Source organism: Cebidichthys violaceus, unplaced genomic scaffold, assembly GCF_023349555.1.
Source record: "Cebidichthys violaceus isolate CVI_PGR_0920_01 unplaced genomic scaffold, fCebVio1.0.p SCAF_27, whole genome shotgun sequence".
NCBI lineage: Eukaryota > Metazoa > Chordata > Actinopteri > Perciformes > Stichaeidae > Cebidichthys > Cebidichthys violaceus.
The window spans coordinates 2,930,567-2,984,949 of record NW_027176450.1 but is presented as its reverse complement, the minus strand read 5'-3'; the positions used below and the strand labels follow the sequence as shown (position 1 = coordinate 2,984,949).

Here is a 54,383-nt window from a genome sequence, read left to right as displayed (position 1 = left end):
CAGATAATTTTGTGTCCATCAGACTGCAGTGTTATTTCAGAAGTGTTTCCATATATAAATGGTCTCTTCCTCTATGAAAGTGACATTGAATGTATTTATTGATATATTTTTGTGTTGCGTGGGCGTATTAACAAACACAAATCGTGTGAGCCGTCTGCAGCCAGAGAGGTCTGTGATGACATCGCTGCAAGTTGAGGTTTGATATGACAATTCATTATTCAAGGTGTCTGAGCCGGGATAATAGCGATGAAAATCTCTGTTGAGCAGTAAACAGATTGACTAAAATGTTTTTTTGAATTGTATCCTCTGTTTTCTTATCACCACTAATCAACTGCAGATTTGAACTTGTGATGTGATGCACTGTTGCACAGGTTGCTTATCTTTTTGCCATCTCTGGTGAGAAGTTTTTGTTTGTGGTTTTGATGATTGTATGAAGAGTTTTGAGAACACGTAGAGCTTGGTTTAGCAAATGGAAATATTGCAGGTTTGGTTCAACTATTTATAGTGCATCAAAACAACACTGTAATGGATGATAAAATCTACATCTCTGAGAAAATCAAAAATGCTCTGGGTTAAACCCTGAGCCTTTAACATTTCTGTAGCCTAGCTCTGCTGTTCACTGTTTATCCATGAATTAGAGTTAGACACGTGCTGATCTGATTACATCCGAGGGAAAATCTGGTTTTCATACTGTAGCCCCTTCACAGGCCTAACTTAGAATAGATTGTGTGCTGTATCATCGGTATACACAACCAACGTCATAAATGTCAATACTGGTAAAGTGAGAGAAATACCACCAGTCCCCCGTGCAGCTTTGGCAATGTCTGTTCCTTTTGCAACCTTAGCTGTCTGAGTTTAGCTGTAAACCAGGGTTTGCCTTCACCCTTCGATTTGCCGGAGAGCTCCATGTCTCGATCCGCTCTGAACAGCTGGAAGCTGCCAGTAACGGTATCGTTCCACAGAGCCAGGTTTCAGTGAAGCACAAAACACAGGATGAAGAAATAATTCAGTTTTTCCGATCAGTTGCTGAAGTTCATACGGGTTGTTGCCCAATCAGTGAGCGAACGTTGGAGAGAAATATCCCCAGCAGCGTTGTGCGAAATCTACGTTTGCGGAGACGATCAAGTGCACCGGCCCCTCTTCCAAGCCCTTTTAACTGCTTGAGTAAAGGTGAGCGCACCTTTGATTAGAAAGTAGTAAGTACAGAAAAAGTGGAAAGTAAGTCTGCTGGAGTTGTTCCTCTGATGAAAGAGCTCCGGGTATCACAGCAGAAAAAATTATTTACAATGAAAACAACACAGAACAATGCGCACCAACTCACCAAAGCAGCCCACCGCTGCATCATCAAATACTAAATGTTGTTGACACTTTGAATGCCACTTATCACTTATTTTTCTGACTGAAGGTTAAAAGTTGCAGTTGCTTGGATCCTCAAACTGAAAAGAAGTCTGCTGAAACTGAGTTAGAAAAGAAAACAGCTTGACCATGATATTGCTAAGGGGTCGCCACCAATGGATGCATAAAGAAATGCAAGCTTCTAGAGCTACCCTGGGAAGTCAGACTTTGTCACTGAATGATCTCGTAGAAGCTGAGATATCAATAATCTCCTTTAAGAGTTAGAGGACGACTGAATGAAGCAGCATTGCAAGATGACATGAAACATCCCCTCATCTTGGACCAGCATTTCTCAGAACCTAGCGGAAAGAATCATGTACTTTCCAATGCAAGGAAAAAATACTGGATCACTGGACAATTCTGCAGTAAGAAAAATCATTGCAAGTTGCAGATGTTGCTGCCGTTGCAGAAGAAAGACGGGTGAACAAAAAATGTCAAACTTGCCCACAGAGAGAATTGTCCCTGATCTCCCTCTATTCACAAATATTGGTGTGGATTATTTTGATCCAGTAGAAGTGAAAAGAGGAAGTAACATTGTGAAACGTTACGGAGTAATCTTCACTTGCATGGCGAGTAAGGCCGTGCACCTAGAGGTTGCTTACCTTCTTGATACCAACTTTGATACCGGGTTTTTTTCCATTTATAAGGCTTCTTTGATTAAATATTGTTTGAAAATTGCTCTGTCTTCTACCAGAAGCCATTAGTGTTTATGTGTAATATGCCTTTCAAGCTCTAGGTGGTGTTTTGGTACAAGCCTGGGCTAGCCTCAGCCTATTTGATGCCAGTGAATCACTGTGTTGCTGATAAGGAGAAAGAGGCCAACCGTTTTTGGAAAACATTGTGTGGCAATATTTGTTTCAATTTTGTAATCAAACGTATTGGAAGTGATGGACACTGACTGAACATAAGTGCCAAAATAAACGCCATGATATAAAGTAATGGGAACAATGTGTATAGTTTCTCTGAGTACATGTCTAAACAATCAAGCTCAATCAGCAGCCAATAGCAGTAAAGTATGGTCACTACAGCGCCGGAGGAGCAACTTGGGGCAGCAAGGCTGAGATCCTCCTTGTGGCACTGGCACTGCAGTGGCACTTCAGCGGCAAGCGTCAGTCAGGTGCCACAACTGTGCCTAGCGAGCGGCAATCGTTCGGCACCCGTCAATAAGCTGCCGAGCTGAGCGGGTGGAGCCACATTTCCTGACAACACCCATTGTTGTCACAATAGGATTTTGATTAAACTATATTACGAACTGTATTGCATCAAACAATCCACAGATTAATTGAAAAGCAATTGATTATTGCTGTGTAGATGGATCAATTAATATTAAATCGCATGTAGTCAACTATTGTTGCTAGCATACTCCCATCGGCCCATGTTTATTTATTTATATTTATTTATTTTTCTTCTAATGTTACCCTGGTATGTGCTTGCACCATAGACTAACAGTTGTCTTGCATACGGTCATTCTATTGCCTTGACTTTTATTTTGACATTTTTTTTACTTCCGGACTACCTGTCTTACTTTGCGTCGCTCTTCAAAAGAAAAAAAACAAATAATCCATAAAACAGACTATCAAAATGTACACGAACCAGGGGGGAACACTCCTCTGACAACTGTTGGCACTGGCAGCTTGTGGCACATAATGACACCAACATATAAGCAGAGGAAGAGTGAAAATATTACATATTTAAAAATTAAATTATTCGAACATTTAGGCATAACCATTTGTCAGGGGCACTCTGTAGATGCTTGGATGTCACAAAAAAGTGAAAAACAAACAAAAAAGAGTGAAAAACGTATTAGTTATTAATTATTGCAGCTGATAATCTTTGACTATTAAGGCCTAATAATCAGTAAATATTGTATTTTTATTTCAAAACGGTCTAAATCATGACGTTGATGGCGGAAGTATTTCAATAAAGTAAACCTGGTTGCTCACAGGCATACCGTTATAAGCCAGCTACATAGATTGACTTATTCGGACCGTTACTGAGTTACATTTCCCATCTGATTTCAATGGAGGCTGTTTATATTCAGGGGTTTATCATCTACGTGTTAGAAAACAAGTTTTTGCTCCAGTTAATTACAATCTACTATGATGATAAAACTGATTTATGGCAGCTGACATACACATAAGTTAAGTTAAAAATTGTCTCATCTTATCATACCATATTATTGTATTTAAATGGAATTAGTTCCCTTGTTTGAACTTTGTAACACATGGTTAACAATGAAAGTATCCAATAGCAGAATGATATCTGTTTTATTTTACTTAAATTGACTGTATATACAATTAAGCATAAAAATACACAAAGCTGTCCTTCCAAAGAATTTTCCCAAGTGGAACTCTTTTGTGCCTTTAGTTGTCTAATTTTTACTTTTTTTAACATTTGATTTTTGAATGCTTAGTTTAGTTTTCTTAAAAAATGGTATCATACCAAGGTAAATGAATGAATACTTTAAAAGCAGAGCAAGAAGAACAAACCAGCAGCAGAATCAACAAAAAGAATGGCGTCAACTTGGTCACTCCTTTATTATTAAAGATTCTGTAAAGTGAAAATTGATTCTTAAGTTTAATACTTTGCCTTACAATTCATATATGAAGAACTGAGATTTTGCTAATTGCAAAACTGAAAATTAAGCACACACTCTTGAAATGGTTTAAGTACACTATTAAATCTTATCATGCTAACCAACAATTGATAATGTAGCCAGTAATAACATATTTTTCAAGACACACAAGGCTCACACATGTTATACTAATCTGCTGAAATACCTTGACATTTTGAGTTATCATATTTCCTTTTGTTAGTGCTCATGGTGGTTTAAACAATTGTTTGATTTCACTTAAAGGCATACTATGCAGGAGTTGTTGCTTACTGTCTGTAAACGCAGCATTGAAAGTTGGCCCCTCCTTCCCCCCGGCTCAATCAGACCAGAAACACACGGTGTGACCGCAGTTGCCAGAACACAGTTAAAGTGTACCACCTGCATTCACTCTTCTTTTGAATTCAATTTTGCTCACTTGACGTTTCACCTCACTCTATTTGCATTTTTGCGCTCTGTCAATCATTTCTGTTGCTTCCTCTTGAATGTGTGATTTGGTTGGATACACACTCAGTGCCCAAAGGCTGACACCCAGAAACTTAAGAACAGTAAAATAAGAAGAAAGTAAGAAAATATATATCAGGAAACCTGACATCAAGCTGATAATTAAAAAATTCTGTTTTTTGGACTATCTGTTCATTCTGGATGTGACACATATTTGACTATAAATTTAAAAAAAATTCTAAATTTGCAGGTGTTATCTTTGTTTAACAAGTGGTCAAGCCAACTATTTGTTTAAGAAAATTTTAAATACTGTGTTTTAAATGTATGGCAAGAACATTCAAATTGATCATAACAGTGACATAGACCTGTCTCTCATTTCTCCTCTTGGAAGACTGGCATGCAGCATGCACAGCAGTGGCAGCAGCATCGATAGCAGTAATGCTGGAGCTGACAAAGGAGTCCACAGGACGTCTCTGGAGCTTCCTCAGTTTGTTCTACCCTTATCTGTTCTTGATACGTTTTGGCAAAAGCATGTCCTGTTACCGACACTGTTGCATTCCCTGCGGTTATATCAACCTGGAAAGTTTGACTAGCTTCGTCACTAGTTGTCAATGTCTTTGACACTTTTTCTTTGACACAAAGTTTCTCAATCGCACTGAGGACCTGAACCTTAAATTCTTTGAGCTCTGTGTATTTTTCATTGAGTTTTGTGCGGCCTCTCACACAGTCACTCTGGGATTTCATGTCCTTACTTAGTCCCTGTTTCAGTTTCTTCTCCAATGGTTCCTTTTCTTTGTGATTCATCCCTTTCAATCTTTTCTCTAGGTGGTTTCTCATCTGATGACTCATGCGCTTCATCTGATCAATCTCCTTCCGTTCCATTTTTGTGTCCTTCCAGATATTTCGCAAACAATCCCTTTTTGACATTTTCATATATGTAAAATCAACTTGCTCTGAAAGCGACTCAAATGTTGTTGTAAGTTTTGTTTTTTGTTCATGTTTCACCTCTTCATTCTCAGTCACCATCAGCAGACCTTCCCTCTCAGTTTTCAAGTATTTACCTTCTCTTTCAAAATTATGTGTATCTCCCTCTAACTTCTGCTGATGTTCAACCTTTTCAGTCTGGATTGCGACATCAAACTGAAGAACACCCTTCTCACATTCATGTTCTTTAGGTTTAATCAAATAGTGTTTCTCGTGATCTTGCTCCTGAAGAAATTCTTTTACAACCTCAGTTTGTACTTCTTTGTCAAACTTCTTTGGCACCATTTGTTTCTTCGGTTTTTGTATCGGGTCATAATAAAGCATGTCCCCATATTTCTGCCCTGATCTATCCATACTCTTTGCGTAGTCCTCATGTCTCCTTTGATTCAGCTGATTGACTTTTGGTCTCAGACGACGCATGAAGGGCATTAATCTGGAAAGTTCAGGTTTCAGTTGAGATCTTTTTCCTTCCATTCTGTCCTTTTCCTTGTCAAAACAGTGTCTGTCCATGTCAGTACTACTTATCATCTGACTGAATTGTTCTCTCTCTCCACTGATAATGTTCATGGAAACTTCAACCTCTTTCTTCATTTTGTTCAGATCCTTCCTCCAAAGTTCCAGTTCCTCTCTTTCTGCCAGTACACTCTTCTTACTGGTTTCCAGTTCTTGTCTTTGTTTCTGGATGTCAGCATCTTTGAGATCTTGTTCTTTTTGTTTCAAAGCAATAATGTTCTCCACACTGTGAACTTTGTCTCTTTGTGTCTCGACCTGAAGGGCCAGCTCTTTAATGTTGCTTTTCTCTCTGTTGATCTCATCGAGGAAGCTGCTGATGTGTTCTTTCTGGTCTTTTAGCTGAGTCATTGTGATTTGGAGCTCGTCTTTCCTCTCTTTCATTTCTTGACTGTCTTGTTCTAACAGGTTCATTTGTTTCTTCATGTCAGACTTCATCAACTCCAAGTCCAGTTTCTCTTTGGTCATACTGTCATAGATATGTTTCTGATCCTCTCTCTTTTGGGTCATGTCAGTCTTTAGCTTTTCATCATCTTGTGTTTCCAAAACAGCCTTTGTCTTCCCCTGGTCGTCCATTTCATTTCTGTTTTGGAAAAGGTTTGAAATCATAGTAATGATACCTTGCTTTTCTCTGTTAAACACTTGAATGTAACCAGACAACTTGTTTGTATCTTCATCAAGTTCTGTTTGCTTTTGCTCCATCACAATGCACAGTTTTTGTATGTCTTCAATGTGTTGTGCTAATGTCTCCATTTTGGTTTTTAGAACTTCTTGTGTTGTTTCACTGAAATGTTTGAGTTTTGCTCTCAGAGCTTCAAAGGATTTCATTTTACTATTCAACTGATCCGCTTTCTTTTTCAGCTCAGACAATTCTTTCATTCTCTCATCATCTGAAAGCATTTCCCTCTCCCTCTTGACTTCAGTCTTCATCTGACTGAGTTGTTCTCTCTCTCCACTGATGGTGTTTGTGGCAGCTTCAACCTCTTCTTTCTTCTTGTTGAGATCCTTCCTCCAAAGTTCCAGTTCCTGTCTTTCAGCAACAACCCTGTTCTTACTGGTTTCCAGTTCTTGTGTTTGTTTTTTGAACTCGTCTTCCTTGTGTTCTTGTTCTTCTTGTTTTAAGATAATCATGTTCATGTCATTCTCAAGTTTGTCTCTTTCTGTCTGAAGCTGAAGGGTCACACCATTAATGTTGCCTTTCTCTCTGTTTATCTCATCAAGCTGACTGTCTGCAAGTTCTTTCTTCTTTTGGAGCTCAGTCTTTGTGATCTCCAATTTGCCTCTTTCCCCTTTAATATCTTGTTTCTCTTGTTCTAATATGTCTCTTTGTTTCAGGATGTCAGACCTCATCAGCTCCAAGTCCAGTTTGCCTTTGTTCATCATCTCACTGTCTCTATCCAGATCATCTCTGTCTTGCTTCAGTTCTGCCTTCAGTTTGTTAACATCTTGTTTGTCCAACTCCAACTTCTGCTTCCATTGGTTTTCCATGTCTTCTCTCTGGATGACCATGTCTGTCAGTATACTTACAAGACTTTTCTTTTCCCTCTCTATCAGCTCACTGTAACAAGCCATGTTTTCTTTCTGTACATCTAGAGCTGCGAGCTTTTGTTCCAATACAGAGTACAGCATTACTACATCTTCATTGTTTTGTTGTAATTTTTCCATCTTCTTTTTCTTGTCTTCACTCATCCTTTCATTCAGCTGTTGAAGTTTTTCTCTCAGAGTTTCTACTGATTTCATTTTATTCAAGAGTTGATCTTCTCTTATTTTCAGTTCAGACCTTACTCCTTCCATTCTGTCCTTTTCATTGTCCAAACTGTATCTGTCCTTGTCAGTACTACTCTTCATCTGACTGAGTTGTTCTCTCTCTCCACTAATGGTGTTCATGGAAGCTTCAACCTCTTCCTTCATTTTGTTCAGATCCTTCCTCCAAAGTTCCAGTTCCACTCTTTCTGCCAGTACACTCTTCTTACTGGTTTCCAGTTCTTGTCTTTCTTTCTGGATGTCAGCATCTTTGAGATCTTGTTCTATTTGTTTCAAAGCAATAATGTTCTCCACACTGTGAATGTTGTTTCTTTGTGTCTCAACCTGAAGGGCCAGCTCTTTAATGTTGCTTTTCTCTCTGTTGATCTCATCGAGGAAGCTGCTGATGTGTTCTTTCTGGTCTTTTAGCTGAATCATTGTGATTTGGAGCTCGTCTTTCCTCTCTTTCATTTCTTGACTGTCTTGTTCTAACAAGTTCATTTGTTTCTTCATGTCAGACTTCTTCAGCTCCAACTCCAGTTTCTCTTTGGTCATACTGTCATAGATATGTTTCTGATCCTCTCTCTTTTGGGTCATGTCAGTCTTTAGCTTTTCATCATCTTGTGCTTCCAAAACAGCCTTTGTCTTCCCCTGGTCGTCCATTTCATTTCTGTTTTGGAAAAGGTTTGAAATCGTAGTAATGATACCTTGCTTTTCTCTGTTAAACACTTGAATGTAACCAGACAACTTGTTTGTGTCTTCATCAAGTTCTGTTTGCTTTTGCTCCATCACAATGCACAGTTTTTGTACGTCTTCAGTGTGTTGTGCTAATGTCTCCATTTTGGTTTTTAGAACTTCTTGTGTTGTTTCACTGAAATGTTTGAGTTTTGCTCTCAGAGTTTCAAAGGATTTCATTTTACTATTCAACTGATCCGCTTTCTTTTTCAGCTCAGACAATTCTTTCATTCTCTCATCATCTGAAAGCATTTCCCTCTCCCTCTTGACTTCAGTCTTCATCTGACTGAGTTGTTCTCTCTCTCCACTAATGGTGTTCATGGCAGCTTCAACCTCTTCTTTCTTCTTGTTGAGATCCTTCCTCCAAAGTTCCAGTTCCTCTCTTTCTGCCAGTACACTCTTCTTACTGGTTTCCAGTTCTTGTGTTTGTTTTTTGAACTCGTCTTCCTTGTGTTCTTGTTCTTCTTGTTTTAAGATAATCATGTTCATGTCATTCTCAAGTTTGTCTCTTTCTGTCTGAAGCTGAAGGGTCACACCATTAATGTTGCCTTTCTCTCTGTTTATCTCATCAAGCTGACTGTCTGCAAGTTCTTTCTTCTTTTGGAGCTCAGTCTTTGTGATCTCCAATTTGCCTCTTTCCCCTTTTATATCTTGTTTCTCTTGTTCTAATATGTCTCTTTGTTTCAGGATGTCAGACCTCATCAGCTCCAAGTCCAGTTTGTCTTTGTTCATCATCTCACTGTCTCTATCTAGATCATCTCTGTCTTGCTTCAGTTTTGCCTTCAGTTTGTTAACATCTTGTTTGTCCAACTCCAATTTCTGCTTCCATTGGTTTTCCATGTCTTCTCTCTGGATGACCATGTCTGTTAGTATACTTATCAGACTTTTCTTTTCCCTCTCTATCAGCTCACTGTAACAAGCCATGTTTTCTTTCTGTACATGTAGAGCTGCAAGCTTTTGTTCCAATACAGAGTACAGCAATACTACATCTTCATTGTTTTGTTGTAATCTTTCCATCTTCTTTTTCTCGTCTTCACTCATCCTTTCAATCAGCTGTTGAAGTTTTTCTCTCAGAGTTTCTACTGATTTCATTTTATTCAAGAGTTGATCTTCTCTTATTTTCAGTTCAAACCTTTCTCCTTCCATTCTGTCCTTTTCATTGTCGAACCTGTATCTGTCCATGTCAGTACTACTCTTCATCTGACTGAGTTGTTCTCTCTCTCCACTAATGGTGTTCATGGAAGCTTCAACCTCTTCCTTCATTTTGTTCAGATCCTTCCTCCAAAGTTCCAGTTCCTCTCTTTCTGCCAGTACACTCTTCTTACTGGTTTCCAGTTCTTGTCTTTGTTTCTGGATGTCAGCATCTTTGAGATCTTGTTCTTTTTGTTTCAAAGCAATAATGTTCTCCACACTGTGAACTTTGTCTCTTTGTGTCTCGACCTGAAGGGCCAGCTCTTTAATGTTGCTTTTCTCTCTGTTGATCTCATTGAGGAAGCTGCTGATGTGTTCTTTCTGGTCTTTTAGCTGAATCATTGTGATTTGGAGCTCGTCTTTCCTCTCTTTCATTTCTTGACTGTCTTGTTCTAACAAGTTCATTTGTTTCTTAATGTCAGACTTCATCAGCTCCAAGTCCAGTTTGTCTTTGGTCATACTGTCATAGATATGTTTCTGATCCTCTCTCTTTTGGGTCATGTCAGTCTTTAGCTTTTCATCATCTTGTGCTTCCAAAACAGCCTTTGTCTTCCTCTGGTCATCCATTTCATTTCTGTTTTGGAAAAGGTTTGAAAGCGTAGTAATGATACCTTGCTTTTCTCTGTTAAACACTTGAATGTAACCAGACAACTTGTTTGTGTCTTCATCAAGTTCTGTTTGCTTTTGCTCCATCACAATGCACAGTTTTTGTACGTCTTCAGTGTGTTGTGCTAATGTCTCCATTTTGGTTTTTAGAACTTCTTGTGTTGTTTCACTGAAATGTTTGAGTTTTGCTCTCAGAGTTTCAAAGGATTTCATTTTACTATTCAACTGATCCGCTTTCTTTTTCAGCTCAGACAATTCTTTCATTCTCTCATCATCTGAAAGCATTTCCCTCTCCCTCTTGACTTCAGTCTTCATCTGACTGAGTTGTTTTCTCTCTCCACTGATGGTGTTCGTGGCAGCTTCAACCTCTTCTTTCTTCTTGTTGAGATCCTTCCTCCAAAGTTCCAGTTCCTGTCTTTCAGCCACAACCCTGTTCTTACTGGTTTCCAGTTCTTGTGTTTGTTTTTTGAACTCGTCTTCCTTGTGTTCTTGTTCTTCTTGTTTTAAGATAATCGTGTTCATGTCGTTCTCAAGTTTGTCTCTTTCTGTCTGAAGCTGAAGGATCACGCCTTTAATGTTGCCTTTCTCTCTGTTTATCTCATCAAGCTGACTGTCTGCAAGTTCTTTCTTCTTTTGGAGCTCAGTCTTTGTGATCTCCAATTTGCCTCTTTCCCCTTTTATATCTTGTTTCTCTTGTTCTAATATGTCTCTTTGTTTCAGGATGTCAGACCTCATCAGCTCCAAGTCCAGTTTGTCTTTGTTCATCATCTCACTGTCTCTATCCAGATCATATCTGTCTTGCTTCAATTCTGCCTTCAGTTTGTTAACATCTTGTTTGTCCAACTCCAACTTCTGCTTCCATTGGTTTTCCATGTCTTCTCTCTGGATGACCATGTCTGTCAGTATACTTATCAGACTTTTCTTTTCCCTCTCTATCAGCTCACTGTAACAAGCCATGTTTTCTTTCTGTACATCTAGAGCTGCAAGCTTTTGTTCCAATACAGAGTACAGCAATACTACATCTTCATTGTTTTGTTGTAATCTTTCCATCTTCTTTTTCTTGTCTTCACTCATCCTTTCATTCAGCTGTTGAAGTTTTTCTCTCAGAGTTTCTAATGATTTCATTTTATTCAAGAGTTGATCTTCTCTTATTTTCAGTTCAGACCTTTGTCCTTCCATTCTGTCCTTTTCATTGTCCAAACTGTATCTGTCCATGTCAGTACTACTCTTCATCTGACTGAGTTGTTTTCTCTCTCCACTAATGGTGTTCATGGAAGCTTCAACCTCTTCCTTCATTTTGTTCAGATCCTTCCTCCAAAGTTCCAGTTCCTCTCTTTCTGCCAGTACACTCTTCTTACTGGTTTCCAGTTCTTGTGTTTGTTTTTTGAACTCGTCTTCCTTGTGTTCTTGTTCTTCTTGTTTTAAGATAATCATGTTCATGTCATTCTCAAGTTTGTCTCTTTCTGTCTGAAGCTGAAGGGTCACACCATTAATGTTGCCTTTCTCTCTGTTTATCTCATCAAGCTGACTGTCTGCAAGTTCTTTCTTCTTTTGGAGCTCAGTCTTTGTGATCTCCAATTTGCCTCTTTCCCCTTTAATATCTTGTTTCTCTTGTTCTAATATGTCTCTTTGTTTCAGGATGTCAGACCTCATCAGCTCCAAGTCCAGTTTGCCTTTGTTCATCATCTCACTGTCTCTATCCAGATCATCTCTGTCTTGCTTCAGTTCTGCCTTCAGTTTGTTAACATCTTGTTTGTCCAACTCCAACTTCTGCTTCCATTGGTTTTCCATGTCTTCTCTCTGGATGACCATGTCTGTCAGTATACTTACAAGACTTTTCTTTTCCCTCTCTATCAGCTCACTGTAACAAGCCATGTTTTCTTTCTGTACATCTAGAGCTGCGAGCTTTTGTTCCAATACAGAGTACAGCATTACTACATCTTCATTGTTTTGTTGTAATTTTTCCATCTTCTTTTTCTTGTCTTCACTCATCCTTTCATTCAGCTGTTGAAGTTTTTCTCTCAGAGTTTCTACTGATTTCATTTTATTCAAGAGTTGATCTTCTCTTATTTTCAGTTCAGACCTTACTCCTTCCATTCTGTCCTTTTCATTGTCCAAACTGTATCTGTCCTTGTCAGTACTACTCTTCATCTGACTGAGTTGTTCTCTCTCTCCACTAATGGTGTTCATGGAAGCTTCAACCTCTTCCTTCATTTTGTTCAGATCCTTCCTCCAAAGTTCCAGTTCCACTCTTTCTGCCAGTACACTCTTCTTACTGGTTTCCAGTTCTTGTCTTTCTTTCTGGATGTCAGCATCTTTGAGATCTTGTTCTATTTGTTTCAAAGCAATAATGTTCTCCACACTGTGAATGTTGTTTCTTTGTGTCTCGACCTGAAGGGCCAGCTCTTTAATGTTGCTTTTCTCTCTGTTGATCTCATCGAGGAAGCTGCTGATGTGTTCTTTCTGGTCTTTTAGCTGAATCATTGTGATTTGGAGCTCGTCTTTCCTCTCTTTCATTTCTTGACTGTCTTGTTCTAACAAGTTCATTTGTTTCTTCATGTCAGACTTCTTCAGCTCCAACTCCAGTTTCTCTTTGGTCATACTGTCATAGATATGTTTCTGATCCTCTCTCTTTTGGGTCATGTCAGTCTTTAGCTTTTCATCATCTTGTGCTTCCAAAACAGCCTTTGTCTTCCCCTGGTCGTCCATTTCATTTCTGTTTTGGAAAAGGTTTGAAATCGTAGTAATGATACCTTGCTTTTCTCTGTTAAACACTTGAATGTAACCAGACAACTTGTTTGTGTCTTCATCAAGTTCTGTTTGCTTTTGCTCCATCACAATGCACAGTTTTTGTACGTCTTCAGTGTGTTGTGCTAATGTCTCCATTTTGGTTTTTAGAACTTCTTGTGTTGTTTCACTGAAATGTTTGAGTTTTGCTCTCAGAGTTTCAAAGGATTTCATTTTACTATTCAACTGATCCGCTTTCTTTTTCAGCTCAGACAATTCTTTCATTCTCTCATCATCTGAAAGCATTTCCCTCTCCCTCTTGACTTCAGTCTTCATCTGACTGAGTTGTTCTCTCTCTCCACTAATGGTGTTCATGGCAGCTTCAACCTCTTCTTTCTTCTTGTTGAGATCCTTCCTCCAAAGTTCCAGTTCCTCTCTTTCTGCCAGTACACTCTTCTTACTGGTTTCCAGTTCTTGTGTTTGTTTTTTGAACTCGTCTTCCTTGTGTTCTTGTTCTTCTTGTTTTAAGATAATCATGTTCATGTCATTCTCAAGTTTGTCTCTTTCTGTCTGAAGCTGAAGGGTCACACCATTAATGTTGCCTTTCTCTCTGTTTATCTCATCAAGCTGACTGTCTGCAAGTTCTTTCTTCTTTTGGAGCTCAGTCTTTGTGATCTCCAATTTGCCTCTTTCCCTTTTTATATCTTGTTTCTCTTGTTCTAATATGTCTCTTTGTTTCAGGATGTCAGACCTCATCAGCTCCAAGTCCAGTTTGTCTTTGTTCATCATCTCACTGTCTCTATCTAGATCATCTCTGTCTTGCTTCAGTTTTGCCTTCAGTTTGTTAACATCTTGTTTGTCCAACTCCAATTTCTGCTTCCATTGGTTTTCCATGTCTTCTCTCTGGATGACCATGTCTGTTAGTATACTTATCAGACTTTTCTTTTCCCTCTCTATCAGCTCACTGTAACAAGCCATGTTTTCTTTCTGTACATGTAGAGCTGCAAGCTTTTGTTCCAATACAGAGTACAGCAATACTACATCTTCATTGTTTTGTTGTAATCTTTCCATCTTCTTTTTCTCGTCTTCACTCATCCTTTCAATCAGCTGTTGAAGTTTTTCTCTCAGAGTTTCTACTGATTTCATTTTATTCAAGAGTTGATCTTCTCTTATTTTCAGTTCAAACCTTTCTCCTTCCATTCTGTCCTTTTCATTGTCGAACCTGTATCTGTCCATGTCAGTACTACTCTTCATCTGACTGAGTTGTTCTCTCTCTCCACTAATGGTGTTCATGGAAGCTTCAACCTCTTCCTTCATTTTGTTCAGATCCTTCCTCCAAAGTTCCAGTTCCTCTCTTTCTGCCAGTACACTCTTCTTACTGGTTTCCAGTTCTTGTCTTTGTTTCTGGATGTCAGCATCTTTGAGATCTTGTTCTTTTTGTTTCAAAGCAATAATGTTCTCCACACTGTGAACTTTGTCTCTTTGTGTCTCGACCTGAAGGGCCAGCTCTTTAATGTTGCTTTTCTCTCTGTTGATCTCATTGAGGAAGCTGCTGATGTGTTCTTTCTGGTCTTTTAGCTGAATCATTGTGATTTGGAGCTCGTCTTTCCTCTCTTTCATTTCTTGACTGTCTTGTTCTAACAAGTTCATTTGTTTCTTAATGTCAGACTTCATCAGCTCCAAGTCCAGTTTGTCTTTGGTCATACTGTCATAGATATGTTTCTGATCCTCTCTCTTTTGGGTCATGTCAGTCTTTAGCTTTTCATCATCTTGTGCTTCCAAAACAGCCTTTGTCTTCCTCTGGTCATCCATTTCATTTCTGTTTTGGAAAAGGTTTGAAAGCGTAGTAATGATACCTTGCTTTTCTCTGTTAAACACTTGAATGTAACCAGACAACTTGTTTGTGTCTTCATCAAGTTCTGTTTGCTTTTGCTCCATCACAATGCACAGTTTTTGTACGTCTTCAGTGTGTTGTGCTAATGTCTCCATTTTGGTTTTTAGAACTTCTTGTGTTGTTTCACTGAAATGTTTGAGTTTTGCTCTCAGAGTTTCAAAGGATTTCATTTTACTATTCAACTGATCCGCTTTCTTTTTCAGCTCAGACAATTCTTTCATTCTCTCATCATCTGAAAGCATTTCCCTCTCCCTCTTGACTTCAGTCTTCATCTGACTGAGTTGTTTTCTCTCTCCACTGATGGTGTTCGTGGCAGCTTCAACCTCTTCTTTCTTCTTGTTGAGATCCTTCCTCCAAAGTTCCAGTTCCTGTCTTTCAGCCACAACCCTGTTCTTACTGGTTTCCAGTTCTTGTGTTTGTTTTTTGAACTCGTCTTCCTTGTGTTCTTGTTCTTCTTGTTTTAAGATAATCGTGTTCATGTCGTTCTCAAGTTTGTCTCTTTCTGTCTGAAGCTGAAGGATCACGCCTTTAATGTTGCCTTTCTCTCTGTTTATCTCATCAAGCTGACTGTCTGCAAGTTCTTTCTTCTTTTGGAGCTCAGTCTTTGTGATCTCCAATTTGCCTCTTTCCCCTTTTATATCTTGTTTCTCTTGTTCTAATATGTCTCTTTGTTTCAGGATGTCAGACCTCATCAGCTCCAAGTCCAGTTTGTCTTTGTTCATCATCTCACTGTCTCTATCCAGATCATATCTGTCTTGCTTCAATTCTGCCTTCAGTTTGTTAACATCTTGTTTGTCCAACTCCAACTTCTGCTTCCATTGGTTTTCCATGTCTTCTCTCTGGATGACCATGTCTGTCAGTATACTTATCAGACTTTTCTTTTCCCTCTCTATCAGCTCACTGTAACAAGCCATGTTTTCTTTCTGTACATCTAGAGCTGCAAGCTTTTGTTCCAATACAGAGTACAGCAATACTACATCTTCATTGTTTTGTTGTAATCTTTCCATCTTCTTTTTCTTGTCTTCACTCATCCTTTCATTCAGCTGTTGAAGTTTTTCTCTCAGAGTTTCTAATGATTTCATTTTATTCAAGAGTTGATCTTCTCTTATTTTCAGTTCAGACCTTTGTCCTTCCATTCTGTCCTTTTCATTGTCCAAACTGTATCTGTCCATGTCAGTACTACTCTTCATCTGACTGAGTTGTTTTCTCTCTCCACTAATGGTGTTCATGGAAGCTTCAACCTCTTCCTTCATTTTGTTCAGATCCTTCCTCCAAAGTTCCAGTTCCTCTCTTTCTGCCAGTACACTCTTCTTACTGGTTTCCAGTTCTTGTGTTTGTTTTTTGAACTCGTCTTCCTTGTGTTCTTGTTCTTCTTGTTTTAAGATAATCATGTTCATGTCATTCTCAAGTTTGTCTCTTTCTGTCTGAAGCTGAAGGGTCACACCATTAATGTTGCCTTTCTCTCTGTTTATCTCATCAAGCTGACTGTCTGCAAGTTCTTTCTTCTTTTGGAGCTCAGACTTTGTGATCTCCAATTTGCCTCTTTCCCCGTTTATATCTTGTTTCTCTTGTTCTAATATGTCTCTTTGTTTCAGGATGTCAGACCTCATCAGCTCCAAGTCCAGTTTGTCTTTGTTCATCATCTCACTGTCTCTATCCAGATCATCTCTGTCTTGCTTCAGTTCTGCCTTCAGTTTGTTAACATCTTGTTTGTCCAACTCCAATTTCTGCTTCCATTGGTTTTCCATGTCTTCTCTCTGGATGACCATGTCTGTTAGTATACTTATCAGACTTTTCTTTTCCCTCTCTATCAGCTCACTGTAACAAGCCATGTTTTCTTTCTGTACATCTAGAGCTGCAAGCTTTTGTTCCAATACAGAGTACAGCAATACTACATCTTCATTGTTTTGTTGTAATCTTTCCATCTTCTTTTTCTCGTCTTCACTTATCCTTTCAATCAGCTGTTGAAGTTTTTCTCTCAGAGTTTCTACTGATTTCATTTTATTCAAGAGTTGATCTTCTCTTATTTTCAGTTCAAACCTTTCTCCTTCCATTCTGTCCTTTTCATTGTCCAACCTGTATCTGTCCATGTCAGTACTACTCTTCATCTGACTGAGTTGTTCTCTCTCTCCACTAATGGTGTTCATGGAAGCTTCAACCTCTTCCTTCATTTTGTTCAGATCCTTCCTCCAAAGTTCCAGTTCCTCTCTTTCTGCCAGTACACTCTTCTTACTGGTTTCCAGTTCTTGTCTTTGTTTCTGGATGTCAGCATCTTTGAGATCTTGTTCTTTTTGTTTCAAAGCAATAATGTTCTCCACACTGTGAACTTTGTCTCTTTGTGTCTCGACCTGAAGGGCCAGCTCTTTAATGTTGCTTTTCTCTCTGTTGATCTCATTGAGGAAGCTGCTGATGTGTTCTTTCTGGTCTTTTAGCTGAATCATTGTGATTTGGAGCTCGTCTTTCCTCTCTTTCATTTCTTGACTGTCTTGTTCTAACAAGTTCATTTGTTTCTTCATGTCAGACTTCTTCAGCTCCAAGTCCAGTTTCTCTTTGGTCATACTGTCATAGATATGTTTCTGATCCTCTCTCTTTTGGGTCATGTCAGTCTTTAGCTTTTCATCATCTTGTGCTTCCAAAACAGCCTTTGTCTTCCCCTGGTCGTCCATTTCATTTCTGTTTTGGAAAAGGTTTGAAATCGTAGTAATGATACCTTGCTTTTCTCTGTTAAACACTTGAATGTAACCAGACAACTTGTTTGTGTCTTCATCAAGTTCTGTTTGCTTTTGCTCCATCACAATGCACAGTTTTTGTACGTCTTCAGTGTGTTGTGCTAATGTCTCCATTTTGGTTTTTAGAACTTCTTGTGTTGTTTCACTGAAATGTTTGAGTTTTGCTCTCAGAGTTTCAAAGGATTTCATTTTACTATTCAACTGGTCCGCTTTCTTTTTCAGCTCAGACAATTCTTTCATTCTCTCATCATCTGAAAGCATTTCCCTCTCCCTCTTGACTTCAGTCTTCATCTGACTGAGTTGTTCTCTCTCTCCACTAATGGTGTTCATGGCAGCTTCAACCTCTTCTTTCTTCTTGTTGAGATCCTTCCTCCAAAGTTCCAGTTCCTCTCTTTCTGCCAGTACACTCTTCTTACTGGTTTCCAGTTCTTGTGTTTGTTTTTTGAACTCGTCTTCCTTGTGTTCTTGTTCTTCTTGTTTTAAGATAATCATGTTCATGTCATTCTCAAGTTTGTCTCTTTCTGTCTGAAGCTGAAGGGTCACACCATTAATGTTGCCTTTCTCTCTGTTTATCTCATCAAGCTGACTGTCTGCAAGTTCTTTCTTCTTTTGGAGCTCAGTCTTTGTGATCTCCAATTTGCCTCTTTCCCCTTTTATATCTTGTTTCTCTTGTTCTAATATGTCTCTTTGTTTCAGGATGTCAGACCTCATCAGCTCCAAGTCCAGTTTGTCTTTGTTCATCATCTCACTGTCTCTATCTAGATCATCTCTGTCTTGCTTCAGTTTTGCCTTCAGTTTGTTAACATCTTGTTTGTCCAACTCCAATTTCTGCTTCCATTGGTTTTCCATGTCTTCTCTCTGGATGACCATGTCTGTTAGTATACTTATCAGACTTTTCTTTTCCCTCTCTATCAGCTCACTGTAACAAGCCATGTTTTCTTTCTGTACATGTAGAGCTGCAAGCTTTTGTTCCAATACAGAGTACAGCAATACTACATCTTCATTGTTTTGTTGTAATCTTTCCATCTTCTTTTTCTCGTCTTCACTCATCCTTTCAATCAGCTGTTGAAGTTTTTCTCTCAGAGTTTCTACTGATTTCATTTTATTCAAGAGTTGATCTTCTCTTATTTTCAGTTCAAACCTTTCTCCTTCCATTCTGTCCTTTTCATTGTCGAACCTGTATCTGTCCATGTCAGTACTACTCTTCATCTGACTGAGTTGTTCTCTCTCTCCACTAATGGTGTTCATGGAAGCTTCAACCTCTTCCTTCATTTTGTTCAGATCCTTCCTCCAAAGTTCCAGTTCCTCTCTTTCTGCCAGTACACTCTTCTTACTGGTTTCCAGTTCTTGTCTTTGTTTCTGGATGTCAGCATCTTTGAGATCTTGTTCTTTTTGTTTCAAAGCAATAATGTTCTCCACACTGTGAACTTTGTCTCTTTGTGTCTCGACCTGAAGGGCCAGCTCTTTAATGTTGCTTTTCTCTCTGTTGATCTCATTGAGGAAGCTGCTGATGTGTTCTTTCTGGTCTTTTAGCTGAATCATTGTGATTTGGAGCTCGTCTTTCCTCTCTTTCATTTCTTGACTGTCTTGTTCTAACAAGTTCATTTGTTTCTTAATGTCAGACTTCATCAGCTCCAAGTCCAGTTTGTCTTTGGTCATACTGTCATAGATATGTTTCTGATCCTCTCTCTTTTGGGTCATGTCAGTCTTTAGCTTTTCATCATCTTGTGCTTCCAAAACAGCCTTTGTCTTCCTCTGGTCATCCATTTCATTTCTGTTTTGGAAAAGGTTTGAAAGCGTAGTAATGATACCTTGCTTTTCTCTGTTAAACACTTGAATGTAACCAGACAACTTGTTTGTGTCTTCATCAAGTTCTGTTTGCTTTTGCTCCATCACAATGCACAGTTTTTGTACGTCTTCAGTGTGTTGTGCTAATGTCTCCATTTTGGTTTTTAGAACTTCTTGTGTTGTTTCACTGAAATGTTTGAGTTTTGCTCTCAGAGTTTCAAAGGATTTCATTTTACTATTCAACTGATCCGCTTTCTTTTTCAGCTCAGACAATTCTTTCATTCTCTCATCATCTGAAAGCATTTCCCTCTCCCTCTTGACTTCAGTCTTCATCTGACTGAGTTGTTTTCTCTCTCCACTGATGGTGTTCGTGGCAGCTTCAACCTCTTCTTTCTTCTTGTTGAGATCCTTCCTCCAAAGTTCCAGTTCCTGTCTTTCAGCCACAACCCTGTTCTTACTGGTTTCCAGTTCTTGTGTTTGTTTTTTGAACTCGTCTTCCTTGTGTTCTTGTTCTTCTTGTTTTAAGATAATCGTGTTCATGTCGTTCTCAAGTTTGTCTCTTTCTGTCTGAAGCTGAAGGATCACGCCTTTAATGTTGCCTTTCTCTCTGTTTATCTCATCAAGCTGACTGTCTGCAAGTTCTTTCTTCTTTTGGAGCTCAGTCTTTGTGATCTCCAATTTGCCTCTTTCCCCTTTTATATCTTGTTTCTCTTGTTCTAATATGTCTCTTTGTTTCAGGATGTCAGACCTCATCAGCTCCAAGTCCAGTTTGTCTTTGTTCATCATCTCACTGTCTCTATCCAGATCATATCTGTCTTGCTTCAATTCTGCCTTCAGTTTGTTAACATCTTGTTTGTCCAACTCCAACTTCTGCTTCCATTGGTTTTCCATGTCTTCTCTCTGGATGACCATGTCTGTCAGTATACTTATCAGACTTTTCTTTTCCCTCTCTATCAGCTCACTGTAACAAGCCATGTTTTCTTTCTGTACATCTAGAGCTGCAAGCTTTTGTTCCAATACAGAGTACAGCAATACTACATCTTCATTGTTTTGTTGTAATCTTTCCATCTTCTTTTTCTTGTCTTCACTCATCCTTTCATTCAGCTGTTGAAGTTTTTCTCTCAGAGTTTCTAATGATTTCATTTTATTCAAGAGTTGATCTTCTCTTATTTTCAGTTCAGACCTTTGTCCTTCCATTCTGTCCTTTTCATTGTCCAAACTGTATCTGTCCATGTCAGTACTACTCTTCATCTGACTGAGTTGTTTTCTCTCTCCACTAATGGTGTTCATGGAAGCTTCAACCTCTTCCTTCATTTTGTTCAGATCCTTCCTCCAAAGTTCCAGTTCCTCTCTTTCTGCCAGTACACTCTTCTTACTGGTTTCCAGTTCTTGTGTTTGTTTTTTGAACTCGTCTTCCTTGTGTTCTTGTTCTTCTTGTTTTAAGATAATCATGTTCATGTCATTCTCAAGTTTGTCTCTTTCTGTCTGAAGCTGAAGGGTCACACCATTAATGTTGCCTTTCTCTCTGTTTATCTCATCAAGCTGACTGTCTGCAAGTTCTTTCTTCTTTTGGAGCTCAGACTTTGTGATCTCCAATTTGCCTCTTTCCCCGTTTATATCTTGTTTCTCTTGTTCTAATATGTCTCTTTGTTTCAGGATGTCAGACCTCATCAGCTCCAAGTCCAGTTTGTCTTTGTTCATCATCTCACTGTCTCTATCCAGATCATCTCTGTCTTGCTTCAGTTCTGCCTTCAGTTTGTTAACATCTTGTTTGTCCAACTCCAATTTCTGCTTCCATTGGTTTTCCATGTCTTCTCTCTGGATGACCATGTCTGTTAGTATACTTATCAGACTTTTCTTTTCCCTCTCTATCAGCTCACTGTAACAAGCCATGTTTTCTTTCTGTACATCTAGAGCTGCAAGCTTTTGTTCCAATACAGAGTACAGCAATACTACATCTTCATTGTTTTGTTGTAATCTTTCCATCTTCTTTTTCTCGTCTTCACTTATCCTTTCAATCAGCTGTTGAAGTTTTTCTCTCAGAGTTTCTACTGATTTCATTTTATTCAAGAGTTGATCTTCTCTTATTTTCAGTTCAAACCTTTCTCCTTCCATTCTGTCCTTTTCATTGTCCAACCTGTATCTGTCCATGTCAGTACTACTCTTCATCTGACTGAGTTGTTCTCTCTCTCCACTAATGGTGTTCATGGAAGCTTCAACCTCTTCCTTCATTTTGTTCAGATCCTTCCTCCAAAGTTCCAGTTCCTCTCTTTCTGCCAGTACACTCTTCTTACTGGTTTCCAGTTCTTGTCTTTGTTTCTGGATGTCAGCATCTTTGAGATCTTGTTCTTTTTGTTTCAAAGCAATAATGTTCTCCACACTGTGAACTTTGTCTCTTTGTGTCTCGACCTGAAGGGCCAGCTCTTTAATGTTGCTTTTCTCTCTGTTGATCTCATTGAGGAAGCTGCTGATGTGTTCTTTCTGGTCTTTTAGCTGAATCATTGTGATTTGGAGCTCGTCTTTCCTCTCTTTCATTTCTTGACTGTCTTGTTCTAACAAGTTCATTTGTTTCTTCATGTCAGACTTCTTCAGCTCCAAGTCCAGTTTCTCTTTGGTCATACTGTCATAGATATGTTTCTGATCCTCTCTCTTTTGGGTCATGTCAGTCTTTAGCTTTTCATCATCTTGTGCTTCCAAAACAGCCTTTGTCTTCCCCTGGTCGTCCATTTCATTTCTGTTTTGGAAAAGGTTTGAAATCGTAGTAATGATACCTTGCTTTTCTCTGTTAAACACTTGAATGTAACCAGACAACTTGTTTGTGTCTTCATCAAGTTCTGTTTGCTTTTGCTCCATCACAATGCACAGTTTTTGTACGTCTTCAGTGTGTTGTGCTAATGTCTCCATTTTGGTTTTTAGAACTTCTTGTGTTGTTTCACTGAAATGTTTGAGTTTTGCTCTCAGAGTTTCAAAGGATTTCATTTTACTATTCAACTGGTCCGCTTTCTTTTTCAGCTCAGACAATTCTTTCATTCTCTCATCATCTGAAAGCATTTCCCTCTCCCTCTTGACTTCAGTCTTCATCTGACTGAGTTGTTCTCTCTCTCCACTAATGGTGTTCATGGCAGCTTCAACCTCTTCTTTCTTCTTGTTGAGATCCTTCCTCCAAAGTTCCAGTTCCTCTCTTTCTGCCAGTACACTCTTCTTACTGGTTTCCAGTTCTTGTGTTTGTTTTTTGAACTCGTCTTCCTTGTGTTCTTGTTCTTCTTGTTTTAAGATAATCATGTTCATGTCATTCTCAAGTTTGTCTCTTTCTGTCTGAAGCTGAAGGGTCACACCATTAATGTTGCCTTTCTCTCTGTTTATCTCATCAAGCTGACTGTCTGCAAGTTCTTTCTTCTTTTGGAGCTCAGTCTTTGTGATCTCCAATTTGCCTCTTTCCCCTTTTATATCTTGTTTCTCTTGTTCTAATATGTCTCTTTGTTTCAGGATGTCAGACCTCATCAGCTCCAAGTCCAGTTTGTCTTTGTTCATCATCTCACTGTCTCTATCTAGATCATCTCTGTCTTGCTTCAGTTTTGCCTTCAGTTTGTTAACATCTTGTTTGTCCAACTCCAATTTCTGCTTCCATTGGTTTTCCATGTCTTCTCTCTGGATGACCATGTCTGTTAGTATACTTATCAGACTTTTCTTTTCCCTCTCTATCAGCTCACTGTAACAAGCCATGTTTTCTTTCTGTACATGTAGAGCTGCAAGCTTTTGTTCCAATACAGAGTACAGCAATACTACATCTTCATTGTTTTGTTGTAATCTTTCCATCTTCTTTTTCTCGTCTTCACTCATCCTTTCAATCAGCTGTTGAAGTTTTTCTCTCAGAGTTTCTACTGATTTCATTTTATTCAAGAGTTGATCTTCTCTTATTTTCAGTTCAAACCTTTCTCCTTCCATTCTGTCCTTTTCATTGTCGAACCTGTATCTGTCCATGTCAGTACTACTCTTCATCTGACTGAGTTGTTCTCTCTCTCCACTAATGGTGTTCATGGAAGCTTCAACCTCTTCCTTCATTTTGTTCAGATCCTTCCTCCAAAGTTCCAGTTCCTCTCTTTCTGCCAGTACACTCTTCTTACTGGTTTCCAGTTCTTGTCTTTGTTTCTGGATGTCAGCATCTTTGAGATCTTGTTCTTTTTGTTTCAAAGCAATAATGTTCTCCACACTGTGAACTTTGTCTCTTTGTGTCTCGACCTGAAGGGCCAGCTCTTTAATGTTGCTTTTCTCTCTGTTGATCTCATTGAGGAAGCTGCTGATGTGTTCTTTCTGGTCTTTTAGCTGAATCATTGTGATTTGGAGCTCGTCTTTCCTCTCTTTCATTTCTTGACTGTCTTGTTCTAACAAGTTCATTTGTTTCTTAATGTCAGACTTCATCAGCTCCAAGTCCAGTTTGTCTTTGGTCATACTGTCATAGATATGTTTCTGATCCTCTCTCTTTTGGGTCATGTCAGTCTTTAGCTTTTCATCATCTTGTGCTTCCAAAACAGCCTTTGTCTTCCTCTGGTCATCCATTTCATTTCTGTTTTGGAAAAGGTTTGAAAGCGTAGTAATGATACCTTGCTTTTCTCTGTTAAACACTTGAATGTAACCAGACAACTTGTTTGTGTCTTCATCAAGTTCTGTTTGCTTTTGCTCCATCACAATGCACAGTTTTTGTACGTCTTCAGTGTGTTGTGCTAATGTCTCCATTTTGGTTTTTAGAACTTCTTGTGTTGTTTCACTGAAATGTTTGAGTTTTGCTCTCAGAGTTTCAAAGGATTTCATTTTACTATTCAACTGATCCGCTTTCTTTTTCAGCTCAGACAATTCTTTCATTCTCTCATCATCTGAAAGCATTTCCCTCTCCCTCTTGACTTCAGTCTTCATCTGACTGAGTTGTTTTCTCTCTCCACTGATGGTGTTCGTGGCAGCTTCAACCTCTTCTTTCTTCTTGTTGAGATCCTTCCTCCAAAGTTCCAGTTCCTGTCTTTCAGCCACAACCCTGTTCTTACTGGTTTCCAGTTCTTGTGTTTGTTTTTTGAACTCGTCTTCCTTGTGTTCTTGTTCTTCTTGTTTTAAGATAATCATGTTCATGTCGTTCTCAAGTTTGTCTCTTTCTGTCTGAAGCTGAAGGATCACGCCTTTAATGTTGCCTTTCTCTCTGTTTATCTCATCAAGCTGACTGTCTGCAAGTTCTTTCTTCTTTTGGAGCTCAGTCTTTGTGATCTCCAATTTGCCTCTTTCCCCTTTAATATCTTGTTTCTCTTGTTCTAATATGTCTCTTTGTTTCAGGATGTCAGACCTCATCAGCTCCAAGTCCAGTTTGTCTTTGTTCATCATCTCACTGTCTCTATCTAGATCATCTCTGTCTTGCTTCAGTTTTGCCTTCAGTTTGTTAACATCTTGTTTGTCCAACTCAAACTTCTGCTTCCATTGGTTTTCCATGTCTTCTCTCTGGATGACCATGTCTGTCAGCATACTTATAAGACTTTTCTTTTCCCTCTCTATCAGCTCACTGTAACAAGCCATGTTTTCTTTCTGTACATCTAGAGCTGCAAGCTTTTGTTCCAATACAGAGTACAGCATTACTACATCTTCATTGTTTTGTTGTAATCTTTCCATCTTCTTTTTCTTGTCTTCACTCATCCTTTCATTCAGCTGTTGAAGTTTTTCTCTCAGAGTTTCTACTGATTTCATTTTATTCAAGAGTTGATCTTCTCTTATTTTCAGTTCAGACCTTTGTCCTTCCATTCTGTCCTTTTCATTGTCCAAACTGTATCTGTCCATGTCAGTACTACTCTTCATCTGACTGAGTTGTTCTCTCTCTCCACTAATGGTGTTCATGGAAGCTTCAACCTCTTCCTTCATTTTGTTCAGATCCTTCCTCCAAAGTTCCAGTTCCTCTCTTTCTGCCAGTACACTCTTCTTACTGGTTTCCAGTTCTTGTGTTTGTTTTTTGAACTCGTCTTCCTTGTGTTCTTGTTCTTCTTGTTTTAAGATAATCATGTTCATGTCATTCTCAAGTTTGTCTCTTTCTGTCTGAAGCTGAAGGGTCACACCATTAATGTTGCCTTTCTCTCTGTTTATCTCATCAAGCTGACTGTCTGCAAGTTCTTTCTTCTTTTGGAGCTCAGTCTTTGTGATCTCCAATTTGCCTCTTTCCCCTTTTATATCTTGTTTCTCTTGTTCTAATATGTCTCTTTGTTTCAGGATGTCAGACCTCATCAGCTCCAAGTCCAGTTTGTCTTTGTTCATCATCTCACTGTCTCTATCCAGATCATCTCTGTCTTGCTTCAGTTCTGCCTTCAGTTTGTTAACATCTTGTTTGTCCAACTCCAGTTTCTGCTTCCATTGGTTTTCCATGTCTTCTCTCTGGATGACCATGTCTGTTAGTATACTTATCAGACTTTTCTTTTCCCTCTCTATCAGCTCACTGTAACAAGCCATGTTTTCTTTCTGTACATCTAGAGCTGCAAGCTTTTGTTCCAATACAGAGTACAGCAATACTACATCTTCATTGTTTTGTTGTAATCTTTCCATCTTCTTTTTCTCGTCTTCACTCATCCTTTCAATCAGCTGTTGAAGTTTTTCTCTCAGAGTTTCTACTGATTTCATTTTATTCAAGAGTTGATCTTCTCTTATTTTCAGTTCAAACCTTTCTCCTTTCATTCTGTCCTTTTCATTGTCCAACCTGTATCTGTCCATGTCAGTACTACTCTTCATCTGACTGAGTTGTTCTCTCTCTCCACTAATGGTGTTCATGGAAGCTTCAACCTCTTCCTTCATTTTGTTCAGATCCTTCCTCCAAAGTTCCAGTTCCTCTCTTTCTGCCAGTACACTCTTCTTACTGGTTTCCAGTTCTTGTCTTTGTTTCTGGATGTCAGCATCTTTGAGATCTTGTTCTTTTTGTTTCAAAGCAATAATGTTCTCCACACTGTGAACTTTGTCTCTTTGTGTCTCGACCTGAAGGGCCAGCTCTTTAATGTTGCTTTTCTCTCTGTTGATCTCATTGAGGAAGCTGCTGATGTGTTCTTTCTGGTCTTTTAGCTGAATCATTGTGATTTGGAGCTCGTCTTTCCTCTCTTTCATTTCTTGACTGTCTTGTTCTAACAAGTTCATTTGTTTCTTAATGTCAGACTTCATCAGCTCCAAGTCCAGTTTCTCTTTGGTCATACTGTCATAGATATGTTTCTGATCCTCTCTCTTTTGGGTCATGTCAGTCTTTAGCTTTTCATCATCTTGTGCTTCCAAAACAGCCTTTGTCTTCCCCTGGTCGTCCATTTCATTTCTGTTTTGGAAAAGGTTTGAAATCGTAGTAATGATACCTTGCTTTTCTCTGTTAAACACTTGAATGTAACCAGACAACTTGTTTGTGTCTTCATCAAGTTCTGTTTGCTTTTGCTCCATCACAATGCACAGTTTTTGTACGTCTTCAGTGTGTTGTGCTAATGTCTCCATTTTGGTTTTTAGAACTTCTTGTGTTGTTTCACTGAAATGTTTGAGTTTTGCTCTCAGAGTTTCAAAGGATTTCATTTTACTATTCAACTGATCCGCTTTCTTTTTCAGCTCAGACAATTCTTTCATTCTCTCATCATCTGAAAGCATTTCCCTCTCCCTCTTGACTTCAGTCTTCATCTGACTGAGTTGTTCTCTCTCTCCACTGATGGTGTTCATGGCAGCTTCAACCTCTTCTTTCTTCTTGTTGAGATCCTTCCTCCAAAGTTCCAGTTCCTGTCTTTCAGCCACAACCCTGTTCTTACTGGTTTCCAGTTCTTGTGTTTGTTTTTTGAACTCGTCTTCCTTGTGTTCTTGTTCTTCTTGTTTTAAGATAATCATGTTCATGTCGTTCTCAAGTTTGTCTCTTTCTGTCTGAAGCTGAAGGATCACGCCTTTAATGTTGCCTTTCTCTCTGTTTATCTCATCAAGCTGACTGTCTGCAAGTTCTTTCTTCTTTTGGAGCTCAGTCTTTGTGATCTCCAATTTGCCTCTTTCCCCTTTAATATCTTGTTTCTCTTGTTCTAATATGTCTCTTTGTTTCAGGATGTCAGACCTCATCAGCTCCAAGTCCAGTTTGTCTTTGTTCATCATCTCACTGTCTCTATCTAGATCATCTCTGTCTTGCTTCAGTTTTGCCTTCAGTTTGTTAACATCTTGTTTGTCCAACTCAAACTTCTGCTTCCATTGGTTTTCCATGTCTTCTCTCTGGATGACCATGTCTGTCAGCATACTTATAAGACTTTTCTTTTCCCTCTCTATCAGCTCACTGTAACAAGCCATGTTTTCTTTCTGTACATCTAGAGCTGCAAGCTTTTGTTCCAATACAGAGTACAGCATTACTACATCTTCATTGTTTTGTTGTAATCTTTCCATCTTCTTTTTCTTGTCTTCACTCATCCTTTCATTCAGCTGTTGAAGTTTTTCTCTCAGAGTTTCTACTGATTTCATTTTATTCAATAGTTGATCTTCTCTTATTTTCAGTTCAAACCTTTCTCCTTCCATTCTGTCCTTTTCATTGTCCAACCTGTATCTGTCCATGTCAGTACTACTCTTCATCTGACTGAGTTGTTCTCTCTCTCCACTAATGGTGTTCATGGAAGCTTCAACCTCTTCCTTCATTTTGTTCAGATCCTTCCTCCAAAGTTCCAGTTCCTCTCTTTCTGCCAGTACACTCTTCTTACTGGTTTCCAGTTCTTGTGTTTGTTTTTTGAACTCGTCTTCCTTGTGTTCTTGTTCTTCTTGTTTTAAGATAATCATGTTCATGTCATTCTCAAGTTTGTCTCTTTCTGTCTGAAGCTGAAGGGTCACACCATTAATGTTGCCTTTCTCTCTGTTTATCTCATCAAGCTGACTGTCTGCAAGTTCTTTCTTCTTTTGGAGCTCAGTCTTTGTGATCTCCAATTTGCCTCTTTCCCCTTTTATATCTTGTTTCTCTTGTTCTAATATGTCTCTTTGTTTCAGGATGTCAGACCTCATCAGCTCCAAGTCCAGTTTGTCTTTGTTCATCATCTCACTGTCTCTATCCAGATCATCTCTGTCTTGCTTCAGTTCTGCCTTCAGTTTGTTAACATCTTGTTTGTCCAACTCCAATTTCTGCTTCCATTGGTTTTCCATGTCTTCTCTCTGGATGACCATGTCTGTTAGTATACTTATCAGACTTTTCTTTTCCCTCTCTATCAGCTCACTGTAACAAGCCATGTTTTCTTTCTGTACATCTAGAGCTGCAAGCTTTTGTTCCAATACAGAGTACAGCATTACTACATCTTCATTGTTTTGTTGTAATCTTTCCATCTTCTTTTTCTCGTCTTCACTCATCCTTTCAATCAGCTGTTGAAGTTTTTCTCTCAGAGTTTCTACTGATTTCATTTTATTCAAGAGTTGATCTTCTCTTATTTTCAGTTCAAACCTTTCTCCTTCCATTCTGTCCTTTTCATTGTCCAACCTGTATCTGTCCATGTCAGTACTACTCTTCATCTGACTGAGTTGTTCTCTCTCTCCACTAATGGTGTTCATGGAAGCTTCAACCTCTTCCTTCATTTTGTTCAGATCCTTCCTCCAAAGTTCCAGTTCCTCTCTTTCTGCCAGTACACTCTTCTTACTGGTTTCCAGTTCTTGTCTTTGTTTCTGGATATCAGCATCTTTGAGATCTTGTTCTTTTTGTTTCAAAGCAATAATGTTCTCCACACTGTGAACTTTGTCTCTTTGTGTCTCGACCTGAAGGGCCAGCTCTTTAATGTTGCTTTTCTCTCTGTTGATCTCATTGAGGAAGCTGCTGATGTGTTCTTTCTGGTCTTTTAGCTGAATCATTGTGATTTGGAGCTCGTCTTTCCTCTCTTTCATTTCTTGACTGTCTTGTTCTAACAAGTTCATTTGTTTCTTAATGTCAGACTTCATCAGCTCCAAGTCCAGTTTCTCTTTGGTCATACTGTCATAGATATGTTTCTGATCCTCTCTCTTTTGGGTCATGTCAGTCTTTAGCTTTTCATCATCTTGTGCTTCCAAAACAGCCTTTGTCTTCCCCTGGTCGTCCATTTCATTTCTGTTTTGGAAAAGGTTTGAAATCATAGTAATGATACCTTGCTTTTCTCTGTTAAACACTTGAATGTAACCAGACAACTTGTTTGTGTCTTCATCAAGTTCTGTTTGCTTTTGCTCCATCACAATGCACAGTTTTTGTACGTCTTCAGTGTGTTGTGCTAATGTCTCCATTTTGGTTTTTAGAACTTCTTGTGTTGTTTCACTGAAATGTTTGAGTTTTGCTCTCAGAGTTTCAAAGGATTTCATTTTACTATTCAACTGATCCGCTTTCTTTTTCAGCTCAGACAATTCTTTCATTCTCTCATCATCTGAAAGCATTTCCCTCTCCCTCTTGACTTCAGTCTTCATCTGACTGAGTTGTTCTCTCTCTCCACTGATGGTGTTCATGGCAGCTTCAACCTCTTCTTTCTTCTTGTTGAGATCCTTCCTCCAAAGTTCCAGTTCCTGTCTTTCAGCCACAACCCTGTTCTTACTGGTTTCCAGTTCTTGTGTTTGTTTTTTGAACTCGTCTTCCTTGTGTTCTTGTTCTTCTTGTTTTAAGATAATCATGTTCATGTCGTTCTCAAGTTTGTCTCTTTCTGTCTGAAGCTGAAGGATCACGCCTTTAATGTTGCCTTTCTCTCTGTTTATCTCATCAAGCTGACTGTCTGCAAGTTCTTTCTTCTTTTGGAGCTCAGTCTTTGTGATCTCCAATTTGCCTCTTTCCCCTTTAATATCTTGTTTCTCTTGTTCTAATATGTCTCTTTGTTTCAGGATGTCAGACCTCATCAGCTCCAAGTCCAGTTTGTCTTTGTTCATCATCTCACTGTCTCTATCTAGATCATCTCTGTCTTGCTTCAGTTTTGCCTTCAGTTTGTTAACATCTTGTTTGTCCAACTCAAACTTCTGCTTCCATTGGTTTTCCATGTCTTCTCTCTGGATGACCATGTCTGTCAGCATACTTATAAGACTTTTCTTTTCCCTCTCTATCAGCTCACTGTAACAAGCCATGTTTTCTTTCTGTACATCTAGAGCTGCAAGCTTTTGTTCCAATACAGAGTACAGCATTACTACATCTTCATTGTTTTGTTGTAATCTTTCCATCTTCTTTTTCTTGTCTTCACTCATCCTTTCATTCAGCTGTTGAAGTTTTTCTCTCAGAGTTTCTACTGATTTCATTTTATTCAATAGTTGATCTTCTCTTATTTTCAGTTCAAACCTTTCTCCTTCCATTCTGTCCTTTTCATTGTCCAACCTGTATCTGTCCATGTCAGTACTACTCTTCATCTGACTGAGTTGTTCTCTCTCTCCACTAATGGTGTTCATGGAAGCTTCAACCTCTTCCTTCATTTTGTTCAGATCCTTCCTCCAAAGTTCCAGTTCCTCTCTTTCTGCCAGTACACTCTTCTTACTGGTTTCCAGTTCTTGTGTTTGTTTTTTGAACTCGTCTTCCTTGTGTTCTTGTTCTTCTTGTTTTAAGATAATCATGTTCATGTCATTCTCAAGTTTGTCTCTTTCTGTCTGAAGCTGAAGGGTCACACCATTAATGTTGCCTTTCTCTCTGTTTATCTCATCAAGCTGACTGTCTGCAAGTTCTTTCTTCTTTTGGAGCTCAGTCTTTGTGATCTCCAATTTGCCTCTTTCCCCTTTTATATCTTGTTTCTCTTGTTCTAATATGTCTCTTTGTTTCAGGATGTCAGACCTCATCAGCTCCAAGTCCAGTTTGTCTTTGTTCATCATCTCACTGTCTCTATCCAGATCATCTCTGTCTTGCTTCAGTTCTGCCTTCAGTTTGTTAACATCTTGTTTGTCCAACTCCAATTTCTGCTTCCATTGGTTTTCCATGTCTTCTCTCTGGATGACCATGTCTGTTAGTATACTTATCAGACTTTTCTTTTCCCTCTCTATCAGCTCACTGTAACAAGCCATGTTTTCTTTCTGTACATCTAGAGCTGCAAGCTTTTGTTCCAATACAGAGTACAGCATTACTACATCTTCATTGTTTTGTTGTAATCTTTCCATCTTCTTTTTCTCGTCTTCACTCATCCTTTCAATCAGCTGTTGAAGTTTTTCTCTCAGAGTTTCTACTGATTTCATTTTATTCAAGAGTTGATCTTCTCTTATTTTCAGTTCAAACCTTTCTCCTTCCATTCTGTCCTTTTCATTGTCCAACCTGTATCTGTCCATGTCAGTACTACTCTTCATCTGACTGAGTTGTTCTCTCTCTCCACTAATGGTGTTCATGGAAGCTTCAACCTCTTCCTTCATTTTGTTCAGATCCTTCCTCCAAAGTTCCAGTTCCTCTCTTTCTGCCAGTACACTCTTCTTACTGGTTTCCAGTTCTTGTCTTTGTTTCTGGATATCAGCATCTTTGAGATCTTGTTCTTTTTGTTTCAAAGCAATAATGTTCTCCACACTGTGAACTTTGTCTCTTTGTGTCTCGACCTGAAGGGCCAGCTCTTTAATGTTGCTTTTCTCTCTGTTGATCTCATTGAGGAAGCTGCTGATGTGTTCTTTCTGGTCTTTTAGCTGAATCATTGTGATTTGGAGCTCGTCTTTCCTCTCTTTCATTTCTTGACTGTCTTGTTCTAACAAGTTCATTTGTTTCTTAATGTCAGACTTCATCAGCTCCAAGTCCAGTTTCTCTTTGGTCATACTGTCATAGATATGTTTCTGATCCTCTCTCTTTTGGGTCATGTCAGTCTTTAGCTTTTCATCATCTTGTGCTTCCAAAACAGCCTTTGTCTTCCCCTGGTCGTCCATTTCATTTCTGTTTTGGAAAAGGTTTGAAATCGTAGTAATGATACCTTGCTTTTCTCTGTTAAACACTTGAATGTAACCAGACAACTTGTTTGTGTCTTCATCAAGTTCTGTTTGCTTTTGCTCCATCACAATGCACAGTTTTTGTACGTCTTCAGTGTGTTGTGCTAATGTCTCCATTTTGGTTTTTAGAACTTCTTGTGTTGTTTCACTGAAATGTTTGAGTTTTGCTCTCAGAGTTTCAAAGGATTTCATTTTACTATTCAACTGATCCGCTTTCTTTTTCAGCTCAGACAATTCTTTCATTCTCTCATCATCTGAAAGCATTTCCCTCTCCCTCTTGACTTCAGTCTTCATCTGACTGAGTTGTTCTCTCTCTCCACTGATGGTGTTCATGGCAGCTTCAACCTCTTCTTTCTTCTTGTTGAGATCCTTCCTCCAAAGTTCCAGTTCCTGTCTTTCAGCCACAACCCTGTTCTTACTGGTTTCCAGTTCTTGTGTTTGTTTTTTGAACTCGTCTTCCTTGTGTTCTTGTTCTTCTTGTTTTAAGATAATCATGTTCATGTCGTTCTCAAGTTTGTCTCTTTCTGTCTGAAGCTGAAGGATCACGCCTTTAATGTTGCCTTTCTCTCTGTTTATCTCATCAAGCTGACTGTCTGCAAGTTCTTTCTTCTTTTGGAGCTCAGTCTTTGTGATCTCCAATTTGCCTCTTTCCCCTTTAATATCTTGTTTCTCTTGTTCTAATATGTCTCTTTGTTTCAGGATGTCAGACCTCATCAGCTCCAAGTCCAGTTTGTCTTTGTTCATCATCTCACTGTCTCTATCTAGATCATCTCTGTCTTGCTTCAGTTTTGCCTTCAGTTTGTTAACATCTTGTTTGTCCAACTCAAACTTCTGCTTCCATTGGTTTTCCATGTCTTCTCTCTGGATGACCATGTCTGTCAGCATACTTATAAGACTTTTCTTTTCCCTCTCTATCAGCTCACTGTAACAAGCCATGTTTTCTTTCTGTACATCTAGAGCTGCAAGCTTTTGTTCCAATACAGAGTACAGCATTACTACATCTTCATTGTTTTGTTGTAATCTTTCCATCTTCTTTTTCTTGTCTTCACTCATCCTTTCATTCAGCTGTTGAAGTTTTTCTCTCAGAGTTTCTACTGATTTCATTTTATTCAATAGTTGATCTTCTCTTATTTTCAGTTCAGACCTTTGTCCTTCCATTCTGTCCTTTTCATTGTCCAAACTGTATCTGTCCTTGTCAGTACTACTCTTCATCTGACTGAGTTGTTCTCTCTCTCCACTAATGGTGTTCATGGAAGCTTCAACCTCTTCCTTCATTTTGTTCAGATCCTTCCTCCAAAGTTCCAGTTCCTCTCTTTCTGCCAGTACACTCTTCTTACTGGTTTCCAGTTCTTGTGTTTGTTTTTTGAACTCGTCTTCCTTGTGTTCTTGTTCTTCTTGTTTTAAGATAATCATGTTCATGTCATTCTCAAGTTTGTCTCTTTCTGTCTGAAGCTGAAGGGTCACACCATTAATGTTGCCTTTCTCTCTGTTTATCTCATCAAGCTGACTGTCTGCAAGTTCTTTCTTCTTTTGGAGCTCAGTCTTTGTGATCTCCAATTTGCCTCTTTCCCCTTTTATATCTTGTTTCTCTTGTTCTAATATGTCTCTTTGTTTCAGGATGTCAGACCTCATCAGCTCCAAGTCCAGTTTGTCTTTGTTCATCATCTCACTGTCTCTATCCAGATCATCTCTGTCTTGCTTCAGTTCTGCCTTCAGTTTGTTAACATCTTGTTTGTCCAACTCCAATTTCTGCTTCCATTGGTTTTCCATGTCTTCTCTCTGGATGACCATGTCTGTTAGTATACTTATCAGACTTTTCTTTTCCCTCTCTATCAGCTCACTGTAACAAGCCATGTTTTCTTTCTGTACATCTAGAGCTGCAAGCTTTTGTTCCAATACAGAGTACAGCATTACTACATCTTCATTGTTTTGTTGTAATCTTTCCATCTTCTTTTTCTCGTCTTCACTCATCCTTTCAATCAGCTGTTGAAGTTTTTCTCTCAGAGTTTCTACTGATTTCATTTTATTCAAGAGTTGATCTTCTCTTATTTTCAGTTCAAACCTTTCTCCTTCCATTCTGTCCTTTTCATTGTCCAACCTGTATCTGTCCATGTCAGTACTACTCTTCATCTGACTGAGTTGTTCTCTCTCTCCACTAATGGTGTTCATGGAAGCTTCAACCTCTTCCTTCATTTTGTTCAGATCCTTCCTCCAAAGTTCCAGTTCCTCTCTTTCTGCCAGTACACTCTTCTTACTGGTTTCCAGTTCTTGTCTTTGTTTCTGGATATCAGCATCTTTGAGATCTTGTTCTTTTTGTTTCAAAGCAATAATGTTCTCCACACTGTGAACTTTGTCTCTTTGTGTCTCGACCTGAAGGGCCAGCTCTTTAATGTTGCTTTTCTCTCTGTTGATCTCATTGAGGAAGCTGCTGATGTGTTCTTTCTGGTCTTTTAGCTGAATCATTGTGATTTGGAGCTCGTCTTTCCTCTCTTTCATTTCTTGACTGTCTTGTTCTAACAAGTTCATTTGTTTCTTAATGTCAGACTTCATCAGCTCCAAGTCCAGTTTCTCTTTGGTCATACTGTCATAGATATGTTTCTGATCCTCTCTCTTTTGGGTCATGTCAGTCTTTAGCTTTTCATCATCTTGTGCTTCCAAAACAGCCTTTGTCTTCCCCTGGTCGTCCATTTCATTTCTGTTTTGGAAAAGGTTTGAAATCGTAGTAATGATACCTTGCTTTTCTCTGTTAAACACTTGAATGTAACCAGACAACTTGTTTGTGTCTTCATCAAGTTCTGTTTGCTTTTGCTCCATCACAATGCACAGTTTTTGTACGTCTTCAGTGTGTTGTGCTAATGTCTCCATTTTGGTTTTTAGAACTTCTTGTGTTGTTTCACTGAAATGTTTGAGTTTTGCTCTCAGAGTTTCAAAGGATTTCATTTTACTATTCAACTGATCCGCTTTCTTTTTCAGCTCAGACAATTCTTTCATTCTCTCATCATCTGAAAGCATTTCCCTCTCCCTCTTGACTTCAGTCTTCATCTGACTGAGTTGTTCTCTCTCTCCACTGATGGTGTTCATGGCAGCTTCAACCTCTTCTTTCTTCTTGTTGAGATCCTTCCTCCAAAGTTCCAGTTCCTGTCTTTCAGCCACAACCCTGTTCTTACTGGTTTCCAGTTCTTGTGTTTGTTTTTTGAACTCGTCTTCCTTGTGTTCTTGTTCTTCTTGTTTTAAGATAATCATGTTCATGTCATTCTCAAGTTTGTCTCTTTCTGTCTGAAGCTGAAGGGTCACACCATTAATGTTGCCTTTCTCTCTGTTTATCTCATCAAGCTGACTGTCTGCAAGTTCTTTCTTCTTTTGGAGCTCAGTCTTTGTGATCTCCAATTTGCCTCTTTCCCCTTTTATATCTTGTTTCTCTTGTTCTAATATGTCTCTTTGTTTCAGGATGTCAGACCTCATCAGCTCCAAGTCCAGTTTGTCTTTGTTCATCATCTCACTGTCTCTATCCAGATCATCTCTGTCTTGCTTCAGTTCTGCCTTCAGTTTGTTAACATCTTGTTTGTCCAACTCCAATTTCTGCTTCCATTGGTTTTCCATGTCTTCTCTCTGGATGACCATGTCTGTTAGTATACTTATCAGACTTTTCTTTTCCCTCTCTATCAGCTCACTGTAACAAGCCATGTTTTCTTTCTGTACATCTAGAGCTGCAAGCTTTTGTTCCAATACAGAGTACAGCATTACTACATCTTCATTGTTTTGTTGTAATCTTTCCATCTTCTTTTTCTCGTCTTCACTCATCCTTTCAATCAGCTGTTGAAGTTTTTCTCTCAGAGTTTCTACTGATTTCATTTTATTCAAGAGTTGATCTTCTCTTATTTTCAGTTCAAACCTTTCTCCTTCCATTCTGTCCTTTTCATTGTCCAACCTGTATCTGTCCATGTCAGTACTACTCTTCATCTGACTGAGTTGTTCTCTCTCTCCACTAATGGTGTTCATGGAAGCTTCAACCTCTTCCTTCATTTTGTTCAGATCCTTCCTCCAAAGTTCCAGTTCCTCTCTTTCTGCCAGTACACTCTTCTTACTGGTTTCCAGTTCTTGTCTTTGTTTCTGGATATCAGCATCTTTGAGATCTTGTTCTTTTTGTTTCAAAGCAATAATGTTCTCCACACTGTGAACTTTGTCTCTTTGTGTCTCGACCTGAAGGGCCAGCTCTTTAATGTTGCTTTTCTCTCTGTTGATCTCATTGAGGAAGCTGCTGATGTGTTCTTTCTGGTCTTTTAGCTGAATCATTGTGATTTGGAGCTCGTCTTTCCTCTCTTTCATTTCTTGACTGTCTTGTTCTAACAAGTTCATTTGTTTCTTAATGTCAGACTTCATCAGCTCCAAGTCCAGTTTGTCTTTGGTCATACTGTCATAGATATGTTTCTGATCCTCTCTCTTTTGGGTCATGTCAGTCTTTAGCTTTTCATCATCTTGTGCTTCCAAAACAGCCTTTGTCTTCCCCTGGTCGTCCATTTCATTTCTGTTTTGGAAAAGGTTTGAAATCGTAGTAATGATACCTTGCTTTTCTCTGTTAAACACTTGAATGTAACCAGACAACTTGTTTGTGTCTTCATCAAGTTCTGTTTGCTTTTGCTCCATCACAATGCACAGTTTTTGTACGTCTTCAGTGTGTTGTGCTAATGTCTCCATTTTGGTTTTTAGAACTTCTTGTGTTGTTTCACTGAAATGTTTGAGTTTTGCTCTCAGAGTTTCAAAGGATTTCAGTTTACTATTCAACTGATCCGCTTTCTTTTTCAGCTCAGACAATTCTTTCATTCTCTCATCATCTGAAAGCATTTCCCTCTCCCTCTTGACTTCAGTCTTCATCTGACTGAGTTGTTCTCTCTCTCCACTGATGGTGTTCATGGCAGCTTCAACCTCTTCTTTCTTCTTGTTGAGATCCTTCCTCCAAAGTTCCAGTTCCTGTCTTTCAGCCACAACCCTGTTCTTACTGGTTTCCAGTTCTTGTGTTTGTTTTTTGAACTCGTCTTCCTTGTGTTCTTGTTCTTCTTGTTTTAAGATAATCATGTTCATGTCGTTCTCAAGTTTGTCTCTTTCTGTCTGAAGCTGAAGGATCACGCCTTTAATGTTGCCTTTCTCTCTGTTTATCTCATCAAGCTGACTGTCTGCAAGTTCTTTCTTCTTTTGGAGCTCAGTCTTTGTGATCTCCAATTTGCCTCTTTCCCCTTTAATATCTTGTTTCTCTTGTTCTAATATGTCTCTTTGTTTCAGGATGTCAGACCTCATCAGCTCCAAGTCCAGTTTGTCTTTGTTCATCATCTCACTGTCTCTATCTAGATCATCTCTGTCTTGCTTCAGTTTTGCCTTCAGTTTGTTAACATCTTGTTTGTCCAACTCAAACTTCTGCTTCCATTGGTTTTCCATGTCTTCTCTCTGGATGACCATGTCTGTCAGCATACTTATAAGACTTTTCTTTTCCCTCTCTATCAGCTCACTGTAACAAGCCATGTTTTCTTTCTGTACATCTAGAGCTGCAAGCTTTTGTTCCAATACAGAGTACAGCAATACTACATCTTCATTGTTTTGTTGTAATCTTTCCATCTTCTTTTTCTCGTCTTCACTCATCCTTCCAATCAGCTGTTGAAGTTTTTCTCTCAGAGTTTCTACTGATTTCATTTTATTCAAGAGTTGATCTTCTCTTATTTTCAGTTCAAACCTTTCTCCTTCCATTCTGTCCTTTTCATTGTCCAACCTGTATCTGTCCATGTCAGTACTACTCTTCATCTGACTGAGTTGTTTTCTCTCTCCACTAATGGTGTTCATGGAAGCTTCAACCTCTTCCTTCATTTTGTTCAGATCCTTCCTCCAAAGTTCCAGTTCCTCTCTTTCTGCCAGTACACTCTTCTTACTGGTTTCCAGTTCTTGTGTTTGTTTTTTGAACTCGTCTTCCTTGTGTTCTTGTTCTTCTTGTTTTAAGATAATCTTGTTCATGTCGGTCTCAAGTTTGTCTCTTTCTGCCTGAAGCTGAAGCATCACGCCTTTAATGTTGCCTTTCTCTCTGTTGATCTCATCAAGCTGACTGTCTGCAAGTTCTTTCTTCTTTTGGAGCTCAGTCTTTGTGATCTCCAATTTGCCTCTTTCCCCTTTTATATCTTGTTTCTCTTGTTCTAATATGTCTCTTTGTTTCAGGATGTCAGACCTCATCAGCTCCAAGTCCAGTTTGTCTTTGTTCATCATCTCACTGTCTCTATCCAGATCATCTCTGTCTTGCTTCAGTTCTGCCTTCAGTTTGTTAACATCTTGTTTGTCCAACTCCAACTTCTGCTTCCATTGGTTTTCCATGTCTTCTCTCTGGATGACCATGTCTGTCAGTATACTTATCAGACTTTTCTTTTCCCTCTCTATCAGCTCACTGTAACAAGCCATGTTTTCTCTCTGTATATCTAGAGCTGCGAGCTTTTGTTCCAATACAGAGTACAGCAATACTACATCTTCATTGTTTTGTTGTAATCTTTCCATCTTCTTTTTCTTGTCTTCACTCATCCTTTCATTCAGCTGTTGAAGTTCTTCTCTCAGAGTTTCAACTGATTTCATTTTATTCAAGAGTTGATCTTCTCTTATTTTCAGTTCAAACCTTTCTCCTTCCATTCTGTCCTTTTCATTGTCCAACCTGTATCTGTCCATGTCAGTACTACTCTTCATCTGACTGAGTTGTTCTCTCTCTCCACTAATGGTGTTCATGGAAGCTTCAACCTCTTCTTTCATTTTGTTCAGATCCTTCCTCCAAAGTTCCAGTTCCTCTCTTTCTGCCAGTACACTCTTCTTACTGGTTTCCAGTTCTTGTCTCTGTTTCTGGATGTCAGCATCTTTGAGATCTTGTTCTTTTTGTTTCAAAGCAATAATGTTCTCCACACTGTGAACTTTGTCTCTTTGTGTCTCGACCTGAAGGGCCAGCTCTTTAATGTTGCTTTTCTCTCTGTTGATCTCATTGAGGAAGCTGCTGATGTGTTCTTTCTGGTCTTTTAGCTGAGTCATTGTGATTTGAAGCTCGTCTTTCCTCCCTTTCATTTCTTGACTGTCTTTTTCTAACAGGTTCATTTGTTTCTTCATGTCAGACTTCTTCAGCTCCAAGTCCAGTTTCTCTTTGGTCATACTCTCATAGATATGTTTCTGATCCTCTCTCTTTTGTGTCATGTCAGTCTTTAGCTTTTCATCATCTTGTGTTTCCAAAACAGCCTTTGTCTTCCCTTGGTCGTCCATTCCTAGTTTTTCAAGATCTCCATGTTCTTTAACTGAATTTGACTTCCACTTTTCTTTCACATCATCCTTTTTATTCACCACATTTGACATTTTTATCAGACTTTTTCTTTCTAAAAACGTGATGCTCTTTGCCCTTTTTTCCTCTACTTCATCTGGTTCCAGTTCACTTTGGAACTGAATGAACCACTTTCCCACTCTACCTTTGCTCGCGTCTTTTTCTCTCTGCATCTTTAGTTTCATAATCTCCAGTTCATCTCTCTCCCAGTTTATCCTCTCCAGTCGCTGGTCGAGCTCCTTCTTTCTCTTCTGTGTCTCCCTCTTGAGAGCATCTTTTTCAACTTTTACCTCAGCCCACATCTTTTTAGCTTCCTCCTCTTTTTGAATCCCTTTTCGGATCATCTGTTGATTTTGTCTTTTTTCAATTCCCAACTCACACTTCAACACTTCCATCTCTCTTCTTTCTCTTTTAACTTCTTCTAGTCTGATTTCAAGCCCCTGTTTTTGTTTTTGGATGTTCTTCCCCATGTAGACCATTTCATCCATCTCTGCTTTTGCCTGTATTGTCCATTTTTTGAAGCCCAACTTAATCTGATATTTTAATTGGCTCATGTTGTCTCTCACAGTCCTGTTCTCAGTTTTTAAAGCTTTGAGTCCTTCTTTTTGTTCCCCTAAATGAACATTTACATTCACCAGAATTCCCATTTCCTTCCAAATCATTTCCAAATTTACATGAATCTTTTGTCTTATGTTTTGAAGGTGAATAATAGAATCAGTGGCTTTTGAGCTTTGGTGTATCATTTTAACTTCCTCCCTGATGTTTTTCAACTGATGCTTTTCCAGACTTTGTTCATCCTGTTCTCCGCAAACTTTGATCAGAGTAGTCTGGTCTTTGAATCTCTGCTTCTCATCATCCAGCTCCTCCTTCTGCCGTTGCAATTTTATCCTCTGTATTTCTGACTCATCCATCTCTCTCATGGTTTTTTCCATTCTTTGGTCCAATGCTCTTCTTCTCTTTTTGGTCTCTCTCCTCAGTACTTCCTTTTCTCTTTGTATGTCATTCAACTTTATTTTACTCTCCTCTTTTTTTCGCATGCTTTTTCTGAATATCTTTTTACTTTCTCTTTTGTTAATTTCCAGCTCAGACTTCAGCAGCTCCATTTCTCGTATTTCTCTTTTGGTCATTTGCACTTTGTCATCAAGCTCCTCTTTCTGTATTTCCATGTTCTCCCTTAAACGGTTCATCTTGTATATTTCTGCCTCAGCTTGTCTTTCTGTTCTCCCATTTTCCCTCTCTATTTGAATATTTTGATTCAGCATTTCAATCTCTTCTCTCTCAATCACCTGCTCACTTATAAACTTTTTTAGTTGTTCAATTTCACAGTTTTTCTGACCCAAACTGTGCTCTTTCAGTAAAATATCCTTCTCCAGTTTGTCTTTTTCTGATCTCAGTTGGAAGATTTCATTTGCCATTTCTTCCATTTCTTTTCCCATTCTGTTCTTTGACATGTTGTCCCTTTCTGTATCAGTTTCAGCTCTGTCATGTTTCTTTATGTCTCCCTCCTCTCTTTTAGTGCTTTTGAAGGCTTGTTGTCTATCCTTATACTGCCAGATTTCAGTTTTGACTTTTATTAGGTCAGCTCTTCCTTGGGGTATTAAATGATGTCTGTTTTCCAGTTCTTGTTTTGTAGCCGCAATCTTATAGTTACGGTATTCCAACTGTCTCAGTTGTACTTCAGTCTCCTCCATAACAATCTTTATATCTTCACTTTTCAGTCTAGTCTTGGCAGCAATTTTCTCTATGGTGCTCATAACCTTTGCCATTTTCTCCAACTTCTGCTCAGTCAAATCAGTTTGTGTCTGCAGTTTTATTTTCAAAATATCAAATTCATCTCTCTCTCTCAAAGTTTTCTCTAATCTCTGATCCAGTTTTCTTTTCTGTTTTTTTGCTGCGCTTTTTGTCAATTTCATGTTGCTCCTTTCTTCCTTCAAATGCACTTCACTTTGCCTTATTGCAGTTTTAACCAGTTTCAAAAGCTCTTGGAATAGTTTCATGTCATGTAGCAATCCTTCAATTTCACTCTCTTCATCCTTATGATGTTCGTCTGTATAACTTTCTTCAGTGGGGTTTTCAAGTTCTAGATTTAGTTGTCTTATGATTTCTTGTGTTCTATAAATCTCTGCTCGAAGTCTTTGTATATCAGTACTTCTTGTGTCTTTTTTACCAGAAAATCCATCTATCTCCTCAGTATGTGTCTGTATATTTTCTCTTGACTCCTGATCTTGTTTTTGCTTCTGAACATCAATAACTTCTTGATTCGCCTTGCTGCCATTCTCCTGTTTTTGCACCCTCACTTCATATTTACCTATTTCATGTTTGAAAACATTTGTGTTTTCCCTCACTTCAATTTGCAACCCATTTTCAATCTCTGGTTTTTGACTTTGCAGGACATTTATGTCCATAATGAGTCTTTTAATTTCTTTATTATTTTGCTCCATGTTCTCTGTGGCATACTTTATTTGCTCCCTTATTTCCCCCTCTCTCTCTTTGAGTTTGGACATCTGCTTTTCGACTTCTTCAATTTCTTTTACATTTATCACAAATGTTCTCTGATCATCATCCATTAATGTTTCTTCATGAATTATTGTCTGCATCTGTAAGAAAACATTCTGCTCTTCCTTTACGTCCACGGCAAAATAATTGAGTTCTTGTCTTTGTTTGTGCTCTGAATGCATACCTTCCTGTTCTTTTACTTCTTCACTTCGATTCCATTCTTCTAATGTTGTGGACTGGTGCAAAGACATGGTCTCTTTAGTAACTTCTTCTATGTCTGTTGGAATTTCAAATGTTTGATCTTTGACAGGGTCTCTGTCTGTTTCTTTTTGTGGTTCCTGACGTTTAGATGTATTCCCTGAAAAAGTATTTTTGATTGCAGATTCAGTCAATATCCATTTGCTGACCTGAGCTTTCATGGAAGTCATCTTATCCTTCACAAAAAAGAAAGAATTGTCATTTTTTCTTGTAGTTTAAAGGTCAGCCATTCAAAGAAGGTCCCCTGTTTCAATTGTATTGTGACATTAGTTTTATTTATTAATATTATTATTGGTTGTATAAATTGAGTAAAAACAACTATGTTTTTAATATAGACCCTCACACTTTACACAGCATTACAGTTATGCATCCCACAAATCATTAAACTCACTGCTATGTTGCTGTGGCAGGCAGCAGTGTTGGATGAAGTACTCACATATTTGACTTAAGTAATAGTAATAATACCAGACTTGAATAAGCTATGCCTATCTATCATCTATAGATATATATAGATCAATGCAAAGCTTTGCATTGAAAATGTTGTCTGTTTTTCTACTATATATTCTGTAAAGGTACAAAAAGGAAACTATTGCATAAAGTAATTAAACATTATAATGTTTCTTTAATATACTTATTTGGGGCTAGGTCATTAGAATCTCTGTTTTCTTTCTGATTCTTTGTTTTTATTTTATGATTAATGAAATGGAACAATATTGAAAGATACTTTTGTGCTGGCTATGCTCAAAATAATGAATGTATACATTAAATACAACTGTGATGTTTTAAAATATGGAAATGGCTTATTACTGGCCCAAGATTAAAAATGAAATGAAAAGAGAAACATTTACTTACCATGTTCTTTTTTACCGCTTCCTTGTTCAATTCCATCTCTCTTTGGACTTTGAGCATGTCCTCCCTGGTGTTGTTCATCTCTGCAGCAGCTTTTTCTATGCTGGCTTTTATCTCAGTCATAGTCCGAATGGTAGTTATTGTGTCTTTTAGCTTTTGTTCCACCTCCTTCCTGTGTTGTTTTATATTTACCTTCAAGATTTCTACCTCATCCCTCTCTCTCATGGTCCTCTCCAGCCGTTGGTCAAGCTCTTGTCTCTTTTTTTTAACTCGAAAATTCATCCACTGGATTTGGCTCTTTTCTTCTGTAAAGTTCCTCCTGCTTTGCTCTGCATCTTCTCGTAACCGACACAACATCTTTCTGATTTCTTCTACTTCAAGAATCCCTCTATTCATGTCAGTGTTCACTTCATTCTTGTTGCTTGGGTCTATGTTGTCTTCCTCAAACTGATTTTCTTCATGTTGTATTATGTCTCTGGTTCTGTCCACCTGTTGAATTATTATCTTCTGCTCATCAAATCTGTCCTCTATATATTCTGACCTCTGCTCCTCAGTCTTAGCTTGTCTTCCCTCCATGTCTTGTTTAGCAGATTCAGTCTCTTCCCTCATCCTACTGAACTCTTCCTTTGCTCTCCTGCTCATTCTTATCATTTTACCGGTGTTCATCACTTCCATCTCTCGCATCTCTTTCTTTGTCCTTTGTAAGTTGTCGTCTGGCTTCTGTGTTTCCATTTCAGAACTCCCCGGTACAGACTTCACTGCATTAATTTCAGCTTGAGCTACCTGCCTGTCTATCTCTATGTTTTCACCGTCAGTCGGTATTTTAGTCTTGATGTTTTGTATGTCACCTTCTTCAGATTGGACCTGTGCCAACTTGTTTTCTAGGTTTTGATTTTGCTTCTGCATATCAGCCTCCATCTCCATTTCCCAGTGTGTTGTCTTTATGCTTACATCTGTGTTTTCTCTTTGCTTTTGAGAATCAGATTTGATATTTTCCATTCGACCACCCTCTGTCTTTAGCTCCGGCTTCTCTCTCACAGTCACTTCTAGTTGTAGTTCACCCTCTTCTAGCACCTCCCAAAGTTTCTCCAGCTCTTCCTGGATTCTGCTGAGATCAATTTTGACAGTTTCAGAGGTGTCATTTTCTTCTTTCTGCCTTTCCCTGCTTTGAATTTTGGTCCACCCTTGCTTTATCTTGTTGATATTTACATTCATAATATGTTTGATGTGGTAAATGTGATCTTGATGTTGTGAAATCACTTTTTTATTTCTCTTTATTTCTTGCTTTATATCCGCCGTGATTTTCTCCATTTGTTCTTTTGCCTGCTTTGCTTCAAGCATTATTTTCTTATTTTCTTTAATTCGACTCAGCAGACTGTCAGCTATCATCTTCTTTGTTATCTCCTGGTCTCTCTTTATCTGCTCCATGGGTTCCTTACTTTCTTTCGATTTTGTCTGATCATACGTGATCATTACCAACTTGTGTCGCTCATTAATGAGCTCATTACATCGTCTTTCCAGAGTTTCCTTCTCTTGGTATATTTCAGTCTGCATTTTCAGAAGTTGCATTTTTTCCTGAGTAGCTTCATTTTTATTCTCCTCGAGTTTCTCAATAACATTTTCTATCTGTAATCTCAGTTTTTTTATTAATAAGTGCTGCTCATGGTTTTCAGCTGTCAATCTGTCAACGTCTTCCTGTTGTTGCTCTGTATTTGTCTTCAGGTAGTTAATTTCATCTCTCTCTCTTTGTGTTTCTTCCAAAAGTTTTTCAATCTCTCCCAGTACTTGACATGTCAATTTTCTTTGTCTTTTAATGGTTTCCCTCTTGGTTTTTTTGACAGCTTGTGTTTGTTTGTCTTCTAATGTTCTGTTCTCCATTGTCCACTTATGTTCGGTTTGGGTCATTCGGCTGTTCTTTTGTCTTTGCTCTGTTGGTCATGAAAAAAGAACAGAATATCACTTGTCAGTCCACACGGCATCCGATACTGTGTTAAACCAGGCCAGAAAAAAACAGATAAGATGGTGGTACAGAGCCAACTGAAAAACAAATGTCCAGCATGTTAAAATCCTTTTTAGTGAAACCAAAAACACAGGAAGAATGTCATGTCTGTTGGTGAGATGTCACTTAGGCCGTGCGGACACTCTCGACCCTCAAGCTTCAAGCAAGCATGAATCACACTTTAACCCACGACTAGTTTCTGATCACTACTTGTTGTCCTTCTCTAACGCTCTCTCCTTTGTCCACTCACATCCCACCCTAACCCACACTATCTCTACTCGCTGCAACCTCCATTCTCTTTACCTCGCTGACCTCTCCTCCAGTAATCTCTCCACTCCACGAGTCATTCTCTCTCACTCCATGAATCCACTTTTCTTTCTTCTCTGCCCTTATCTGCACTGCTTCTGTCAGCTCACCTCCGGGCCTACAAGGCCATGTTCAGTTTGGCTGTCTGGCTCACTGCGTACTGAGAGACATAGCTTAAGAGTGGCTGAGTCTAAGTGGAGAAAGATTGTAACAATCACTGTTCACTCTCCTTTTTATTAATTAGTTTTATGCAGGTTTAAAAAAATAAGGCAGGTGTTTTGATAGATGAAGGATGTTTTAAATTGTCACAATTTTTTCAATTTGTTATGTCACACTAGGGATGTTCCTAACAACTAATTTCTCTAATTAGGGCCCGAGCACGGACGTAGTCGGAGCGGAGGACCTATTGTTATTCTAATGTTTTTTATTATTAGGGCCCGAGCACCGACGTAGTCGGAGCGGAGGACCTATTGTTATTCTAATGTTTTTTATTATTATTATTATTAGGGCCCGAGCACCGACGTAGTCGGAGCGGAGGACCTATTGTTATTCTAATGTTTTTTATTATTAGGGCCCGAGCACCGACGTAGTCGGAGCGGAGGACCTATTGTTATTCTAATGTTTTTTATTATTATTATTATTATTATCGTACCAGTTTCATCGCAAAAAGGAGGTGCTTGGGATACTGGGAATCTTTTGAAATTTGGCACAAAATTCAATCGTGGTGAAAATTCCAGTATTATTGGGGTGTCCAGCTGCGGCATGACATTTTGGCTCGATAGCGCCCCCTACAGAGTAGCCCCAACTTTGGGTTTTACCTAGCTGTATGAAATTTGGTAGGTATGTGGAACGTGATGGGATGTACAAAAAAGTCAAAAGGAGGTATATCCTAAACCAAACAGGAAGTCGGCCATTTTGAATTTTATGACGTTTTTGGACCGTTTCAAGGCGTCGTACTTTAACGAACTCCTCCTAGAGATTAAACCCGATTGCCTTCAGATTTGGTCAGTATGCTCTTGAGACCTTGGCAGTGAAACGATACTCAAAGATCAAAAAGTTATCGAACTATGTGTCCGTGGCGTGGCGGCAAAAAAACACCATTCGCCATGAAACAGGAAGTTGTTGTACCTCGGCTGTACATTGCCTAATCTCCTCCAAATTTCTCATATGTCATAACATCCTGACCCTGAACACATGTATATGACAATTTTGAATCATAGTAATAGCGCCACCTAGTGGCAACAGGAAGTCATAGGTTGTGTACTTTGACACCCTACTGCTCACAGATTAATCGGATCCCTCTCAAATTTTGTCACAAAAGCCTTAAGACCTTGATAATGCTTCATTGTGAAAATTGTAGGAAGTTGTCGAAGCATGGCGACGTGGCGGCTCTGCGAATTTCGATCCTTCGCCATGAACGAATAAACTGATGTAACTCGACTCCGCATCAACAGATCTTTACCAGATTTCACATCTTTGATTAAACTCCAGGCCTGAAGACATCTGCAAGCTAATTTTGAATCATAGTCATAGCGCCACCTACTGGCAACAGTAAGTTAAAGTCTTTATACTTTGGCTTGTTTCTCTAAGTTGGAAAATCAGATCAACATCAAATTTGTTCCACACAAATGTAAGAAGTTCATAATGCCAGTTCTCTAAGCTTTTGATGTTTCGTCGAACGCCGTTGCCGTGGTAACGCAGTCTTTGCCGTGAAAAACGATGGTCATTTGGAGAGGTTAAAAAAGCTCAAAACACAAGCAAACTTGACACACAGATCACAAGGCCAAAATGTAGTTATATATTATGATTTTATTCAATCAGAGTGTCAAATCGGCTCGATAGCGCCCCCTACAATATTTCGACGATGCAGCCCTCGCTGTACGTTTCACCGAGATGTATGAAATTAAGTAAGCAGGTGTATCACATGTAGACTTAAAAAAAAGTCTTAGGGGTCCATGCTCTAAACCCAACCGGAAGTCAGCCAATTTGAATTTTGTATGAATTTCTTGTGGTTTTATTTCCTTTTCCAGGTGCTGCACTACGAACTTCTCCTAGGGAAATAATCCGATCATCTTAGAATTTGGTCAGAACAACCTAAAGACCTTAACGATTAAAAGTTACTAAAAGCTTGATGTTTCATCGGATAACATGGACTTGGTGTAGCGTCAATTTTACATGATTCGCCATCATCCATCAAGCTTTTGTAACTCAACCTTACTTTGTCAAAACTGCCCCAAACTTGACATGCTTGATTGCTGTCGTGATTTTAGGACTTCTGCATGCCAATATTAACTCATAGTCATAGCGCCACCTACTGGCAACCACGGACGTAAACAGAATTCTATAATAACAGCGGCCCAAACAGGGTTTGTGGGCACACCATGAGAAAAAGACTTCTCTGATCTAAATATGTGCAAACTAAGATGCTTGGAGAACAAAAGTTAATCAACAGTGTTTTTCAAACCATGTCAGTGGGCATTAGTATAAATGATCTGTCCAGAGCTTCTACATGAGAATCAGGTTAAATGTTACAATGAATGCTTCACACTACAATCTAAAGTTACAGAAGAGCTTAAAATGAAAACAGTGTCAAATTAAAGTGTTCAAGTAAAAACAAATGACACTGCTGTTCTGTTAACTTTCATGTAAGTCCAAATACAATCAGTAGGACACTGCAGGGAGTTGAACTCCATCCCAGTAACCTGACAGTCTGTTATGTTACAAATACTGAAGCACATTCACACGTTCATTTTCTTAATGATCTTAACAGGCTTACATTTATGATTGTATCGGAGGTACACTCAAAACATTTGAGGCTTAAGACCTGGCAACATGGTCTTGCTATGCTGCTGGTCGACGCAGGAAATATCATCTAACTTGTGCATGCAGTGTATGATGGTCACAGAAATTTATTGCCGCATCAACCAGAGTCCTGCCAGTACCCTCGACGTGTGTGACGTTGCGAGGGCCCGATCAATGCTGCTTGCAGCTTTAATTATTATTATTATTATTATCGTACCAGTTTCATCGCAAAAAGGAGGTGCTTGGGATACTGGGAATCTTTTGAAATTTGGCACAAAATTCAATCGTGGTGAAAATTCCAGTATTATTGGGGTGTCTAGCTGCGGCATGACATTTTGGCTCGATAGCGCCCCCTACAGAGTAGCCCCAACTTTGGGTTTCACCTAGCTGTATGAAATTTGGTAGGTATGTGGAACGTGATGGGACGTACAAAAAAGTCAAAAGGAGGTATATCCTAAACCAAACAGGAAGTCGGCCATTTTGAATTTTATGACGTTTTTGGACCGTTTCAAGGCGTCGTACTTTAACGAACTCCTCCTAGAGATTAAACCCGATTGCCTTCAGATTTGGTCAGTATGCTCTTGAGACCTTGGCAGTGAAACGATACTCAAAGATCAAAAAGTTATCGAACTATGTGTCCGTGGCGTGGCGGCAAAAAAACACCATTCGCCATGAAACAGGAAGTTGTTGTAACTCGGCTGTACATTGCCTAATCTGCTCCAAATTTCTCATATGTCATAACATCCTGACCCTGAACACATGTATATGACAATTTTGAATCATAGTAATAGCGCCACCTAGTGGCAACAGGAAGTCATAGGTTGTGTACTTTGACACCCTACTGCTCACAGATTAATTGGAACCCTCTCAAATTTTGTCACAAAAGCCTTAAGACCTTGATAATGCTTCATTGTGAAAATTGTAGGAAGTTGTCGAAGCGTGGCGACGTGGCGGCTCTGCGAATTTCGATCCTTCGCCATGAACGAATAAACTGATGTAACTCGACTCCGCATCATCAGATCTTTACCAGATTTCACATGTTTGATTAAACTCCAGGCCTGAAGACATCTGCAAGCCAATTTTGAATCATAGTCATAGCGCCACCTACTGGCAACAGTAAGTTAAAGTCTTTATACTTTGGCTTGTTTCTCTAAGTTGGAAAATCAGATCAACATCAAATTTGTTCCACACAAATGTAAGAAGTTCATAATGCCAGTTCTCTAAGCTTTTGATGTTTCGTCGAACGCCGTTGCCGTGGTAACGCAGTCTTCGCCGTGAAAAACGATGGTCATTTGGAGAGGTTAAAGAAGCTCGAAACACAAGCAAACTTGACACACAGATCAAAAGGCCAAAATGTAGTTCTATAATATGATTTTATTCAATCAGAGTGTTAAATCGGCTCAATAGCGCCCCCTACAAAATTTCGACGAAGCAGCCCTCGCAGTACGTTTCACATAGATTAACAAAATTTGGTAGGCACATGTATCACATGTGGACTTAAATAAAAGTCTCTTGGGGCCATGCCCTAAACCCAACCGGAAGTCAGCCATTTTGAATTTAGTCTGAATTTCTAGTGTCGTTTTTTCAATTTCCAGGCGCTCTACTTTAACGAACTCCTCCCAGGGAATTAATCAGATCAACTTAGAATTTGGTCAGAACAATCTAAAGACCTTTGTGATTAAAAGTTACTCAAAGCTTGTTGTTTCGTGAAATGCCGTTGCCGTGGCGACGCATTCCTTGCCATGAAAAACAAAGGTGTTTTTGAGGGGCTAAAAATACTCAAAATAAATCAAACTTGTCACACACATTTAAAATCCTGAATGTAGTTTTCTGTTGTGATTTTAATGCTTCAGAGTGGCAACTTGGCTCGATAGCGCCCCCTACAATATTTCGACGATGCAGCCCTCGCAGTACGTTTCACCTAGATGTATAACATTTGGTAAGCAGATGTATCACATGTGGATTTAAAAAAAAGTCGTAGGGGTCCATGCTCTAAACCCAACTGGAAGTCAGCCATTTCTAATTTTGTATGAATTTCTCGTGTATTTTTCCCATTTCCAGGTGCTGTACTACGAACTAGTCCTAGGTAATTAATCAGATCAGCTTAGAATTTGGTCAGAATAATCTAAAGACCTTTGTGATTAAAAGTTTAGAATTCATCAAACATGGACTTGGTGTAGCGGCCATTTTACATGGTTCGCCATCATCCATCAAGCTGTTGTAACTCAACTGTACTTTGTCAAAACTGTCCCAAAGTTGACATGCTTGATTACTGTCATGATTTTAGGATATCTGCATGCCAATATTAACTCATAGTCATAGCGCCACCTACTGGCAACCACAGACGTAAGCAGGATTCTATAATTACAGCGGCCCAAACACTGAACTTAATAAAAGGGTTTGTGGTCACACCATGAGAAAAAGACTTCTCTGATCTAAATATGTGCAAACTAAGATGCTTGGAGAGCAAAAGCTAGACAACAGTGGTTCTCAAACCATGTCAGTGGGCATTAGTATAAATGATCTGTCCAGAGCTTCTACATGAGAATCAGGTTAAATGTTATAATGAATGCTTCACACTACAATCTAAAGTTACAGAAGAGCTTAAAATGAAAACAGTGTTAAATTGAAGTGTTCAAGTAAAAGCAAATGACAATACTGTTCTGTTAACTTTCATGTAAGTCCAAATACAATCAGCAGGACACTGCAGGGAGTTGAACCCCATCCCAGTAAACTGACAGTTTGTTATGTTTCAAACATTGAAGCGCATTCACGCACATTCATTTTCTTAATGATCTTAACAGGCTTACATCTATGATTGTATTGGGGGTACACTTAAAAACATTTGAGGCTTAAGACCTGGCAACATCATCTTGCTGCGCTGCTTGTCGACGCAGGAAAAATCATCTAACTCGTGCACACAGTGTATGATGGTCACAGAAATGCATGGTCGCGTCAACCAGAGTCCTGCCAGTACCCTCGACGTGCGTGAAGTTGCGAGGGCCCGATCAATGCTGCTTGCAGCTTTAATGTTAAAACTAAAATTTAAACTTAGACTAGTTGACTAGTCTTAAAGTAATCACACGCACAGTTTAATTTCTTTGTGTATGAGATCTATTTGAAATTGTTAATCACATATTTCAATAACTAAATTGTATTTTAAACGCCACTGAAATCAGTATATCCCCAGTGTCCGCTCCAAACCCAAATATTTGATTAAAAAAACAGCGGGGAATGTGGACTAAGAAGAGACGTGGCTTGGCATTGCATAGACTGTACCATTAACTAGTATCTTAACTAGTATCTTAGCGTTGAAATTGTATTACCTTCCACCTTCTCTTCCCATCTCTCAAACAAAAACACACACACACAGCGAGCAACTCGTTGCTCAGCCCTCATCCCTGTAAAAATGTATTGAAAATACGCCAAGATGCAAGTGAGTCAGGAGCAGCTGATGAGTTTAGATCATAACTGAAGAGGGGTGGCTCTCCACAGCAAGAACTGAGACAGCAATGGCATTTCGATGTGTACATTAACAAAATAATTACATTTAACTTACTAGTATTTCTGGTGCCATCTAACGAGGGCAACGCTTCATCTCCTACTTATTCCCCACATCCCTAGTTAACAAATTTAATTTTAAAAAACTGTATACTGATGTAGGGCTGGACGCTATGGCCTAAAATTAATATTAATTTTGAAGTACGGATGGTATCACGATATATTAATATTTCCTAAAATATCAATATACAATGCTTCTGAAGGGGTAAGGCAATTGCATGGCATAATTTCAACCATCCTGAAATCAATGTAAACCGACAACAACTCTAAATTTGATCTTTTCACATAAATGGCTGAGACATTTACAAATATGACCTGCAAAAAACAAAAAAAATATAAAACGGCCGATCATCTGATAAACGGCCAGTTTCGATTGGCAGCAGATGGATCGGTGCATCTCAACATATTTACAGGTTTGTCTTACCTAAATAGGCTATAAGCTCAGGTTCCTCCCGTGAAAGTATCTGATAGAAGTTAACTTTGGATTGGGATGTTCCTTCTTCCACAACATGAAACAGCGACCTGATTTGTTCCTGTGGTGTCAGAGCTTCAGTGATGGTTGTTGTCTGCTGTAACATCCAGGCCTTTATGATGGCTCCAGCTGATTTCACCCCAGCAATGATCTGCTCCCTGAACTCCTCCAGGAAGTTTTCCACTACAAATGAACGAGAGAATGTGGTGCAATCTGTCAATTGTTCCTTCAGTTGGTTTTCAAGGTAGGTTTTCACTTAATCAAACGAAAAAAGAACCTATTCTTTCAAACATGCGGAAGTAGAGATATCAAAGAGTTGCAGTGGAGGTTTGTAACATTTGACAGTATGTTTGCTGTGTAATGATCATGCGTGGGTAAGTGTAAGGTTGAGAACTAAACATAATCATTTTGAGGATTAAAATAAATTTACCATGGTCTCTTGATGGATATGTGTCCATATTACAAATCCAAAATTCTTTTCAATGGCATCACAGGCTTGAGTAGGAATGAAATTAGAATTTAGAGAATTATAGAAAACTTGCATTGCATAGCAAAGTTATATTTTATATATATATATATATATATATATATATATATATATATATATATATATATAATGGGCAAGTATTATCGCGTTAACGCATTAATTAATTAACGCCGCCAATTATTTTATCGCGTTAATGCAGTTTTTTTTTATTATAAAGCGGACATTTTGAACACAAGAACCAGTGTTACGGTTTAACCAGGGACCCTATTAACTGGCGACCTTCCGCCGAATTTGCAACAGCTGCCGTAACTATGACAACAACAGACGCATTGGTTAAACCGTAACACCAGGCAGCAAGCGGTGAACAGCTGTTTGTGTGGCGTCTCTTCCGTCTCTTCCCGTTTCCTTCACCTACATTCCCCTGGGTCCTAAGTCCCTCCATGTACAGCTTCTTATCACCCTCTATTTACCAACGTACATTTATAACAAATACCAATCAAACAACGTAATCAGCATTGCATTTGTGTCTGACCAAAAAAAGCAAAAAAAGAAATGATTCATTTAAATAATTTTTGTAGAGTTTTTAAAGTTTTTTCTTTGGAATATGTATAATGAGCATATCATTTAGTTATCACTACTGAGAATTTAACAAACATAAAAACATGACGTAGAGAGGTTTGCAGTTTTCAAGGTGTGTATTTCAAATTGCATCTATTACACACATGAAAATAAAGTTGTGAACACCGGCTGAATATCTATGATCAGAATCATTATAACTATTTTAACTGCTGCTGTTTAAAGGGAATACTGCTGTTAAAAATAACCTTATTTGTTTAAAGTGTTTGCAAACCAAATGCTATTGCACTTTTGTTCATATAGCAGTACTTTGAAAATTAAAGTGCGCAATACACTACTTTTGAATTATTATTGAATTTTGCGCATAACAATGCGATTAATCGCAAAAAAACATGCGATTAATTGCAATTAAAAATTGTAATAGTTGCACAGTACTAATATATATACAGTATATATATTCTTTTTTTCTTACCTCATCTGCCTTTTGTCTTGAGTTGTGGACAAAAACACAAAGTAAACCACGTCAGGCTCAAAGTCTTAAGCACATTTTAGCTTGTCATCGGGCTGTGCTTGTTTGCTTCGACGTTAAACTCAGGATATCTGTGGGGATGGGGCAGGCTTGTGCTACTATCTTCAAAACATTTTATATCTCTTCTCTCCAGACGTTTGGTGACCACCAGGTTGGGTTGTCAGATAGATGTGACACCCAGAAAGTTGTTTATTATTGGATGGATGGTGGTGCAACATCATGCTCTGAGTCTGGCCGCAGCAGATAAGGGTGGGGTTCATTTTTTGGTTTGGTGGGTTTCCCTCACCACTCCTGATGTAAATAAGCATTGGATAATCACGGATGAGCAGGCAGCAGCTCCCATACTTGTACATGTATTATATAGGAGTACAAAAAGTTGGCATTATTTCTTGATTTTCTTTTTATAGCAAACGTAAATATGGTAAGAAATTGGCATTATTGAAACGGTTTCCATCAAACATTTCGCTAATAATATGCAACAGTCTTGGTTTTCAAAATAATCATGCATC

The 54,383-nt window shown here is 38.7% G+C and overlaps 1 protein-coding gene across 1 annotated transcript; it reads right to left on the bottom strand.

The window, feature by feature from the left end:
* Positions 1–3,908: 3,908 nt before the first annotated feature.
* si:ch211-250g4.3 (extracellular matrix-binding protein ebh) lies at positions 3,909–53,949 on the bottom strand. The gene is made up of 4 exons (XM_068721200.1): positions 53,818–53,949; positions 52,235–52,465; positions 43,146–45,070; positions 3,909–42,469 (listed from the first exon to the last, which is right to left on the bottom strand). The coding sequence occupies exons 2-4, from the start codon at positions 52,386–52,388 to the stop codon at positions 4,823–4,825; spliced, it is 39,726 nt and encodes a 13,241-aa protein (XP_068577301.1). The 5' UTR covers positions 52,389–52,465; positions 53,818–53,949; the 3' UTR covers positions 3,909–4,822.
* Between the last annotated feature and the right edge of the window lie 434 nt (positions 53,950–54,383).

Coding starts and splice junctions, on each gene's coding strand:
- si:ch211-250g4.3 (XM_068721200.1), bottom strand. CDS start 52,388: ATGTTACAGCAGACAACAACCATCACTGAAGCTCTGACACCACAGGAA. Junction 45,071..52,234: donor TGAGCTTATAGCCTATTTAG/GTAAGACAAACC, acceptor CATGACCAACAG/AGCAAAGACAAAAGAACAGC. Junction 42,470..43,145: donor AAGCGGTAAAAAAGAACATG/GTAAGTAAATGT, acceptor TTTTTTGTGAAG/GATAAGATGACTTCCATGAA.